Source organism: Aegilops tauschii, chromosome 1 (assembly GCF_002575655.3).
Source record: "Aegilops tauschii subsp. strangulata cultivar AL8/78 chromosome 1, Aet v6.0, whole genome shotgun sequence".
NCBI lineage: Eukaryota > Viridiplantae > Streptophyta > Magnoliopsida > Poales > Poaceae > Aegilops > Aegilops tauschii.
Genome location: NC_053035.3, coordinates 110,490,770 through 110,562,858, shown reverse-complemented (window position 1 = coordinate 110,562,858; position 72,089 = coordinate 110,490,770). Strand labels below are relative to the sequence as shown.

At 45.3% G+C, this 72,089-nt stretch overlaps 2 protein-coding genes and 1 long non-coding RNA gene across 3 annotated transcripts; all 3 read left to right on the top strand.

Annotated features, from left to right (window-relative positions):
• The first annotated feature begins 40,858 nt into the window (after positions 1–40,858).
• On the top strand, positions 40,859–42,929 carry LOC123494637 (uncharacterized). The gene is made up of 4 exons (XR_012203662.1): positions 40,859–40,973; positions 41,516–41,577; positions 41,766–41,840; positions 42,287–42,929. It is a non-coding gene; the product is annotated as an uncharacterized lncRNA (long non-coding RNA).
• Positions 42,930–45,698: 2,769 nt separating this feature from the next.
• On the top strand, positions 45,699–47,364 carry LOC109736682 (uncharacterized; the record flags this gene model as incomplete). The annotated part of the gene is given in 7 exon segments (XM_040399759.2): positions 45,699–45,844; positions 45,930–46,102; positions 46,261–46,285; positions 46,287–46,550; positions 46,724–46,887; positions 47,018–47,068; positions 47,071–47,364. Coding segments are annotated over 7 exon segments (924 nt in total), but the record flags the coding sequence as incomplete, so codon positions are not given.
• Positions 47,365–49,065: 1,701 nt separating this feature from the next.
• Positions 49,066–50,125, top strand: LOC141027763 (uncharacterized). The gene is made up of 2 exons (XM_073505139.1): positions 49,066–49,674; positions 49,847–50,125. The coding sequence occupies exons 1-2, from the start codon at positions 49,066–49,068 to the stop codon at positions 50,123–50,125; spliced, it is 888 nt and encodes a 295-aa protein (XP_073361240.1).
• The last annotated feature ends 21,964 nt before the right edge of the window (positions 50,126–72,089 follow it).

Sequence of the window (72,089 nt, the reverse complement as noted above, 5' to 3'; positions counted from 1 at the left end):
AGTCCCGGATGAGATCACGGACATGACAAGGAGTCTCGAAATGGTCAAGAGGTAAAGATTGATATATAGGACGATGGTATTCGGACACCGGAAGTGTTTCGGGGGGGGGGCGTACCGGGTACTTATCGGGTCACCGGAAGGGGTTCCGGACACCCCCGACAAAAGATATGAGCCTTATGGGCCAAGAGGGGAAACGCACCAGCCACAAGGGGCAAGTGCTCCCCCCATATGGGCCGGCCTAAGGAGGAGAAGGAAAGGGGAGAAGGGAAAGGTAAGTGTGGATTAGGATTCCCAGTTCCTTCCCTCTCCCCCCTCTTTCCTTCCCCCTCCGAAAAATATGGCAGGGGGCGCGCGGCTTGGGAGGGACTCTAAGTAGGATTCCTCCTACTTGGGCGCCTCCTATGGCTGCTCCTCCCTCCCTCCCGCCTATATATATGTGGGGGGCGCCCTAGCACACACCAGGTAATTTCCTAGCCGTGTGCGGCGCCCCCCCTCCACCGTTTACACCCCCAGTCATATTTTTGTAGTGCTTAGGCGAAGCCATGCGGAGATCACTACACCATCACTGTCACCACGCCGTCGTGCTGATGGAACTCATCTACTACCTCGACATCTTGCTGGATCAAGAAGGTGAGGAACGTCACCGAGATGAACGTGTGCAGAACGCGGAGGTGCCGTACGTTTGGTACTAGATCGGTTGGATCGCAAAGAAAGTTTGACTACATCAACCGCTTTGTGAAACGCTTCCGCTTACGGTCTACGAGGGTACGTAGGCACACTCTCCCCTCTCATTGCTATGCATCTCCTAGATATATCTTGCGTGTGCGTAGAATTTTTTTTGTTTTCCATGCAACGTTTCCCAACATCTGGTGCCTCTTCCGATGAACTGCATTAGAGGCGTTATGATCCAGGTTTAGGCGCCAATGTTCTGCCTTCAGACGCTCCGCCTCTGCATTGATTTGAGCTTTCAACATGGCTGTCCGGGTATTTTCAGCATTGATATCCTCCCGGGCCTTGGTCATCTGCTCCCAAAGCTTCACGATCTCTGCATTGTGTTCCGCCTGGTTTTCTGCAGTAACCTCAGTCGCCAGCAAGTTCGTTAGAGGGGTCATCAGCTCAGATAAGACTTGAGCCGGCGGCCTGATCTAGCCGGACGCAGCTGCGGCCGGAGCTGAAGGGTCAGTTGTCACCGTCGCTCCAACAGCCGAGGAGTTGAGAGCTGGCGTCGTCCCTGCCATGAAGATGGCGGCTCGGCACAGCGGCTCGTAGGGGTCCGGAATAATATTGCCATCGGCACAACCCCCAAGTCCGCCGTCATGAAGCTGGTAAATTGACTTTGTGTCTCCAGTTGAGGACTCATCATCCGAGTAGACGAGAGTCTCTCCTTCAGACGCGAAATTTTCCGCAAGTTCCACACCTTGCATGAAACCAACAAACACACGGTTGCAGCCAGCTTGAAACCCAACGGGTCGTGCGCGGTGAGCCGGCTCGACGAGGTCGGTGCAAAAGTCTGGCTCAAGCTCAGATCCGCCGATCTTGCCGATGAAGACGTGGATTTTGCCGAAGGTGACCTGGTACCCGTACTCGATTGAGTCGACCTCGGGGCCCCAACCGGCGTCATTGATGTAGAGCTTGCCGCGGCGACTCTTCGTCATCCTGCCAATGACGTATCCCTCGATCCCTGGGAAAGAGCCCTTCAAGAACTCGGAACCACCATGCGCTGGCCCCATGATGGGCGCCAAATGTCGGGGTTTTGTCACGGCAGATGTCCTAGTGTGAGAACTTAGTCGTGAGGCCATCGCAACCGGACGATTAGCTTGTCGGGGTTGTGATGTCTACTACACAACCTTCTTCTTGTAGATGTTGTTGGGCCTCCAAGTGCAGAGGTTTGTAGGACAGTAGCAAATTTCCCTCAAGTGGATGACCTAAGGTTTATCAATTCGTGGGAGGCATAGGATGAAGATGGTCTCTCTCAAACAACCCTGCAACCAAATAACAAAGAGTCTCTTGTGTCCCCAACACACCCAATACAATGGTAAATTGTATAGGTGCACTAGTTCGGCGAAGAGATGGTGATACAAGTGCAATCACTACAAAAAAAGACACATCCGTGAAATTTTGGGCCGAACGAAAAAAAAATCTGTCATACTTATGACACTTCTATGACGATAATTGTGACAAAACCCGGTATCATCATAGATGTGGTGGGCTCCTACTTCAATGACAAAAAATCATGACAGAAAATGGGCTTTTCGTCCTAGGCGGGCCGGAGACGCAGCTGCATGACATTCTTTGGGCCGTCCATGACGGAAAAAACCGTGGTAGAAGCGAGGGCTAGGAAAATATCGGGGTGTTCCTGGTTACGGTGGGTGGTCGGGGCCGAGCGATGCACGAAGGTTTGCGTGTTTCTCTCGTACACGCACGCGCATGGGTGCGAGGCGTTGGGCTCTAACTGAACCCAAGCGAGGCGTTGGGCTCTAACTGAACCCGAGCGATTGGACTGCAGGCTACGCGTTACTGAACCCGAGCGATCGATCGATGGCAGTTAACCGAACCCGATTGAGCGATTCCTTCGCTACTGCTACTAACTGAAGCCGATCGATGCTGCCTCTGGATGAACAGTGAGCGTTGCTGGGGGGGTTTGGATGAACAGTTCCTGGTGGGGGTGGATGAACAGGACCCCGTGGTGTTGCCTCTGGATTAACAGGACCCCGATCGATCGAGCCGGTTGGGGCTGGATGAACAGGACCCCGTGGAGGGCAGGATGAACAGGACCACCCCGTGGAGGACAGAATGAACAGTAGACGGTGGAGGGCTGGATGAACAGTAGCCCGTGGAGGGGTGGTTGAACAGGAGCCCGTGGAGAGGGCTGGTTGAACAGTAGCCGGTGGAGTAGCGTGTGGTGGAGGCTGGATGAACAGGAGCCCGTGGATGAACAGTCACAGGTGGAGGCTGGAGGAGGTCGACGGTGGATGAACAGTAGCCCGTGGAGGCTGGAGGGGGTCGACGGTGGAGATGAACAGTATCCCGTGGAGTCCCGTTTTGCGGTACGCCACACCCCTCCCGATGAATAGGACCCCCGTTTTGACCGTAGTGCTCCAACACAAGTCTGTTTCCTCTGTTTTGCGGTACGCCACACCCCTCCCGATCAACAGGACCCCCGTTTCGACCGTAGGAGGTCTGTTTCCTCCGTTTTGCGGTACGCTAGACCCCTCCCGATGAACAGGATCCCTTTTCGACCGTGGCCGGTCGAACACAAGGCCGTTTCCTCCGTTCTGCGGTACGCCAGGCCTCGTTTCCATTGGCTGTTCCGTCCAAGCCGGTTGGCTCCCACGCGTTCCGTTGCCTCCCGATGAACACGATGCATTCCGTTGCCTCCCCATGAACACGACGATGACGCTGTTGTTTTTTTTTGCGGGCGTTGACGACGCTGTTTCTCCGTTCCGACCCAGCCATGTACACGAGCCCTGGCCGTACGTATGCGCGAGTAGGCGTTCGAGACCCCGCCCGTATGTACGTACGTGGCCGTATTTTCTTTCTTGCACACTGGCCGCTGTACGTACGTGTACATGCTACATGCGCGCCTCTACTACGACACGTGTGCGCTCTACATCGACCAGTATGTACGTACACGTTCGCGACCAGAATGACAACGCTACGTACGCTTCGACCGGGTGGGTCCTGACTGTCAGGCACTTCCTTGCGTGCGAAGATGTAGCTGGTGGGTCCCAGCAATCAGGGGGCGAATCATTTTTTTCGTAATATGGACACACTTCCTTGCATGCGAAGATGTAGCTGGCGGGTCCCAGCAGTCAGGGGGCGAATCATTTTTTTGCCCGTAATATGGGCGCACTTCCTTGCGCGTGAAGATGTAGCTGGTGGGTCCCAGCAGTCAGGGGGAGAAAACATTATTTTTCAGGGTAAAAAGGATGCAGTTGCATGCATGCGTCCATGGGCGTGGTGCGTCCCCACTGTCAGCCTCTCACATACAGTCATCTTCCAATGACTCTCGGTTGTTGACCACGTTGACCACACCGTGCCGAGCGCACTAAGGCCGGTGGACGACGGCGAGGCCCCAGACTGGAACGACCCGGAGATGGGGAAGATGTTGCAGTGGAGTCGCAGATGGAGAGGAGCGGGAAACTTCGATGGTTCGGGTGCGCGGCAGCACTGCCGCGGTGCCGCCCACGGGAGACACGAGCAAGAACAGAGGTTGAAGAAGGAGCACGGCTGTTGGATTAACATCCAACGGTCCAGCTGCTAGAATCATTTGTTGATTAAGTTGACAAAGCCCTGCGTACACATCCGCTTAGTAGGCCCACAAGTCAGCCACCAAATCTGACGGGTCCCAGCTGTCAACGGGAGGAATATTTTTTTCGCATAACAAGGAGGCACTTCCTTCCGTGCGAAGATACAGCCAGTGGGTCCCAGCTGTCAGGGGGAGGAAACAGCTTAATAAGGAGGAACTTTCCTTGCGTGCGACCATGGACCTCGTGGGTCCCAGCCGTCAGGCTCTCCACGTACAGTCCTTTTCCGATGACTATCGTATGTTGACCACGCCGCGCCGAGCGCACCGAGGCGGTGGACGATGGCGAGGCCCCAGACTGGAATGACACGGAGATGGGGAAGACGCGGCAGTGGAGTCGCAGACGGAGAGGAGTGGGAAACTTGACTGGTTCGGGTGCGGGGTGGGCCTACACTCGGCAGAGAATAACAGGAGGTGCGGAGTGGAGGGATGGCCTGGCCGTCGGCGGGGTAGCGTTTCGCTGAGGAGCGCAAAACAACGCCGCTGGACGCCGGAGGCTGGAGCAGGCGGTCCCGGCAGCGCTGGGGGAAGAAGAAGAGAGATTGAAGAATGCCGGCCGTTGGATGTAAATCCAACACCTTCTTAGGCTTCGACCTACTGGCCCACATGTCAGCCAGTCCATTCGTTGTTTAGTCCATTTGGTGGGCTGGGTGAAACAATGATGTAGCATCTATGCAGCCCGTTTATATATATGATAGAATTTAAAGCCCATTTGCATTTTTCTCGAAATCCGCAGACTTGCTGGGCTGGGTGAAAATATCATGTTGGGCTAGACAGAGAAATGTTATAAAAACATAAACACATGATTGCACGTCTATTACTGCGTTGGTTAGTAAAATCTTTGCAAACTTATGTACGCAATCATTAGGAGTTAACTTGCCAAGTTATATATAAACAATTATTATTATTATTATTATTATTTTGTAAGAACTTTCAACTTATGAAATAAAATATCATTTTAATTTGATGAGTTAATAGTACGTGGGGTATTATTATTTTTTAGGCTAGACGTGAGACAGTTGAGTTGGTTCTAGGGAAAAGTACTGGGAGAAAACTCAGTTTACATCGAAAAAGAAAGTGGGAGAAAATTCAGATATAGGATTAATGAAAACGAAAAATAAAGGAAGTGGGAAGGTCTATAAAATGGTTGGACGAACGACAAGTTTAATGGAAACTTATGTTGTTTCTAATATATATATATATATATATATATATATATATATATATCTGTGTGTGTGTGTGTAATAAAATAAGATATAAATATAGGTTCAGTTTTGCATTCTTATAAAAAAATAGGTTCAGCTTTGCATTCTTATAGAAAAATAGAACTGAGTTGTGCGTCGTCTTGAAAAAACAAACATAACTTGGGCTGCTGATGTTATAGACAAGCTAGGTTGGGAGGCCCAGAGGCCGCTTGATACCTGCTGGATCCGAAAAATGTTGAAACATGTCATGGGCTGCCCATGTTAAGCAACAAAACCTAGGCCATGGACCTGGTGGGCCTGGGACTGTCAGCCTCTCGACGAACAGTTGTCCCCCAATTCCTCTTGTTTTGCTGACCATGTTGGGAACGACAGATGGCGGCACCGCGGCTAGAGCACCAAGGCGGAGGTCGACGATGATCCGCTGGTCCCCGTCAGGAGACGAATGGATGGGCACAAGGTCTAGTCCTGCAACCTTGTGCTTTCTTGTCCTGTAGGTACTGCTTGAACTCGGCGAGGTAGAGCTTCACCGAAGTCCGGATCGTTGGTGTACATCACATTCAACTTGGTGCAGCCATAGGACTGAATGGCGAACTCAAAGGGGAACTCCTTGATGAAGTCCATATCCAGCAGGCTCACCCCTCGGATCGCCATTGGAGTCTCTTCAAGTGAACGAGTGGGTAGGCGGCGGCATCAGTTCGTTTTTCAGCTCTTGGGGAACTGGATTCAACAGTAAACTGAGTGTGTACAGGCGACAATAGTTACTACCCCTCCCTCGTCCGCCGCACGCCCGGCAGAAGATGCACCGTCCGCGCATTCAAACGCCTCCATTAAGAAATCTACTCCGGCCACACGTCGGTTCACGAGCGGGTCTGTATTGGAACTGTAATAACAGGAGTTAGTGGTCACTTTACTTAAATTTAATTAGCTTTAATAGAAATTTATAATTAAAGCAAGCAATGCATTGGCTCGTTCTATCAGTGCCACAGGATCAACATGCACAATAATTAGAATTATTATTCTCAGGAAGCACATTTGTCGCACTTCCACACAGATAATACTACCAAGTTTGAACTGTTTGTTATGGTTGTTGTCCTTTGCATCATCATGCCGTGTTTCCCAGCTTGCAAGATTCAGAACCAACAAATAAGATCCAAATAATAAGTACAACAAAGATGCCTACACATCTCATTGATTCCCAGCTTGCAAGATTCAGAACCAACAAATAAGATCCAAATAATAAGTACAACAAAGATGCCTACACATCTCATTGATTCCCAGCTTGGAAGATTCAAAACCAACAAATAAGATTCAAATAATAAGTACAACAAAGATGCCTACACATCTCATTCCCAGCTTGCAAGATTCAGAACCAACCCATTACAGCCTTTTGATAAAGTGAATATCGGGATTAAATCCATCTTGGCTAGCCATGTCATACAATCGAAGAACTTGGCGAATGCTCTTGACAGTCACAACATCTGTAGTTGAGTATTCCTGTTTGCACAACACAAATAAGAAGAGCATGCTTACTATAATAATGGCATTCCTTGAACTCAACCTGCAGCTCCACTCGGATGAGGCCAGCCTGGAGTTCCATGATTCAATTCATGCGCCTTTTTCTGCAGTTCACCTGAAATGAAGCAAAGATTGCATCATTCAGCTAGCAAGAAGTACTTGCTCTCGTGAGCTGGCAGGTTCTTCTTTAGTAGTTGCACTAAAATTGAGGAACATTAAGGTTGGCTATCCGGCTCATGTAAGGTGCAACTATAATTTGCTTATCCTTTTGTGCAATTCCACTAAAATAAAGTGCCATTGTGGTGACAGTGATGACTCATCTTGCAAAGGCTGATAAAATGTTACACGAGATTACCAGCAGAATTTCACAGAGATTTTGGAAACTCCAATCACCATTTTGTGCAGTTCCACCAAAATTGAGAGATGTTGCCCAAGTGACATTTTAGTTGAACTGCACAAGACACTCGTTCCAAAAAAAAGTGTTTTGTGCAGTTCACCAAAAGGTCACAATAGCAACAAGGTGAAATGGATATCCCTATCTGCACAAAAATATAGAAAGTAAACAGTTGCTAGTCAATAAAAATATACGAAACATATACGAAATGAAAAGAAGCATCTTAATTATGTTCATGGAAATCACGCAAGGATAGTAGAAATTTTAAAACGTCAGCAATGCTTCATGTTACCAGAAGCATTACGATCAACAATGAGATTCCTCAAATATGGGATTACTTTAATGGTGGCATTGCTTGTTTACCAGATACAGTAAATCAACAGCAGCTAAAGAGTTGGTTTAAGGGCATGGGACCGTGGGGACACCAGGACACTCAGCAGCGTAAAGGAGCAACTTACTTGTCATACTGGGGAAAACAGCAGGAGTCCCATTTGTAACACAGTTTAATTGCATCTTATCACTGGAGGCATTAGATTAACAATAACACTGGTTAGATATGTTCCTAAGGTAACAGTGAGATCGCTTCATTTTACATGCGCCCTTACATTAACAACAACAAAAGGTTGGTATAAGGACATGCGACAGTGGACGCATCAGCACAATGTACCTACAAGGAGGCATAAAGTGGTGATGCCGAGTTTGTTCATGCTATGTGAGGGCAGCAAATCTAATCCTGGAGACCTTTTACTATGTGAGGGCAGCAAACCTAATCCTGGAGACCTTTTACTATGTGAGGGCAGCAAATCTAATCCTGGAGACCTTTTACTATGTGAGGGCAGCAAATCTAATCCTGGAGACCTTTTACTATGTGAGGGCAGCAAATCTAATCCTGAGACCTTTTACTATGTGAGGGCAGCAATTCTAATCCTGGAGACCTTTTACTATGTGAGGGCAACAAATCTAATCCTGGACATACTCTGTTGACTTGTCCACCAGCCGCCACTTTCTATCCTTTTTTCAACCAATAATAGATCTGTTTCTTATCCAATTTGTACTGCGTTTTCCCACTATTTCCCTTTTCAACCAAGAGACCGGTTGGGTATCCGGTCTCTACTACTTTCACCTTATTATTTCCTCTTTGAATCAATTCCTAGATTCATGCTACAACTTTCCCCCCTTTCTTCGTTGTTTGAACAAAGTCCTAGATTCGAATGCATGAAGTAGCTTTACCTCTAATAATACTAAAAATTTAGGTGGCTTTGGAAGAGCTGATGGGAGTAGAAAAAGATGCACATGCAGACACGTGGGGAGCTGGGGTAGTAGAGCAAGGCCGCTTTCGAAGAACTTATAACTGAGGGTCGTCGGGATGTCGGCGGCGGCAGGTCGGATCTGCGGACAATACGGCAGGGAGGAAGAAGGGTCGGAGGACCTCTCGAGCCGGCGCTGTGTCGGAGAGAACGACACGGGCAGAGGATTGGACCCCTCCGGCAGCTGTGGGTTTCCTCCCTCGCCGGCGATGACCGCGTGAACGATGCACCTAGTCCTCTACACACACCAGCCGAAGGGATCCGGCCGGATCTGTGACCAGCGGTGAGCAGAGAGAAAATGTCGCTACCGCTGTCTTGTTTATATCTGGAGAGGATGAGAGAATGAAGAGAGCAACCCTAGTAAAGCAAGCGCTCAGGCGCCTGCGTACATATATAGTGGAGTGATTATCTTTTTCTCTCCACAACAAGCGTTTCAATTTGTGTACGTGGCATTAAAGAAAAGAAACTCTCTATTTAAGGTGACTAACTGTACGACTCCTACTTACTACTACTAGTAGTAGTATTGTTCACTTGTGCTCCCCGGCCCTCCATTCATTGAACAACCCCACGGGTGAATAAACATACAGTACTAGTATTTATATAGAACGAACAAGCTCGAACTATTTTCGCGTAGTTAAAAGTTGAGGGCCGGGCTTTTCCTGGGCAGTACGCGCGGCAGTTTTCGCGTAGGCGGTTTGATAGAGAGGCGAGGAGGGTGAGGGAGTAGCGGATTCAACTTACTTACTACTGGAAAGGTCGGGCTGTGTGATTTGACGGCGCGTTACTGCTGGAAAGACTTGTGATATGACTACTCACTATAGTCATGAATTACTGGCGGTACGACCAGGGTGATGCCCCCCTTCCGTTCCGCACTCTAATCTGGTGCATGACATGTATTACGTTGACCCGGATGCTGCTGGCTATACCACATGTCGGTGAAGTAGTACGTAGTAGTAAGAAGGAGCAAAGAATCATGCGGTACAAGTCTTTCTAGAGATTCCAACAAGTGACTAGACTACACCGCGTGCAGTACTCCCTCCCTTCCGGTTTATAGGGCTCAAATCTCAAATCTCATCAACCAAGGCATTTTGTGATTGGAGGAATGTATCTCGTACTTTACAAAACTACCCTATTAAACTCATGCATTAATTACGTAGTTCTCTCGTTTTCCTCTCTGCCTTGGTCGCGGTGCACAATATTGAGCACTCCTATATGACTAGCCGCTCTATCTACATGAGGGACATCAAAGCATTAGGGCCCGCGTGCCATTCACCAAATCACAGCGAGGTGCTACAGTCGAAACTCACCGGTCACCCCGGTGTGGCCGTCATGACCCGTCATATCACAAAACCCACACCTTTACCAGCAGTGGTAAAGTGGCCTCGAAGTTGCACTGGACGAAGCAACCATCATTTCACTGGAACGCTCGTTGAAGCCCTTTCTCCCCTTTCTTGAAGAAAACCTCACTCCAGGCTACTCACTTCTTCCATTTTTCTTCTGTACCGACGAAGGAAAGGTGGGCGAATCAGTGATGTTGCTATATTTTCATTCCAAGAATCTTCTTTTTGCGAAGCACCGGCCGATTCTCACAGCCTATTCTTTTCCCGTTTTCATTGCGATTGTGGTTTCCTTTCGATTGCTTTTTGTTTGTCAGTTCATTGATGGATCCTGGAGCACTAGGCAAAGAGTTGCCGGCGGACAACCCACTGGAGACAGCAATCTCCAGGAAGCAAGCACCGACCAACGAGTTGACCATGTTGGCGGGCCAACCCATGGAGACGAAGAACTCCAAGAAACAAGCACTGTCCAAAGAGTTGACGACGTTGGCGGACGAACTCCTCAAAGAAAGTTGGAAGAACAGCAAGGGCCCCACCATGCCTACCCCAGAAACTCTGATGGCCACCTATGCGAGGTTCAAGGGCGAGTTTGAGGAGATAGTCGCCGTTGAGAAGCAGTATTCCCCTGGCAAGGTGATGGCCCCCATCGAGGACGAGGAGATGGCCCCCGGAGGGATGGGATCCCCCGGTGAGCTGCACAAGGTAAAAAATAATGGCTTATTACCATAGTTGTGGTTTTTGATTATTTGCAATGTGCTTGCTAATATGTTAGGGTTGTGCAGGTGCCGGTGGACGTCCTTGATGATTCCGATGTCGCGGCCCGTCCTGTGGACAATGCCCCAGAGATCGTTTTTGATGTCGCGGTCCGTCCTGTTGGCATCGCCCCGGAGATCGATTCCGATGCCGCTGTCCATCCTGTGGACATCGCCCCAGAGATCGATTCCAATGTCGCGGTCAGTCCTGTGGACATCGCCCCGGAGATCGATTCCCATGCCGTTGTCCGTGCTGTGGTCATTGCCCGAGAGATCGATGACAAGAAATAGTTAGTCGCGCTAATCCTTCAGGGTAGTTTGCATTTCCCTGTGTTTAATTACCAGAACGATGCGTGTTATCAAACCATCTTAGGGCTAGTGCACTGTCTTGTGTGGGCGGTACTTGCTACTTTTGTTTGATAGTGAATCATGCGAACCCTCTCTGAGTTATGGAAACAGATGTATCCTCACCAGCTTTTGATGTAATATATGGCATGCTTAGATGTAAGTTTGAACTGTTTCTCATATCAGCAGGGCTTATTTGATGATTATTGGTGTTAGTAGGCTAACTACTGTGCGAGCTATAGTACTTGCAAAACACTCACTGAAGAGAAATGTTGGGGCTGATGAGCTCGTGGTACGCTTATACTGATCCGTCGTCGATCGACCAATAGCCCAAGCTCCTAAAATTGTAGGCTTAGCGATCGATCAGACAATAGTCGACACGGATACATTCAGGCCTCATTTGATTCATAGGGTAGGAAAATCGTAGCAAAAGTACAGAGACGTACAACACAAAATCATAGCAGTACAGAGACGTCCCTCCATTCCAAAATAGATGAGTCAACTTTGTACCACTAACTTTGAAACGGAGGGAGTACAAATCCTAGGCGGGCTAGTTTGGCCTAGTGGGTTTTAGTGATATGACGTGGTACAGTGCCGTCCAGTCTTCGCGTGTGGTAGCAGTACTGCGGGTAGAGTAAGTTTTCTTGAAGAAGCGGAATTCAACGAAGTCATGATGGTTCCTTCGTCTGACTAACTTACAGTGGGAAAGGTTGAGCCTGCGCTATACGACCGAGGTGGACCAAGATAATTTTGTGCATGGCAGGTGGACCAGGATGGTCGACGTCCCACATGTCGGCGAATGAAAGCATTCTTTCTGATATAGTGGACGAGCAACGAGTATCCATTGTTTATTTTTGATGAAACCTATTGTCTCCACTGTTACGGCGGAGGGAGCGTGAAACACGGTAGCCCAGTGAACTTGGCATGTGCACCACTCCCTCCTTCCTCATGTAATACTACCATAGTGTTGACTATAAGGTTGGTTATAAGGTTACAACTTTTTCTCACTTTCTCTCTATCTATTTCCTCTCAAATGTTTTTTACCTTCCTTTTTTAGACACAATTGTTTTTTATGCCTCTTTTTTTAGAATTAGTTTTTTTTATACCTAGGAGCATGTGTAGAGACGGGCTCCTGCAGATCCCACTCCTTGACTTTGTCAATGCCTCTCTCTCCTCCACATAAGCGGGCTTAGGGCATGTACAATGGTTCTATTGTAGGGATGCCATATAGGATAAATGATGAGGTGGAGGAAAGAGAAATCATAAGAAAAGGCTTGTCTTCTCTTATTTAAGAGAAGACAAGAGATGATCTCTTAGCACAATATGTTTCACCATGTTTTTAGGAATAACTAGTTATTGAAGATAAGGCTAAGAGATGATCCATTGTACACATGTTTTTTTGTCATCTCTAAATTACATGCAAGACTTATGATAAGACTATCTTATCAACCATTGTACATGCCCTTTATAGCCCAGAATTTTACTGGTACTACTTGCTATGAATGCGGGCAGCTGGCGTCTGAGGGGGGAGCGCGCGCGGGGAGGTGGTGGGGTGGGGGAGGGGTTCTGGTGGGCCAGGGCGGTAAGAAGCAGGCTTGGAAGCGGTGCGGACTCCCGCATGGCCCACCTCACGTTATCACCACATATTTCTTGGAGTCCGTGCACGGCGGGCGGGCGATCTCTTCTCCCTCCCCCGTCTCTCTCCTCTCAGCCGACGCCCGCCGAGCGATTACATTTCGGCTATCGACGGTTTATTCAATTGTAGTCCCACATGTCAGTGAAAATGCAAGACAACGCGTGTCCCCTCTGGTGAGCGGCGTGCGAGTCGGACTGTCGGGGGTGCGACGTGAACGCGACACGTACGAGTTGTAAGTGTGCCGCCTTTTCCTTTTGAACTTGCAAAGCGTAACATTTTCGTGCGATTGATTGATAGAAATCTAGAACAAAATGACGAGGGCGGTGCTTTCCCGTGCGTTAGGCGGGCTAGTTTGAGTGATATGACGTGCTACAGTGCTGTCCACTTGCTCCATTTTTATGTAAGCAAGAGTCTACACTCTTACATGGGAGGAGTGCGAAACACGGCGAATCTGATTTTGATCGAGGGATAACTGTTCCCTGCGAAATAATGGAGCACTGTTAGCGATTATAGCATGATAGTTAGGGCATCTCCAGCGCTGGCCCTCAAATTTACACCGGCATCTGTTCGAGGACACTGATGGATGCCATCCAATGCTGCCCACATACCTTTCGACAACTATATGAACTAACCGGACGAAATTCGTGCAAACAAAGCAAATTTCAAATTGACCGGATGAAATTCATTACATTTTGAGAAATTTTCCTATAAACTGGACGAAATTCATTACATATTTCGCACAACCATACTAAAACCTACTGTAAACCTAATCTAAATGATCACCGGGCCCCGACCACCATGTCCGGCCATGAACCCGAGAAAGCCGGCCATTGCCTTTGCCTCCTCCTTATCCGCCTCGATAACCTCCTCCTCCGGAGCACAAGGTTATGAAGATTTCTGCCTCCACGTCGCCGTCAAGCGGCTAATCGGCCGCCGATTTTTATCCCACCAAGCTTGGCGTTGACTGAGTGGAGGAGCGGTGGCCTTCCTGGGACCAGAGCGGTGGCGACCTACCGTGTACCACTCTTCCTCGCTGCCGGCTGCGCCCGCGCACGCGCGCCAGCTTCGTGGTCGTGGCGGCGGAGGGCGGCCGGGGGGAGCCGGCGATCTCCTTCGTCTGCTCCTGCGACAGTACGTCCAAGAGAGCTTTGGAGCGCACCAGAGCGGAGCCACCGATGTCCTTCGTCTGCTCCTGCGACAGTACATCCAAGAGAGCTTTGGAGTGCCCGGAGGCCATGGTTGGAGTGGTGCCAACAGAAGGAAGGGACCGGAGGGAATGAGTGTGGGTCTTTGGCTATGGCTGGGAGCTGGGGCTCAAGTTAATATAGCGGGCGAATGGCAATGAGCCGCGGCAGACGGATGGACGGCTGGCACCAGAGTAGGTTCGTCGGCAGCCGCGTGTCATTAATTTGGCGGCGGACGGAAGGATGGCCGTGGTGTCATTAACGCGGAGCAGTCGCTTGCACCGGGATGCCGCGCTGGTGGCGCTCTCTCGGCCGTCGCGCTGCTGTAATGCCGACGCGAGTGAGAGGTCGCGTCGGGCGTGAATGCGGACGCTGCTTCAATGACTTAACCGCAGGTGCATTGTCTCACTGACATGTGGGCCCAACGGGCATCTGGCCCGCATGTCAGTGACACACCAACTAAACCTGCAGTTAAGGCCGGTGAATGCGGCATTGACGTTCTGGGGAGACGGTGATCATTTCAGGCGGGAAGCGCGCGCTAGCAATGGAAGGGGTTTCGGTAGGCCAGGGCGGTCAGACGCTGGCGTGGTGGTAAAATGTGAACTCATGGACGAGCCTTTGAAGCATATGCGGCACGTATTGACAACCAGACATCCATGCAACCGCTCTTGTCGCCAGCTAGCATTCGACGACCACCATTAGACACCACACAACCATGCATAACTTACGAATAATGGATGAATCGATCAGACACACACTCGTGTGCAGTGGCACTATGATCGGTTGCTCACGATAGTACATACTCCGCACCATAGTACCCTCTCTAGCTAGGCTGTTTTATAGATTGTTGTTGTGATGGATGATATACATGAGCAAGGCGCCGAGTAACGAGTATGACTGTTGGTGTTGAGCCAGGTGAATACATGCTCGGTGTTCGCGGAGGCCTCCAGCAAACATCTAAACAGTAATGTCACATACGCGTAATTTTGGTTTTTATTTCTTTCTCCACTGACAGGTAGGCCCGCATAGATAGATAGATAAAGAACACGAGCTAATGAGGCGCATGCGGACTGTTTGACTGGTCAACCAGACAAATACGGAGCTATACGCTGAGCCAGTGACCGTATAATCACCATATCTCGTATACAATGATCAAAGTGAGCTATCAAGACAAGTTCAATGACTGCCAATGCATTTTACTCGGTAATAAATGACCAGGATTGAAGGGGAATCCAAATTTCCTTCGTCTTCTGTCCTTGAGCTCTTGACAAACCAATGCACTTTACGGCTGTCCGGTCACTCCACCCCAGAGCTGTCACCAAGCGTCGTTCATGCCACCGCGCCGCACACTAACCGGTAAGGAAGCGATGGCATCCCGCTACGCCGAGTTCCTCGCCGCCCACGACCGCACACAGAATGGTAGGGAAGCGGTGGCATCCCACCGTGCCGAGTTCATCGCCGCTCGCGACCTCACACCTATGTGGGCTGAATTTGAAGCTGCCAAGGCCGAATGGGCGGTAGAGCAAGAGGCGGCCAAAGCCGCACAGAGGGAGCGGAAAAGTCAGAAAGCACTCAAGAAAAGAGAGGCCCGCCGCCGCAAGAAAGAAGAGGATGCACGCGCTGCTGCGGAGAGGTTGGCGGAGATCCAAGCACGGTGGGGTGTCGCCGACAAAGCCGGGAAGGAGAACGATGGTGTCTGGCCAGCATGTGAGAAGTAGTAGTACTAGTAGTTAGTGTGTGTGTGTCTTTGTCGCCCATACGTTTGTTTAATTAATTATGAGCATGTACCAGTACTACTAGTTACTACTGTAGTTTCTAGAGCAAATTACCAGTACATTAGCCTAGACTCAATGGAAAAATTCCTATCCTATGCATCAAATGGCATCTCTTTCTCTATAGGAATTGAGATGCATGTCATCTCACTTCCTATGATTTTCATATTCCTATAAAATTCCTATCCTATGAACCAAAGGAGGCCTCTGCTGGAGTAACTACTGTAGCTAGTAGTACTGCTGGTACAGTAGTTTTCTTCAAGAAGCGGAATTCAACAAAGTCATGATGGTTCCTTCGTCCGAGCAACTTCACAGTGGGTAAGGTTGGGCCTGTGATTTGACGGCTCATTAGTAAGTACTGCGGCGCGACGACCGGGGTGACTCTCCCTTGGAGTTCTGCGGGCATGGCAAGTGGACCAGGATGGTCGACGTCCCACATGTCGGCGAGCAGAAGTATTCTTTCCGATATCAAGGAGCAAGGAAACCGCGTGGTATAGTATCACTGGTGATTTATATTTATTTTTTATTTCTGATGAATGGTAGCGTTTCAACTCTTACGACGAAGGAGTGCCAAACACACGGCACGTGCTGGATGTCCCACACGTCAGGACATGAACAACGTGGTAGAGCGTCTCCACTTCTGGGTCGGAGACCACACGTAGTAGTACTACTGTACTAGTGGTATGAACGATACAAAGTGCGACCCGAAGAGAAAGACATGTCTAGTAGGAAGGTCTCGGGGCATACACGTAAACAAATATAAAACCTAATATGTGCCTCCAATTAATATAGTAGTAGTAGAGTACTTAGTCACGTACTCCATAACATCACCGGGCATTGCACGTACAACATTTAGTGGTAGTAAGAGACAAATGCCTATATGCCACGCATGTTCATACTATTTGTGCCTTTCTACTTCACTTACTGCGCTACATTACACAGGTTCGCACATCCACTACTGGGTACATGTCCGTCTCGTAGTTCCAGTCCCACGTGTTCTTCATATAGATGGAACGATCCTTGCATGACATGTGCACCGTGATGCTAGATGTCTCGCGTGTTGGCAAAAGGATGAACAAAGCTCACGTAAAAAAATAGAGTGGAAGAACATAGATTCCCGACGACCGAGAAGGAGCAAGGAAACTCGTGGTGGAGCGTCTGCACTCATAATATTTTATATTATTCAGCGATATAAAATCAACCAATCATCTCCACAGTGAACTGGAAGAGTACGAAACACGGCAGCCCAGTGTAGTTACATCATACTAGTACATGGCTAACCCACGCTATCACCATATTTCTTGGCTTTCGTGCGACACCTATCTCTAGTAATCCAGCAGCCCGTATCGCTTCTCCCTCCTCGTCTCTCCCGAAGTGCGGCGGGCTGGCGTTTTTGCCGTCTATTGAGGTCGGTTAACTCATCACATGTTAGCGACATGCCAAGAGCATTCTAAAAGAATTCCTTTCACGTTCCGTTTTCAAAAAGAAAAAAATCCTTTCACGTACGAATTTGACTGTATGCTTTGAGCAACTTGCATGTCCTATACTGCTCCTGTTTGGATACTCTAACTTAGCTAGAGGTTAGACTAACTCATGACTAACCCTGAACTAACTGTAGCCAAGGAGGTGTTTGGGTGACAGGGTTAGATTGACAATAAATGCACTTGATGGAGAGAGAAAAGTGATTTTTCAGTGGTCCCAATGAGAACTATCTCCAGTTAGCACCTCTTGGGTGGGATAGTTTTTTTGGTGGGTTCGGTGCAACTTGCTCCAATTTAAACCCTCATGCTTGGATACTTTAGTGCTATTTGAGCCCCAACTAGCTCAAACTAACTCTAACCCATGGATCCAAACAGGGCCTATGGCCAGCCTCGACGCGGAGCAGTCACGTGCACCGGGAAGCGGCGCTCTCTCGGCCATCGCGCCGCTTCAAAGCCGGCGCCAGTGAGAGGTCGCCGCCGCTCTGGCCGGGCATTAATGCGGCACTGACGCTCCAGGGCGACGCTGAGCGCTTCACGCGGGAAGCGCGCGCTGGCAAGGGAGTATAGGTTTTGAACCGTTGCAGGTGTAGTACTGGTAGTTTGCAAAACTACTCAATTATTGCACTCAGTTTCCTAAGAAATTGTGGTAAAAAACGTTACTCCACAGCCCGCTTCCCTTCTCCTTCCTCTTCCACCGCCCGCGCACGTCCGCGGGAAGCGACCGGTCAACCCTTATATAGGAGTGCTAGCACAAAAAGATGCATGCACGACCACTAAAATTTCCAGATTAAAGCGCCGCTCCGGCGGGAGTATGGCGTATGTTGTTACCTTCGGCCGGGCCATGGCTATCAGGCGACGATGACGAGAGAAGAGGCGGCGGGAGGGGAATGAATGCAGCTACTGTTTGGGTTCACCGTCCGGCTTAAATAAATTCGCAGCATCACGTGTACCCGCGGGTGCACAAATTGTAACATACGTGTCTACTTAAGTGGGCGTCACGTAATTGGTGTGTGTGTGTGTGAGAGAGATTCTGAGAGATAGAGTGCGTGTGTGTGACTCTACTCTTCGGACATGTACTCAACCTTTTGCATCGGGATATAAGTATAATGGTATTTACTTTAGCTAGTGATTTACGTGGCCATGTTAACGTGGTTGTGTAAAAAATGTCACTTCCTGCTCGTGATTTGCATTATATAATTACAAGCAAGATGCTCGTGCATTGGACGGAACATCAATATGCATTTTTTTACAAAACACCTGTTGTGATTTACCCATGTAGGAGTAATCCCATGTGTAAAAACTAATGATATTTCGAGGATTTTATCGGAAAACTGGTATCTCGAGAATGTCATCGAAAAAAATGAAAGATGAGAGATAAGGTGAGGAGGAGTGGAGCATGGTGGTGACTGGTGGTCGGAATGGGCGGAGGCATGGGTATGGACGGCGCCGGCAGGCGGCAGCGGCCACCATGCTAGATTGTTCCAGAGACTTTCTTTTTTAATTGCTCAGCAATGAGGTTGTGGGAGATAAGGATGTGGAGAGAGGTGCGGGTATCTTTTGTAAAATCATCATAGTTTGCTTTCTGTCCGTTAGATATAGAGCAGACGGTCTATATTACAAGATGGCAGGCACACCATCATCGCCAACTCGGTTTTTTATAAGGGTACAGATGATAAATTTGCTAACTACTAAAGTAAAGTGGAATTTGTCCATGTTATATAAGTAAATTAAGGTGATTGTTTATCATACGGGTAAGGGTGGATGAAGGGTGGTAGGAACAAATGCTCCGCCTAGAGCATGTGTGTGTGAGATGGAGTCTCAGTGTGTGTGTGTGTTTGTGTGTGTGTGTGTGGGTGTGTGAGAGAGAGAGATGGAGTCTTAGTGGGTGTGTGGGTGGGTGCGTGCATGTGTGCGTGTGTGTGTGTGTTTGTATGTGTGTGTGTGTGTTTGTGTGTGTGTGTGTGTGTCTCGGGGTCCTCGGTGGCGGATGTAATTTAAGTGTGCATGGCTTCATCATAGAGAGGTGATGTGTATGGCAGAGGCCACCAACGATGGGGTGCGAGAGAGAAAATGCCCGTAGAGAGGGAAGAGAAGGTGTGTGCGCGTGAGAGTAGTCGACATCGACAGAACGTGTTGTTCGAGAGACACCGAGGAAGACTACTATATATCGATGGTGCATGTAGGCGGGAATTAAACAAAGGGATGATCTTATTGGTTTCGGGGATATAGGGGGAGAGTAAGAGGGGGGTAGCTAGAAGGAGATTGTTAAGTGTGAGTGTGTGTTTTACCCATCCAGGCGGAAGTTATGTGCACACAAGAAGAGAACGATTCGATGTGGCGTTAGGGTTGAGGTTAATTAACTACGTATGGAGACATAGAGACCTTGAACATGCATGTGTGAGGGGTATACATGTATACGTGGGATGTGTGTGTGTGCGCGCGCGCATGATCGAGATAAAAGAAAGAAGACATAAGTCATAAGATCAACGACATAGGAGAGACGGATTGGTATGACAATATGCATGCATGTGAGAATGCATGGAAGAAGGCCCGACAATTGAGCATGTGTTTTTGTCTTTAAGAGAGAGTGGCGTGGGCTGGAGCATGCATCTATGGCGAGTAGAGGGAGTGAGGCACAATGATTGTGCAAAAGAAATCAACCTATAAATGAAAGAAGTTTGATGGAGAAACAGATAAATAGAAAGATAAAGATGCTAGCTAGTGTGCGTTAGAGATAGGAGTCGAGTGGATCAGAAGGCTGAGTTATGGGTGTGGGTGTGAGAGAGATGAAGAAAGGGTGCATGTGACTCACATACAAACAAATATCGGAGAGAAATGAGATCCCGAGAGACGGAGTTTTGTGTCTGCGAGAGAGAAAGATATTTCAAAATGAGAGTGATAGCTAGAGAGACATATGAGGGAACGCAAGATATCTCTAGGGAGAGAGAGTGTGTGTGAGCGACATACAAGAGAACAGTGGAGAAATATGAGACCCTGGGAGACAGAGTTTGTGTTTGTGTGTGAGAAAGAGATATTTAAGAGGAAGAGTCGTAGGTTCTCAAACCTAAGGAGCGAAAGACATCTCTGTATGAGGGGTGTGCAAGTGGCACACAGGGGAATAGTAGAGAGAAATGAGACCCCGGGAGACAAAGTTTTGTGTTTGTGTGAGAGAAAGAGATTCCACATGGAGAATCATAGTTAGAGACACATAGCAGGGAGCGAGATATACTTAGAGAGAGATAGAGTGATGAAGGTCGAGGGAGAGGGTACCGTCAGTGTGTTATGAAGATAAAAGATCATTGTCGACATACAGGTAGCACGAGAGATACCCGAGAGACGATGAACGCGTATAGGTCTAGAGAGATAGTCCTATATAAGCATGAGTGATAGTTATATGAGACGAATATCTGGATTAAATGGGATTCAAATATTTAATTTGGAGATCACGACATCGATAATATCATAACGCAAATTGGTGTATCAAACATGCATATTCATTTAAATTTGGGGACACGTGTAATGTTATATAGTTTATCAATATTAGTGATCCATAGATTCTTTAATTAGAAACAATGCATGGTTTATATGCAATTAATGTCTAAACGGGATTACACTATATGTTGCGTGTGTGAGACACATTATACATGTTTGAGAAGTAAAAAAAACCCGCATGAAACACACATTAATTGGAGACAGTTAGCAAGGAATGCATTCATTGGATTTCAACATAAAGTGGTTTCAAATATTTGAAAATCCAAATTGATGGATACAACCTTATGAATCTGAGATCATGCCATTTGTAAACCATATTTATGTATAAAGGGTGTTGTGCTTTTGAAAGTATATATAAAAAATGATGTATATAGAATTTTATTCCAATCGAAAATGGATCCCGCCCGAAAAAAATACTCCCTCCGTTCCTAAATATTTGTCTTTCAAGTGGTTTGAAATGGACTACCACATACGGATGTATATAGACATTTTTTACAGTGTAGATTCACTCATTTTCTCCGTATGTAGTCATTTGTTGAAATCTCTAGAAAGACAAATATTTAGGAACAGAGGGAGTAGAATACAAACGGGATTCGAATTGAGTTGGCACGGTAAACGTGCACTCTGCAAAATTTGAAGCGGGGAAAGTCGCAGTAACCGCCCGAAACCACAATCTGCGAGATGGAAATTACTACTGCCTATCCCTGCCACGCAAAGCCTATCTGCTCGATTTCTATAGGTTTCGATAGGGGTAGGTTTGTAATTTCACTCAAACGTGACATAACCGCCTCTCACACAGATTCATACACGGTGGGCGCCAAAACACAGTGTGTCCTCGGCCGAAATCGACTCCCTCTCCGATTCATACACAGTGGGCACCAAAAACAAACTCTCGTCGGCAAATATTCGGTGTATGCAAGATTACGGTCCTACCCCCAACTGGCTAATATTGCTGTGATGTAGGAAATTTGAAACGGGGGCTAAGTTTGTAAATTTCCTCGCATTTGAGACAAGCGCGCCCTGAAGACATGGTTCCCCCTTCCTATCCACCTCCATTTCCCCATTCGTACTCTGTGGGCGCCAAAACACCCTCTCCACCCCAGCCTCCTCCGTCCGCCACCGCATCCACCGCCGTCCTCCTCCACCATGCCGGAGGTGATACCCCGACGCCACCGTCCATTACAAGAGATCGACCTCTCTCATCCACGGCTTTGGACCGGGATCCTTGCATCCCGTCCTCTCGCTTCATCCCCGCCGTCGTCCACCTTGCCGGCGCCGCTCCTACGACCGTCTCGTTCACCACGCCCCGCCGCCACTGTCTACCCTCCTAGATCTGCTTCCACGCCGCCGACAGCCATCGCTACCGCAGCACCGTCAAACTCTCAGCAGATGCATACACGGCGCCGCACCAGAGGCGGTACTCTCTCGTATCTACTCAACTTATTTATCGCAACAAGAAAATAGATCGCCACTGCTTTACTCTGATTTCTTGTCCATCACTTACTTGCTAGTTGAAAGTAAACATTGGTTGCGAAGTTGCCTTTGTCCAGTTTGCACCTTCAGATCCGCCATGGCACGCTCAATACTATACTCCCAATGCTTATGGTTTTCCCCTTTTATATTCCACACTAGTTAAATCACAGTAGACTAAATTTCAAAATTGGGTCAGTTGATTTTTCAGAGCTCGCCAGAGTTCGCCGGTGCGAACGAAGGGGCTCGGGTGGGGACAGTGGTTGTGGGGGGGTGGGGGGGCCTCGCAGAACGAAGAAAACTCGACGCGGGTGGGGGCGGGGGTGGGGGTGGTGGGGCCTCGCAGAACAAAGAATACTCGATGCAGGTGGGGGCGGGGGTGGGGGTGGGGGTGGCGGAGGAACGCAGGCGGTGGGGGCCGGTGGTCCGGCCGGCGGCCCGTGCGATGTTCTGTATGGGAAGAATCAGAGACGAGGAAGAAGAAGGGTTAGGAGACGTAGGATCTTCATCCAACCGCCTGAAATGGTCGACTGGCCCAAATGACAAAAGTCACGCGACTTGCATGCATACATGCCTTTATATTAGTACCATCATCGTACCTGCTTAGCACTGCTCCTGAATCCATCAAGCTAAACAACATGCCACTCATAATTCCAAACTTGTTGCTCAAGTACGAATCTGATATGATGCTGATATTACTAAAACAGATAACATTTAATTGTTCAGCTAATGTTCCTACTTTACTTTCGAAAAGCACGTGCACCACATATAGAGAGACAGTGGGGAGTTGCTTTCTTAATGCGCTCTGGTTCATCATGTGTGGGCACTGCGCAACGAACATTTTATTATCCAAAATTTGCTTGCTATTCTTTAGCATGTTCCTCTTCCGTTCTTCTTTAATAAATACTCTCTCCGTTCCTAAATACAAGTCTTTGTATAGATTCCACCAGGGACTACATATGGAGCAAAATGAGTGAATCTACACTCTAAAATGTATCTGGATATATCTGTATGTGATCCATAGTGGAAATCTCTACCAAGACTTATATTTTGGAATGGAGGGAGTATGATAGTAGTACAGTATGTTCCTTGTAGTGAAGATGAGCAGGGACATTTGCAGTGTAGAGGTCTATACGGTCGGTTGTGATGGACACTTTGAACTCTTCGGGCCTCTTTGATTCGTAGGATTTTGTAAACATGGGAATATGATTTGTAGTGGCCTGCCCACTTGAATCCTATAAGAATAGCAAGGAAATGTGGGGAGTTGTGTCGCCTTTGAGAGTTACACTGATATTAACAGTACCGCACCTTCAGTTGAAGAGAGCTGGTATCCGAAGCCTTTCTAGCCGTACCGACAATACTAGCACATATATTCCAGCAAGTTCCCCTTTGCTAATTTTACTCTGATGCTTACGGTTTTCCCGTTATATCTACACTATGATCTGTGTAGCTGCTTTGTGTCGCACTAGCAGCAGTCCACTCTTGAAGCTAAACACTGCAATGACTTACAAAATTGGCACCAAGGCATTGAGTGCCATTCTGGATGCAATGAAACTCATACGCTCCCCACCTGTTGATTCTTGTTCAGAATATGATCCTAATGACTATTTCTAACCTCGAGGAGTCAAAGGCAGATGGCCTGTCCTGTTCACCCATCAAGGTGCCTGTTCTAATTTGGCAAGGTTTTATTGATCGCGCGTATCTTGCATATGTTGTCTTGCATTTCTTCTACTTTGTTGCACCGCCATCTGCTTAGTTTACTCATCATATATGTCGAGATGCCATGCCCATCCATTATCAATACATATTCCATCTGTCATCATACCATGTTTTTTCACTCAAATGTTGTTCTTGTGCATCAGACATCAAAAAGGAAGAGGGTGATTGCCAAACCTAAAGGAGCACCAACAAAGTCCTTGAAAAACGTGGTTGTGCCGGAGAAATCAGACAACACCCCACTTATATTGGCTGTACAACCAGTGACACAAAACGTAGGACCGACTCCAGCAGACTGTACCCATACTTCACTGGACACACCACTAGCCCCACCACACAGGACCTGCACTCCAGCAAAAGGTATGCCGATTTCAGTTGCCATAGCACCAGCCGTACCACAGAAAAATCCCACTCCGGCAAAAAGTACAGCAAGTCCACCGGCCGAAGACCTATCCCAACTGCAGAGACGGCCAATTCCTGTAGATTGGAACCCCATCCCAGTTATTCCCAGTTTAAAAGACAATGCTTTCAATGTTGTTAGGGACTATGTGCATATATTCCCATCATGGGAAGATTATAGTGAAGACAAACACCATTTTCACATCTTCCTGTCCCACTTATGTGTAAGTCCTATTATTCATGGTGATTATTTTCCTGTTTTCTGCTGATTGAACACATCAATGATTTACATTACATTGTTGTAAGTAGGCGAGGGTCAATCTGGATAGTCATGACGAGCAAAGCTTGCTTGCGCTTTTCAAGGAAGCATTGCAGCAGTATTGGTGTTACCTGAGGAAATCACACTTTGAAGTCTATAAACGAATTTCTGGTGAAGTCTCCTGTGCTTAATTTAGAAGACATTGAATGGAAAAACCTTGTTATGCACTGGTCTCGTTCCGAGGACGAGGTACTGTCTATGATATCGCATGACAATTTGAACTTCTACTTTTCCGCATGTGCCTTACGGATCTTTTTTGCAGGAAATCTGCTCGAAAAAGAATTCCAGTTTGAAAAGAACGATAGGGTATCACAAATATGCTGCCCGCTGCTTTGCTCTTGTTAGTACCTGTTGTCCTGTATCACTGTACTTGCATACATACCTGGTTCATTATGTGACAACAGTATGCATGATAGCTTGCTTATCAATTGTTCGCTCCAAATTATCTGATCTGTATGAATGGTTACATTAGTGTAGAATATATCCAATGCCAATGAATTTTTTTAGCTCTGCATTGTTCTTGTAAGTACCTGCTGTCCTTTATCAGTGTACTTATATTGACAGGTAGTTGTTCATGTACCATCACTCTGCAGCTTATTTTCTTTTGCCTCCATTGTCTACACATAAGATCTATATTTACTCTTACCATAAGGTTGGATAACACCGATGGTACTGAAGAAGTTTAGCTCTGCATTGCTCTTGGCTGTACCTTTTGCCTGTATCGCTGTACTTACATTTATAGCTACTTGGTTATGTAGCATCACTCTTCATCTTATCTTAAATATTCTCCATTTTTTCTTATATTTTCACATCTATATTTACTCTTAACAAAATGTAGAATAAAGGCAATGCTTATGAAGATTCTGTGGTAAACTTCTTGAATTGCCCCCCCCCATCAGCATGGACAAGGGCTTTATAGAGCCTGCCTTCACCAATAATGTAAGTTTGTCCTTCTCAAGCCTTCAAACTTTGTTGTGTATATTTGGTTAGGCATGACTACAACAGCTGTTTATTTTTGGTGTTTGCATCAAATTGCATGTTTAAAGTTTATTATGTACTCCCTCCGTCCCATAATATAAGAATGTTTTTGACATTAGTGTAGTGTAAAAAACGTTCTTATATTATGGGACGGAGGGAGTAGTTCATAAACAAAAGTTTGTCCTTCTCAATTTAAGTTTTCAGTTATACAACCAAGTTCCTTCTTCATACCATGTAAATTAAACTATACAGAGCAAGTGATCTTTTTTTGCCAATCTGAAATGGGATAAATTGACAACACACTAACGATTGATACTTATGAGTTCTTGATCTGTAATCCAGTGGTGTCGTGAAGCTGCCAACTCCTTCACAATGTCATTTCCTGCCATGTCTTGACCTAAACAATACCATATTGTGTTAATGCTATTTTAAACTGTGTCACTTTATTCATCAGTAAGAAATGTGATGAATTGTTAGCACTAATACTTATATGTGCAAAACCTGTCTTCTGTCTGCTTGTTTATCTTTCAGGGTGAGGAGGATATAAGTGTCAAACAAGTGCAGTCTCACCAGCTTGATCAGCTGCTTGCGCTGCAGCTCCCGAGCAGGGCTAACCTTTCTTGAACTCTATTGAAGTGCTGTCGGTTTTGTATATTATTTTGTCGGCGTGTTTAATTGCACTGGTGGCGATCTTTGATGCCCAGTGTATGTAATCTGCTGTCTGCTTGTGCTTTATTATCATAGTGGCGAACTTTGATGCCTAGTGGATGTAATATGCCATAATTTCTTTATTGTATAGTCTAGTTTTTTTTCTTATTCACGATGCTGCAGTTATTTTACTGTATATATATCCTGTCTTCGCAGTAAACCGGCCAAACCGTAAAATTACGGTACATAATCGGGCCGTCACGCAAATCACCATGTATGATCCGCATCATGGGCCCCGTCATCTTGGTCCGTTAACAGGCCTAAATGTAAACTGACCCACTAGTAGATTCGGGCCTTTAATAGGCCGAGTAAACCGCCGGCCCTATTTTCCAAAGAAAACTCAATGGGCTTTTAGGAGGCTGAAAAGTAGGTTGGCCTGAAATGTGTCGAACAGCTCACGGGCCGGCAGCAGGCCGAAATAGACCCCGGCCCATGATTGTGCCAATCAAGTCATGGGCTTATAACAGGCCAAAATTGTCTCGGTCCTTGTTTGGCCCAATCAGATTATCGTCTGTGAGCAGGCCGGGTGCAAACGGGGCCGTAGTTAGGCCCAACTATATGATGGGCTTTTAACAGGCCAAAATATATATAGGGCCAAAATGTTAAACGGGCCTTTAACAGGCCGAAACTAATATCAGGCCGAATTACTAAATGGGCCTTTATCAAGTGGGACCAAAAGCATAGCGTCCAGTTGACGGGCCGAATCTGACATGGGCCATAATTTAGCCCAAAGCCTCTCAAAGGGCTAGACCTAATCTTGGCCGTAATTTGGCCCACAACGTGGTAGGCTTTTAACGGGCTGGATCACATATGGGCCTTTATTAGGCCCGGGACGTGGCAGACTGTTAATGTACCGGATCAAATATGGGCCGGCATTTGGCCCAAAACATGGCAGCCTGTTAATGGGCTGGCGTACTAGTGTCATCAAAATCTTTTGGGCCTTCAGTTGGGCCGGCCCATTATGGTCGGCGAAATCTCATGGGCCTTTAGCTGGGCCGGCCCATTATGGTCCGCAAAATCTTGTGGGCCTTTAGCTGGGCCGGCCCATTATGGTCCGCAAAATCTCACGGGCCTTTAGCTGGGCCGGCCCATTATGGCCCGCAAAATCTCGTGGGCCTTTAGCTGGGTCGGCCCATTATGTTATGCAAAATCTCGTGGGCCTTTTGCTGGGCCGGCCCATTATGGACCGCAAAATCTTGTGGGCCTTTAGATGGGCCGGCCCATTTAAACTTTATGGGCCACTTTTGGGCCGGTCCACGTGTCAACATTTCATAAGCGCATCTCGCCCATTGGATGAGTGACACCTGTCCCAACGGTGAGCCGACACGTGTTTCCTCCAGCCAATGATGATTTTACACGTGGAAAATCCCTAATGGTCGGGGCTGTTAATGGGTTATCGGATCCAAAACCGGACCCGATAGCTTAACAGCGTTCCGTTACGGTGGATGCCACGTGTTGGTCACCCTTGACGAAAGCACTTATGTGACGTGCGATTTATCGTCATGGAAGTGGACACTTCCGTGATGATAAATTTGGTAATGTCATGGAACACTTCTACGACAGCACAGGTATGACTATCTTGATTCTGTCATAAAATCGTCATGGATGTACATGTATGACAGAAAACGTGACCTACTGTGACAAACACGTATCATCACGGAAGTGTATTTTTTTGTAGTGAATATGGATGGTAGATATAGGTTTTGGTAATCTGAAAATATAAAAACAACAAGGTAACTAATGATAAAGGTGAGCGTAAACGGTATTGCAATGCTAGGAAACAAGGCCTAGGGTTCATACTTTCACTAGTGCAAGTTCTCTCAACAATAATAACATAATTGGATCATATAACTATCCCTCAACATGCAACAAAGAGTCACTCCAAAGTCACTAATAGCGGAGAACAAACGAAGATATTATTGTAGGGTACGAAACCACCTCAAAGTTATCCTTTTTGATCGATCTATTCAAGAGTCGGTAGTAAAATAACACGAAGCTATTCTTTCCGTTCGATCTATCATAGAGTTTGTATTAGAATAACACCTTAAGACACAAATCAACCAAAACCCTAATGTCACATAGATACTCCAATGTCACCTCAAGTATCCGTGGGTATGATTATACGATATGCATCATCTCAGATTCATCTATTCAACCAACACAAAGTACTTCAAAGAGTGCCCCAAAGTTTCTACCAGAGAGTCAAGACGAAAACGTGTGACAACCCCTATGCATAGATTCCCAAGGTCACAGAACCCGCAAGTTGATCACCAAAATATACATCAAGTGAATCAATAGAATACCCCATTGTCACCACGGGCATCCCACGCAAGACATACATCAAGTGTTCTCAAATCCTTAAAGACTCAATCCGATAAGATAACTTCAAAGGGAATACTCAATCCATTACAAGAGAGTAGAGGGGGAGAAACATCATAAGATCCAACTATAATAGCAGAGCTCGCGATACATCAAGATTGTGCCAAATCAAGAACACGAGAGAGAGAGAGATCAAACACATAGCTACTAGTACATACCCTTAGCCCCGAGGGTGAACTACTCCCTCCTCGTCATGGAGAGCGCCGGGATGATGAAGATGGCCACCGGTGAGGAATCCCCCCTCCGGCAGGGTGCCGGAACAGGGTCCCGATTGGTTTTTGGTGGCTACAGAGGCTTGCGGCAGTGGAACTCCCGATCTAGGTTATGTTCTGGAAGTCTAGGTATATATAAGAGGTTTTGGCGTAGGGAACAAGTCAGGGGGGTCTCCGAGGCGGCCACAAGGTAGGGGGTAGGGCGTGCCACCCACCCTCGTGGGTGCCTCGGGACTCTTCTGGCCCATCTCCGATACTCCGTGGGCTTCTTCTGGTCCAAAAATAATCTCCGTGAAATTTCAGGTCAATTGGACTCCGTTTGGTTTTCCTTTTCTTCGATACTCAAAACAAGGAAAAAACAGAAACTGACACTGGGCTCTAGGTTAATAGGTTAGTCCCAAAATCATATAAAATAGCATATAAATGCATATAAAACATCCTAGATGGATAATATAATAGCATGGAACAATCAAAAATTATAGATACGTTGGAGACGTATCAAGCATCCCCAAGCTTAATTCCTGCTCATCCTCGAGTAGGTAAATGATAAAAACAGAATTTTTGATGTGGAATGCTACCTAACATATTTATCAATGTAATCTTCTTTATTGTGGCAAGAATATTCAGATCCATAAGATTCAAGACAAAAGTTTAATATTGACATAAAAAACAATACTTCAAGCATACTAACTAAGCAATTATGTCTTCTCAAAATAACATGGCCAAAGAAAGCTCATCCCTACAAAATCATATAGTTTGGCTATGATTCATTTTTGTCACACAAAATGCTCTCATCATGCACAACCCCGATGACAAGCCAAGCAATTGTTTCATACTTTAGTATTTTCAAACTTTTTCAACTTTCACGCAATACATGAGCGAGAGCCATGGACATAGCACTATGGGTGGAATAGAATATAATGATGGGGGTTGTGTGGAGAAGACAAAAAAAGGAGAAAGTCTCACATCGGCGCGGCTAATCAACGAGCTATGGAGATGCCCATCCATTGATGTCAATGCGAGGAGTAGGGATTGCCATGCAACGGATGCACTAGAGCTATAAATGTATGAAAGCTCAACAAAAGAAACTAAGTGGGTGTGCATCCAACTTACTTGATCACGAAGACCTAGGGCATTTGAGGAAGCCCATTGTTGGAATATACAAGCCAAGTTCTATAATGAAAAATTCCCACTAGTATATAGAAGTGACAATATAAGAGACTCTCTATCATGAAGATCATGGTGCTACTTTGAAGCACAAGTGTGGAAAAAGGATAGTAGCATTGTCCCTTTTATTTCTCTTTTTTATTTTTTATTTGGCCTTTCCTTTTTTATTGGCCTTTCTTTTTTATTTTATTTATTTGGCCTTTCTTTTCTTCGTGACAATGCTCTAATAATGATGATCATCACACTTCTATTTATTTACAACTCAAAGATTACAACTCGATACTAGAACAAAGTATGACTCTATATGAGTGCCTCCGGCGGTGTACCGGGATAGGCAATGAATCAAGAGTGACATGTATGAAAAATTATGCATGGTGGCCTTGCCACAAATACGATGTCAACTACATGATCATGCAAGACAATATGACAGTGATGAAGCGTGTCATAATAAACGGAACCGTGGAAAGTTGCATGGCAATATATCTCGGAATGGCTATGGAAATGCCATAATAGGTAGGTATGGTGGCTGTTTTGAGGAAGATATAAGGAGATTTATGTGTGATAGAGCATATCATATCACAGGGTTTGGATGCACCGGTGAAGTTTGCACCAACTCTTGAGGTGAGAAAGGGCAATGCACGGTGCCGAAGAGGCTAGCAATGATGGAAGGGTGAGAGTGCGTATAATCCATGGACTCAACATTAGTCATAAAGAACTCACATACTTATTGCAAAAATCTACAAGTCATCAAAACCAAGCACTACGCGCATGCTCCTAGGGGGATAGATTGGTAAGAAAAGACCATCGCTCGTCCCCGACCGCCACTCATAAGGAGGACAATCAAAGAAACACCTCATGCTTCAAATTTGTTACACAACGGTTACCATACGTGCATGCTACGGGACTTGCAAACTCCAACACAAGTATTTTTCAAATTCACAATTACTCAACTAGCATGACTCTAATATTACCATCTTCATATCTCAAAACAATCATCAAGTATCAAACTTCTCATAGTATTCAATGCACTCTATATGGAAGTTTTTATTATACCCATCTTGAATGCCCATCATATTAGGACTAATTTTATAACAAAAGCAAATTACCATGCTGTTCTAAAAGACTCTCAAAATAATATAAGTGAAGCATGAGAGATCAATAATTTCTATAAAATAAAACCACCACCGTGCTCTAAAAAGATATAACTGAAGCACTAGAGCAAACGACAAACTACTCCAAAAGATATAAGTGAAGATCAATGAGTAGTTGAATAATTATGTAACTATGTGAAGACTCTCTAACATTTAAGAATTTCAGATCTTGTTATTTTATTCAAACAGCAAGCAAAACAAAATAAAATAAAATGACGCTCCAAGCAAAACACATATCATGTGGTGAATAAAAATATAGCTCCAAGTAAAGTTACCGATGAACGAAGACGAAAGAGGGGATGCCATCCGGGGCATCCCCAAGCTTAGGCTCTTGCCACTCCTTATTCCACAGTCCATCGAATCTTTACCCAAAACTTGAAAACTTCACAACACAAAACTTAACAGAAAACTCGTAAGCTCCGTTAGTATAAGAAAATAAATCACCACTTAGGTAATGTTGTGAACTCATTCTAAATTCATATTGGTGTAATATCTACTGTATTCCAACTTCTCTATGGTTCATACCCTCCGATACTACTCATAGATTCATCAAAATAAGCAAACAACACATAGAAAACCGAATCTGTCAAAAACAGAACAGTCTGTAGTAATCTGTATCATTCGAATACGTCTGGAACTACAAAAATTCTGAAATAAATTGGTGGACCTGAGGAATTTGTCTATTAATCATCTGGAAAAAGAATCAACCTAAAATCACTCTGCAGTAAAAAAAATGGCAGCTAATCTCGTGAGTGCTAAAGTTTCTGTTTTTTACAGCAAGATCATAAAGACTTCACCCAAGTCTTCCCGAAGGTTCTACTTGGCACAAACACTAATTAAAACATAAAACCACATCTAAACAGAGGCTATATGAATGATTTATTACTAAATAGGAACAAAAAGCAAGGAACAAAAATAAAATTGGGTTGCCTCCCAACAAGTGCTAACGTTTAACGCCCCTAGATAGGCATGATGATTTTAATGATGCTCACATAAAAGATAAGAATTGAAACATAAAGAGAGCATCATGAAGAATATTACTAGCACATTTAAGTCTAACCCACTTCCTATGAATATGAATTTTGTGAGCAAACAACTTATGGGAACAATAATCAACTAGCGTAGGAAGGCAAAACAAGCATAACTTCAAATCTTTAAGCACATAGAGAGGAAACTTGATATTATTGCAATTCCTACAAGCATATGTTCCTCCCTCATAATAATTTTCAGTAGCATCATGAATGAATTCAACAATATAACCATCACATAAAGCATTCTTCTCATGATGCACAAGCATATAAATTTTACTACTCTCCACATAAGCAAATTTCTTCTCATGAATAGTAGTGGGAGCAAACTCAACAAAATAACTATCATGTGAGGCATAATCCAATTGAAAATTAAAATCATACTGACAAGTTTCATGGTAATCATTATTCTTTATAGCATACATGTCATCACAATAATCATCATAGATAGCAACTTTGTTCTCATAACCAATTGGAACCTCTTCCGAAATAGTGGATTCATCACTAAATAAAGTCATGACCTCTCCAAATCCCCTTTCATAATTATCACAATAATATTCAACATCCTCCAAAATAGTGGGATCATTACTTACTAAAGTTGACACTCTTCCAAACCCACTTTCATCAGTATAATTATCATAAATAGGAGGCATGCTATCATCATAATAAATTTTCTCATCAAAACTTGGGGGACTAAAAATATCATCTTCATCAAACATAGCATCCCCAAGCTTGTGGCTTCGCATATCATTAGCATCATGGATATTCATAGAATTCATACTAGCAACATTGCAATCATGCTCATCATTCAAATATTTAGTGCCAAACATTCTAATGCATCCTTCTTCTAGCACTTGAGCACAATTATCGGAATCCTTATTTTCACAAAAGACATTAAAAAGATGAAGCATATGAGGCACCCTCAATTCCATTTTTTTGTAGTTTTCTTTTATAAACTAAACTAGTGATAAAACAAGAAACTAAAAGATTCGATTGCAAGATCTAAAGATATACCTTCAAGCACTCACCTCCCCGGCAACGGCGCCAGAAACTGCTTGATGTCTAGTACACAACCTTCTTCTTATAGACGTTGTTGGGCCTCCAAGTGCAGAGGTTTGTAGGACAGTAGCAAATTTCCCTCAAGTGGATGACCTAAGGTTTATCAATCTGTGGGGGGTGTAGGATGAAGATGGTCTCTCTCAACCAACCCTGCAACCAAATAACAAAGAGTCTCTTCTATCCCCAACACACCCAATACAATGGTAAATTGTGTAGGTGCACTAGCTCGGAGAAGAGATGGTGATACAAGTGCAATATGGATGGTAGATATAGGTTTTTGTAATATGAAAATATAAAAATAGCAAGGTAACTAATGATAAAAGTGAGCGTAAACGGTATTGCAATGCTAGGAAACAAGGCCTAGGGTTCATACTGTAACTAGTGCAAGTTCTCTCAACAATAATAACATAATTGGATCATATAACTATCCCACAACATGCAACAAAGAGTCACTCCAAAGTCACTAATAGCGGAGAACAAACGAAGAGATTATTGTAGGGTACGAAACCACCTCAAAGTTATCCTTTCTGATCGATCTATTCAAGAGTCCGTAGTAAAATAACACGAAGCTATTCTTTCCGTTCGATCTATCATAGAGTTCGTACTAGAATAACACCTTAAGACACAAATCAACCAAAACCCTAATGTCACCTAGATACTCCAATGTCACCTCAAGTATCCGTGGGTATGATTATACAATATGCATCACACAATCTCAGATTCATCTATTCAACCAACACAAAGTACTTCAAAGAGTGCCCCAAAGTTTCTATCGGAGAGTCAAGACGAAAATGTGTGCCAACCCCTATGCATAGATTCCCAAGGTCACGGAACCCGCAAGTTGATCACCAAAACATACATCAAGTGAATCAATAGAATACCCCATTGTCACCACGGGTATCCCACACAAGACATACATCAAGTGTTCTCAAATCCTTAAAGACTCAATCCGATAAGATAACTTCAAAGGGAAAACTCAATCCATTACAAGAGAGTAGAGGGGGAGAAACAACATAAGATCCAACTATAATAGCAAAGCTCGCGATACATCAAAATCGTGCCGAATCAAGAACACAAGAGAGAGAGAGAGAGAGAGAGAGAGAGAGAGAGAGAGAGATCAAACACATAGCTACTGGTACATACCCTTAGCCTCGAGGGTGAACTACTCCCTCCTCGTCATGAGAGCGTCGGGATGATGAAGATGGCCAACGGTGAGGGATCCCCCCTCTGGCAGGGTGCCGGAATAGGGCCCCGATTGGTTTTTGGTGGCTACAGAGGCTTGCGGCGGCGGAACTCCCGATCTAGGTTATGTTCTGGAAGTTTGGGTATATATAAGAGGTTTTGGCGTAGGGAACAAGTCAGGGGGGTCTCCGAGGCGGCCACGAGGTAGGGGGAGCGCGCCCAGGGGGTAGGGCATGCCCCCCACCCTCATGGGTGCCTTGGGACTCTTCTGGCCAACGTATCTATAATTTTTGATTGTTCCATGCTATTATATTGTCCATCTTGGATGTTTTATATGCATTTATATGCTATTTTATATGATTTTTGGGACTAACCTATTAGCCTAGAGCCCAGTGCCAGTTTCTGTTTTTTTCCTTGTTTTTGAGTTTTACAGAAAAGGAATACCAAACGGAGTCCAATTGACGTGCCAATTTTTGATGATTTTTTATGGACCAAAAGAACCCCCCAGAGTAAAATAGTTGGGCCAGAAGAGTCCCGAGCCATCCACGAGGGTGGAGGGTGCGCCCTACCCCCCTGGGCGCGCCCCCTGCCTCATGGATGACTCGGAGACCCCCTGACGTGAGACCGACACCAAAAATTCCTACAAATACATAAAACCCCGAAAAGAAACCTAGATCGGGAGTTCCGCCGCCGCAAGCCTCTGTAGCCACCAAAAACCAATCGGGACCCTATTCCGGCACCCTGCCGGAGGGGGGAATCATCACCGGTGGCCATCTTCATCATCCCGGCGCTCTCGATGACGAGGAGGGAGTAGTTCACCCTCGGGGCTGAGGGTATGTACTAGTAGCTATGTGTTTGATCTCTCTCTCGTGTTCTTGATTTGGCACGATCTTGATGTACCGCGAGCTTTGCTATTATAGTTGGATCTTATGATGTTTCTCCCCCTCTATCTCTTGTAATGGATTGAGTTTTCCCTTTCAAGTTATCTTATTGGATTGAGTCTTTAAGGATTTGAGAACACTTGATGTATGTCTTGCGTGGGATACCCATGGTGACAATGGGGTATTCTATTGATTCACTTGATGTATGTTTTGGTTATCAACTTGCGGGTTCCATGACCTTGGGAATCTATGCATAGGGGTTGGCACACGTTTTCGTCTTGACTCTCCGGTAGAAACTTTGGGGCATTCTTTGAAGTTCTTTGTGTTGGTTGAATAGATGAATCTGAGATTGTGTGATGCATATCGTATAATCATACCCACAGATACTTGAGGTGAAATTGGAGTATCTAGGTGACATTAGGGTTTTGGTTGAGTTGTGTCTTAAGGTGTTATTTTACTACGAACTCTAGGGCTGTTTGTGACACTTATAGGAATAGCCCAATGGATTGATCGGAAAGAATAACTTTGAGGTGGTTTCGTACCCTACAATAATCTCTTCGTTAGTTCTCCGCTATTAGTGACTTTGGAGTGACTCTTTGTTGCATGTTGAGGGATTGTTATATGATCTAATTATGTTACCCTTGTTGAGAGAACTTGCACTAGTGAAAGTATGAACCCTAGGCCTTGTTTCGATGCATTGCAATACCGTTTGTGCTCACTTTTATCATTAGTTACGTTGCTGTTTTTATATTTTTAGATTACAAAAACCTATATCTACCATCCATATTGCACTTGTATCACCATCTCTTCACCGAACTAGTGCACCTATACAATTTACCATTGTATTGGGTGTGTTGGGGACACATGAGACTCTTTGTTATTTGGTTGCCGGGTTGTTTGAGAGAGACTATCTTCATCCTACGCCTCCCACAGATTGATAACCTTAGGTCATCCACTTGATGGAAATTTGCTACTGTCCTACAAACCTCTGCACTTGGAGGCCCATCAACGTCTACAAGAAGAAGGTTATGTAGTAGACATCAATCGGAATCGAGAGACACGAATTACCCAGGTTCGGCCCCTCACGATCGAGGTAATAGCATACATCTTGTTTATGATCTATTGCTGGATGTTCAATTACATGGGAGCGGATTCGCTTGACCTAGCTATTGATCGATTGTAACTTAATCTTTCTGCCTCAGGGACTCGCCTTTATATACAGGTCGAGGCCATGGGCTTACAAGAGTCCGGGTCGTACTATGGCCCGTGACTTAGTCTGTTTCTCACCTGCCTTGTTCTCTAAGCAAGGAAACTCCAGGGCGACTTGCCTTCCGAGCCATTAGCCGCCATCCTCGGACATCGCACGTTGAACCGGTCCACTCTGTGACCCACCCTGCTAATCTTGCTCCTGGACGCCATGGCCCGCCCTGGGTTATGCTCTCTAAGCCACCACCAGTATGACCTGGCCCAATATGGCGGGTTATATCGCGCGGTTATATCCCCAACAGAGGAGATAGAGGAAATCAGGAGAGGGCGCGCCAGCAAGTCCTGAGCAGAAGACGGCGTTCCATACGACCACAACCGCTCGTATGCCCCGAAAACTGAGGCTCCTCATCCACCTGAACAACTTTTATAAAGGGGTGGAGGCCAAAAGGTCAACCAAACGTCCGCGAGAAGAACCAGAACAGAGTCATCCTCATCCACCTTGACCAACCCTAGCCGCCTCCATTTCCATCTTCATAGCCACCATCTCCACCCTAGTTCTTCCACCTCCTGATCATACTTGTAATCGTGTATCACAAACGACATCCACTGTAAGACATATTCTCAGTCAATCTACATTCACGATGTGTTCTTCGTGTGATATCATCTCCATGTGTGAGTAGGCTAGTAAGGCATGGGTTGAGGCAATATCCTTGCAACCCGTTGTATCTGTTGAAGGGATCAATGGAAGTGGTTGAATTAACGTCCCGTATGTGTGAAATAAAATTGTTCTGTAGATGTCTCTTCTCTCTTTCGTGTTCATCATCCCTGTAGGTACCCAGGATCATGAAGGACGAGTCACGAGGAGGCTAAGGACAGAGAGACCGTGAAGTGTTATTCTAAACACCAGTGACAGAAAGATTTAGTACGGAAACACGGATCCTATCTTCGGGGATTTGAGAGGTGTAATAATTAAATGCCCAATGCTCTTGTCTGATTATTGCAATCTTATTATCGAGGTAACCCTGTAAGACGGGTAGGGCCTTCGGTTGGACAGCTGACTCTTGATGCAAGACGCGTGCCAGTCAAGACATAATTTGGACACATCCTCACTTCGGTTCGTAACAAGCACGTCTCGATGGGCAACTTCCAGTGCACAAATAAAGATCATATTTGGTCCTATCACAAATACATAATTATAAGCATTAAGACCTCATACCCGTACCTATTTTTATTATAAGTGTTCTCCTACAGTTTGTTTGATTTTGATCTGGCCAAAAGCCGAAATTGCTTTTCTTTAACAAAAGCTTTCTTAACACCCTAGCTTCAAGGGACCATCCTCCCGTGGGTTCGATAACCTAGGGTCAGCTCTGGGGAAAAGGGCGAGGATCATTGCTGCTCCATTTCTGAATCATCCAAGGAAGTAATCAGTAGGCTGCACAAGCTCCACAAATTACACAATATATAACAATTGAAATATATTGCTCGTCTCTCTCCATCAGTTCGGACTTTTGGATGAGTGAGCTGAAGCATGAATTCAATATGGTATCAGAGCTAAGAGGTCTTAAGTACAAGACACTGCCAACACATTATTAAAAACGATTATGCGGCCTACATCGATCCGACGTCGAAGGACTAAAATAACTTAGATGTGAGGGGCAGTGTTTTAAATATATTGCCCGTCTCTCTCCATCAGTTCACACTTTTGGATGAGTTCGCTAAAGTATGAAATCAATAATAACTGGGAAAGGGAATCTCGAAACATCTGGAGCAGGTCGCCTAGTTCATCCACCATGACCATCAAATATCCAACTATTTGTCAGATTCTCACCTTGTATCCACCATTGTGCTCTGTCTCGAGATATAGCCGTGTCTATTACTCAACCTGAGGGGTTGAAGCTTGAATAATATTGTCTAGTAATACTTGGTTACCTGAGGTTTTTTTTAGAAAAGGAGGAGGACCCCCGGCCTCTGCATCTGGACGATGCATGCAACCACTTTATAATTATTCACACAAGACCTTACAAATTCATACAACAGTAAGACTAAAGCCACCGTCTAGGAAACATCTGTCGCTACTCCTATCCAGTTGATGAAGGGATGCTGATAGTCTGGGCCTAATACCAAACAGACCTCGCAGCCAAAACTAACATCTAAGACCTGAGGTCCCAACCAGGACGCCTGCCGGGTATGGGGCACCCACCAGTCTGGCGCACTCCTCAACCAGGACGCCTACCGGGTATGAGGCCGCCGCAGCCACCTGCCACCAATCCATCTTCAGAGATGTACTGCTGCATCTATCTTGCCCGGTCTAGCTGCCGTCGACGCCAGACAGCGTCACCCTCCTGCCCAAGTCCATCATCGCACATGAGACGCCTAATCTCCAGAGTGCCATGCCATCGAGATATGTCACCATCAAAGTGCATGATGAAGCACCGCTCTATCAAAGACGTCGTCCAGTGGTCCCTCAAGCCTGCGTACACCTCCAAGAAAGACGCCCCAAGGGGGAAACGACAACTTGGTTACCTGAGGTGACGTCCTATCAGTAAAATAAATCATATGCTGCAATATACTATGGCAAGGTACTGACAAAATTGTCCTTGTCAACAGAAAGTATTAATTTGAACAATCATTTCTTAGATTATTAGCAATTCAAGTACATATACGGGACATTCAGAGTTAGTCAGCACTCCAGATCCACTTGCTAGCTATAAAGGAATTTACCTTATTATAGTAGATTATGATTTATTATGATTGCAACCACTATTCATTTTTATTTTTCTTGCACAAAGCGGATGGCAACCAAGATGTGGAGTGTTAGGCATATTTTACATGTCAGTCGATACAATAATCCAGAGCAAGAGATGATTGAGAGGGATTTCATTAGTTATTTTGAATAAGGGAAAACTTTGTTTTTGCCACTCTAGCTTTTGCCCACTTTGCTTATGCCACTGTAGAATCGACATTTCACTTTTGCCACTCTTAGCTTTTGACAATATATCACTTTTGCCATTCCGTGGCAAAAGCAAAATTTTCAGAGTGGTAATTATGATACATTGCAAAAGCTAAGAGTGGCAAAAGCGAAATGAAAAATTATCGTTTCTGCCATGGAATGGCATTTGTGATGTTTTGTCAAAAGCTAAGAGTGGCAAAAGTGAGATGTCAAATTCTAGAGTGGTATAAGCAAAGTGGGCAAAAACTAGAGTGGCAAAAACGAAGTTTTCCCTTTGAATAAAGGAAAAGATCAAGGAATTGGATTCCAACCCTGGGGACAACTTTTATTATGAGAAGAAGGTGCCCAACGAGAAGTCCATGGTTGAGTTAACAGATGATGCAGGCATCATGAACATGCTAGAGGAATTTGATGCTTACCGAAATTGTTTGCATGTTTGATTAGGGGGCGAGCAACGCAAACGAGAAGCCACAGGAGGCGAGCGTGGCGCGTGTCCAACTTGTGCGTTGTGCGTTGGACATGACGCGAGCGACCTCCATCAGGCTGAGCCGGTCGGGAGAAGCTGCACGGCCCGGTTCAGCAGTGAGAAAAATAGCTAGGAAATACCACTAACGTGGCAATGCCAGTTGGAGAGAAAAGACTCGTTGCTGGAACTGAGAGCACTGGCGATTGCTTTCTTTCTGACCTTCAGCCGAGACAACTTTAGCTAGGAGCCTCTTTTCCTTCTGCCCAGCTCCCCGAAAACAACGAATCTTACCCCCTACGAGTCCGGTCTCCGGGGATAGGAAGAACTTTTAAAGTTCTCGTTAGTCCTTTCATTGAAGCTAGTGACATCATCTGACTCTATCAATTCATTTCTATCTTCTTTTTCTTTCATTTATCTCTTTCCTATCCTAGGTGTGTGTAGGGGGTGTGTTTGTTCGCGAGAATGAATTCCTCGTCAAGTCCGGGGGGGTGTGGTCCTGGAGGGTTGACGGGGAGAACCGCAAGTTTTACTAATAATTGTGACCGACCGGTCAGAATGCTTATAAAATTTTAAACAGGGTAAACTCTGGCAACATTTTTATTAAATAGGGTAAAACGGATGAAATCTGGCTAAATGGGGTAATTAGTGTAAAAAATGTCAAAATAGGGGGTAAAAACCGGTATTCACTCTAAATTCTTTGTATGTCTAGCATTATTGTAGCTTTCTTCTCTTGTATATTCTCTGTAAGCGTAGCATTATTGAACTGCCCGATGGGCTCCGCCCAATCGAACCCAGTGAGCGCTCGAGCCCCATCCACCTCCATAAAACCCTCCTTGTGCTGCTCAGGCCGACGAAGGCACCGCCTCTGCGAGGTAATAAGCTTCGCCCCCGATCCCGACCCCCACCTCTTTAGTCTCTTCGATTCTGGTGCGACACTGGTGCGATTGTGCGACACTGGTGCGATTTTGCGACACTGGTGAGCTGGGGAGACGAAAAGGAAAGGGGGGACTCTGTTTTTTTGGGGTTTTCCAACGCAAGCTCCTGTGTTTCTTCACCGGGTTTTTCTACAGATCATGATTGAGCCGCTCCTTTTCTTTTCAGCCCGCCTCGTTGGTGGAGCTCTTGATCTTGCATTTCTTGTTCACCAACAATTATTTTAGTCGATACCTTCACTGCCTTCGAAGATTATCATGTTCTTTTGTCTCTAATGTGCACAGATCTAATTTTATACTGTGAGGTTTGGAGAAGAAAAGTAAAGGGATGAACTTGCCATCTTTTTTTGGAAGGCTTTCTTGCTAATGGGTGGTGATTTTCTGAAGCAAGTTCTTGGCTACGTGCTATTTTCTTCCCTACAATTTTCTACGTTTCGTGGAGCTCTTGATCTTCATTTCCTGTTTTCGGTAGATATTTGGTTGAGATCTGCACTGCCTTTGGAGATTATCATGTTCATATGTTTCTAATGTACTCAACTCCATATGTTCTTAATGGAGAGTATATATTGTTGATTTATGGTTGCAGAGGATTCCTGGAGAGACGAATTGCAAGAGCTATGGGCAACTCCTGTGTGACTGGCTCCAGCAGTAAGGATTTCTTTCGAGCTAGCTTCATTTTGCTTCTTTATTTGCTGAGCAACCTGTGATAATAATTCATGAATTATTTTACTGAAAAACAAACCGAAATGTATTACTGATGCTCTGATGCTATTGTGATCCTCTGATGCTATTTGAGCCTGCACTAATCTATTGTGATCCTCTGATGCTATTTTCAGGCAGCTCAAACCACGGGCAGAATCTGAAAACCAACGAGGCAAGAGCTAGTGACAACTCGTGTGTTACTGGTTCATGTAAGGGTTTATTTTGTGCTTCTTACTCAGCCACTCGTGTGATAATGATTTGAGCTGCTATATATTGTGATCAATTGATGCCGTCATACTGATGCAAGCATTGTTGTTTCTGGTGGCTGTAAGGATTTCCTTTTTCGCTTCTTACTTGAATTTGAATTAGTCTAGATGGTTCATCCTATAAACAAGGTTCGGAAAAGGGCAGCCCGGTGCACATAGCTCCCGCTCCCTCATGTTCATCTAATAAACAAAATTCAGATTGTTTACAAAAATCAGATAAGAGTTGAATTATTTTACTCAAAGGCGAACCAAATGCATTATTCATCCTTTTCTTGCACCACCTGTTTGGCTAAAGTAACCATCATAAGGATGCTAAGAAATTCCCAGTAACAGGAGTAGTATTTTTTTTCTTGATCCTATTACTAATGCAAGGATTGTTGTCGTTTCAGGCAGTTCAAACCATGGGCAGAGTCTGAAATCCAACGGGACAAGAGCTACTGACAATTCGTGTGTTATTGGTTCATTTTTTTTCTTTTTCGAAAAGGGGGATCTCCCCGGCCTCTGCATCAGAATGATGCATACGGCCATCTTATTAACGAAATAAAAGGTTCCAACAAGGTTCCAAAGTCTCCGACTGAAAAGAAATAAAAAGACAGCTCACACAGAGCTAAAGAGGCTGGGCACAGAGACTAGCCAAGATAAGACGCCACAACCGGCTGGCTAAAGATAGATAGGTAAACTAATTGCCTATCCTATTAGATGACCGCCATCCAAACCGGTTGAAGATATCCCGAGCTACCATCTCCCAGCGGATAGATCCAGTAACCAAATGCTCCCTGGCCTCCATCGGAGTGAGTAGCGACCATGAACGGATCACGGCCGTGGCTCGGAAAATAACCTGCAAAAAGTGAATACGTGATATTCTGTTAAAGACCAAATCATTTCTGCAAGTCCAGATAGTCCACAACAAAGCGCAAACTCCAACACGAATATGTCTCGCTAATTCAGGCTCAATCCCGGTGAGCCATGTCCCAAATAAAGTAGTGACAGAATTCGGTGGAGTAATATTAAAAGCAATGTGGACCGTCCGCCAAAGTACTCTGGCAAACGGGCAATCAAAAAAGAGATGTTTGATCGTCTCATCCCGATCACAGAAGCTACACCTCGTAGGTCCTGTCCAATTACGCTTAATCAAGTTATCTTTGGTTAAAATAACCTGTTTATGGACAAACCACATAAACACTTTTATTTTCAAAGGAATTTTGACAGCCCAAACATGCTTGGAGGTAGGAATGGAGCTCGAATTAATTACATCAATATACATTGATTTCACCGTGAATACTCCAGACCTAGTCAGTTTCCAGCGTAATTCATCGGGTTGTCGAGAAAGATGGACATCCATTAGTCTCCGAACTAGACGGAGCCAATCTTCCCAACGATTGCCCACTAACGACCGTCTGAATTGAATATTAAGGGGGATGGATTGAAACACCGTAGCAACGAATACCTCACGTCGTTGAACAATGCGATATAAAGACGGATATTGAATGGCCAAGGGTGTCTCGCCAAGCCAAGTATCCTCCCAGAATCGTGTACTAGCGCCGTTGCCAATAACAACCTTTGTCCTATTAAACATAGATTGTTTGACTTTCATCAGGCCTCTCCAGAAAGGCGAGTCAGTTGGCCTTACTGTGACCTGGGACAAGGATTTTGTCTGTAGGTACTTGCTGCGAAGGATTTGGGCCCACATAGCATCAGTCTCAAAAGAAAGCTTCCACAGCCACTTGCTAAGAAGGCATCTGTTCTTAACTTCAAGATTCTCAATACCAAGACCCCCTTGATCTTTCGGTCTACAGATGATATCCCATTTTGCAAGTCTGTACGTTCTTTTTAGCTCATCACCCTGCCAAAAGAAACGCGATCGATAAAAGTCCAGTCTTTTCCTAACACCAACTGGGACTTGAAAGAACGATAAGAGAAACATAGGCATACTCGTGAGCACCGAATTAATCAGAATTAATCGGCCTCCATATGACATGAGCTTGCCCTTCCAGCAACTCAGTTTCTTCTCAAACCGGTCTTCGATGCACTTCCATTCTCTATTGGTCAGCTTTCGATGGTGGATTGGAATACCTAGGTAAGAGAAAGGTAAATCCCCCAAGTCGCACCCAAACAATTGCCTATAAGCCTCCTGTTCGTCTTTGGCTCTACCAAAGCAGAACAGCTCGCTCTTATGAAAGTTAATCTTTAACCCGGTCAATTGTTCGAAAAGGCATAACACCAGCTTCATATTTCTCGCCTTGGCCAGGTCATGCTCCATAAAGATGATTGTATCATCAGCGTACTGAAGGATGGATACACCTCCATCAATCAGATGAGGTACCAAGCCACCCACTTGACCATTCTCCTTAGCCCTTCCTATCAAGATGGCTAACATATCAACCACAATGTTAAACAGGATAGGGGACATCGGATCTCCTTGTCTTAAGCCTTTATGTGTCTGGAAGTAATGACCAATATCGTCATTCACTTTAATTCCCACACTCCCTTTTTGCGTAAATGATTCGACCTGGCGTCGCCAGGCTTCATCAAAACCTTTCATACGCAATGCCTGTTGGAGAAATGGCCATTTGACCTTATCGTACGCTTTCTCGAAATCCACCTTAAAAATGACACCATCTAACTTCTTGGAATGGATTTCATGGAGCGTTTCATGAAGGACGACCACCCCTTCAAGGATGTTTCTGTCCGGCATGAAAGCAGTTTGGGAGTGCTGCACCACAGAATGCGCAATCTGTGTGAGCCTATTAGTCCCGACCTTGGTGAATATTTTAAAACTAACATTGAGAAGGCAGATTGGCCTGAACTGCTCAATTCTCACAGCATCCGTCTTCTTAGGAAGCAGTGTGATAGTTCCAAAATTCAAGTGAAATAATTGAAGCTGTCCAGAGAACAGATCATGAAACATAGGTAGCAAATCCCCCTTAATAATATGCCAGCACTTCTTGTAGAACTCCACCGGAAATCCATCCGGTCCGGGAGCCTTATTATTTTTCAACTGTGTTATTGGTTCATGTAAGGGTTTATTTTGTGCTTCTTACTTGGCCACTCGTGTGATAATAATTTGAGCTGCTATACATTGCAATCATTGATGCCATCATACTGATGCAAGCATTGTTGTTTCTCATGGCTGTAAGGATATCTTTTTTTTTTTTTTGCTTCTTGCTTGAAGTAGAACTAGTCTAGACTGTTCAGCTTATAAACAAGGTTCAGACTGTTGACAAAAATCAGATAAGAGTTGAATTATTATTTTACTGAAAGACAAACGGAATGTATTTTGCCGTGATAAAAACCAGATGTTCATCTTTTTCTTGCACCTCCTGTTTGGCTAATGTAACCATCATACAGATGTTAAGAAATTCCCGGTAACATATACAGTAGTACATTTTTCTTCAATACTTAGAGTCAAATGTGATATGGGGTGGGGGTACAACTAGTTCCTATTTTTTCTTGAATCGGTTCGCGTAAGTCCAAGTTCTATGTTTGCCTCTGTCCGAAGTCCCTGGGAACAAAGAAGCTAGCATAACGCTCGCCCCCTAGCAGCAAAACAAAAAAAGTTCGCCCCTTTTGCTGAGTAATTCTGGCACAGTGAGTTTTATCATTCTACAAATCAATATATAGTTCACAAGAACACTAAATTCTTGTGTAGAGAGCGAGAATAGCAAACAGTACTTCACACTAATTGACAAGACTGCACTAATTTAACGGATCAATCATGAGTCTTCTCTGTCGCATGGTCTGCTGTTGTAATTTGAGCTGCTATATATTGTGATCTTTTCATGCTGTTACTGATGCACGAATTGTTGCTTTGCAGGCCTGTCAAACCAGGGACAGAGCCAGGAACTCAACAGGTTCTTCACATGGAGGATCGATAGTTTCTCCTCACTTCTTGATAAGGGTGAAGGATGGACCAACTCCAGTGTGTTTCAGATCAGGGGGCTTAACTGGTACAGTTGCTTGATGCATCCAATCATGAACAAAATGCATTCTCACTTTTTGCTATCCCTTCCTTTCTCTTGACTTGATTTGCAGGTACCTGATGCTGAACCCAAGGGACAGAAAGAGTGGCGACAAAAATGAATATGTTTCTCTTAAGCTTGTGCTGGCTCAAACAGTATCTGAGAGATCCCATTTGATCGCGGAGGCAACTTTCAAGTTCCTGATATATGACCAGTCATATGGAAAGCACCATGAAGAGCATCAAGGTACGTTAGCTCCATGGAGTAGTTCTTTAAGGTTCACAACTAGTCGGCTGATACTTATTTCACAAGAGGAATACAACAGTTATGAAACAGAGAGAGATATAGAGAGAGAAGCATCATTTCTTTGTTTATTGCCTTACATCTGAATATTATGTTTGCAGTGAGCCACAATTTTCAGGCTGCAAGCAGACTCTGGGATCTCATGCATGATCCCCCTCGCGACGCTTAAGGAGCAGTCCTCTGGATTCCTTGTCAAAGACAGCTGTGTTTTCGGTATCGAGTTCATCAAAGTTGTCGCTGTTGAAAGTAACGGCATGTCAGAGACGCTGTTTGTTCAGAAGACTAGCAACATCTGCAGTGACCCGCAAGTCTACACCTGGAACATTGGTGATTTCTTTGTGTTGAAGAACCCGAGCACCTCCCCAGAGTTTGAGCTCTGTGGACACAAATGGTAACTTGACCAATAATATTAATTCTTAATTATTGGGTTTATACAGAATTGTCTGAATTTCATTTGAACAGAGAGGCTACCATACTTCTTTTTAAAATAAAATAAAAAATAAAGACGCTGGAGTTCGACTTATCAGTGATGAATTACACCGTGTGGTGTTCTCCAATTTTCAGGTCCATCGCTCTCTATCCATCTGGTTCCGATAAGAATGGGAACTACCTCTCCCTGTACCTGAGCACGAAGGTGCCGGATACATTCCATAAGGACTCGGCGATCCTGGCAGACGTTAGCATAAGCATCAAAGACCAGGAAACTGGCAAGCACATGAAATTATCAGGTTTGCCCTTTAGCAGAAATTTCACGCAATAGACCAGATTTGAGATACTAAAACAATTTTTTATCATCATATTTCCTGATTAACATTTTTGGGGGGGGGGGGGGGGGGGGGGGGGGTTGGGGGGTTTTAGGCAGGTTGCAGTTCAACAATCGCGCCTCGACATGGGGATGGGAGAAGTTCATATGCTGGAAGACTTCAAGGACTCCTCAAAAGGTTATCTCGTGAAGACAAAGTGCTGCATTGAAGCTCAGATTGCAGTCATTGGTTCCTCCAAGACGGAGTAGCTAGATTATTCGGCCTCCATGATAATGTCATGTCTCGTGCGTGTGTTCTATACTTGCTTGAACTGTGTTTCTGCATCCCTACAAGAAATCTAAAACTAATGGCATCGACATGTATGACGATGTGTCTTAATGTGGGAGAAGCTTTATCTAGATAGAAATCAACGCGTAGTGGGAGAGACTACTTACATAAAAATTACAAGACACCCTGTGCTTTGTTGTGGAGATCTTCTACTTTTACATGTTTTAGAGGCGTAATCGCGTAATGACTTGAGAAAGAAAGAAAAACCTTTACCGCCCGGCAAACTTTGTTGTGGACGTACTCGAGAAAGACCGGAGCCCGGAAAACCAACTCAAGATTATTCGTTTTCCATGATGCTAGATCAAGACAATAAGACAATCACTTCCTTCAAGTTTCTGTCTATGACGATTAAATCTCGAATTTCATTAGAACATTGGCCTTGTTCAGTTGACATGGCTTCAAACATGAAGCGTCACCACCCTCTAAACTTCACCCCTGCGAGGACTAAAAATCCTAGCCTAAACTACTAGACGGAGTCGAGGGGACGAGGTCTTCCGCCCGACCGCCGCTATCACGATCACCCCCTTGACGATCTTCTGGGGAACTTTAGAAGTGCCGTGGCATTTGGCAGGTCAAATCCCTCGGCTCGTCCAAGTTCCGAGCCACGATTCGAGTGTTCTTCAACGACCAGGGCTTCGACCTCCGGATCTCCCCCGAGCCTCCCAACCACATCGGTCGCCCCCGCATCCCCAACGACAGCTTCTTGGGGGTGGCCCCGATGGTGGGGGCATGGGGGCCATCGCAGTGACCGAGACCCCCGCCACAACCACAACTCCGACTCGGGGGAGGGCGATGATGACTCCGAGGACAGCCCCCCTCACGACCAGCCTGCCGCCGCGGCCGCCAGGGGTGGTTCCGGGGCCGGCCGCTCACACTACTCGGCCCCCCGCCTCCCGCTGACGGCAGCGACGCCTCCGGCGTGAGCCTCTAGGTCATCCCAGCTTCGTATCCCCGCTCCCCCCGACACCTCCGGCTTCCTCGCCTCTCTCTGCCGCCGCTGACTCGACTCCGGCCGCCCCGCTCCCGCCCACGGCGGATACTCAGGCCGAGGAGGTGGGGAGGGTCCTGGACCTGCTCTTCTCGACTCCTCTCGACAAGCCAGCCGCGCCAGTCGTGGCGGACCTGGGGCTGACCACCCGCCCCCGGGTGCCACCATGACCCTGGCTCCGCTGGCCCCCGTCATCGTCCGGACTCCATCTCCACCGGCCCTGCCCCTGGCCTCCTCGTGCACCGCCCCGATGGATCCTCGGCGGTGGTCACCACTCCTGTGGCCGCACCCCTGCCTCCACCTTGGACTGCGGCCTACTCCAGGCGGGGCAGATCGACCTTGACCCTGGTAACGTCCTCTCGTCGCAGTGCTCGGATCGAGGCAGCCAGGCCGGAGGGCAGCCCAGCTCTGCCTATCCCCGAGCGGGCAGAGCTCCGGGCCGCTGCCCGGAACCATGAGCCAGGTACTCCGTCCATCCCAGCTACCCCTGCTACCTGTTTGTTCTCTGCTCTTGAGTTGGCCCCGCTTGGCCACCTTGCAAAGGTGGCCGCTAACTCGGCCGTCGTGTTCAGGGGAGAGATTGCGCCCCTATTAGCTCAGATAGAGGCAATTCGCGCGCGGCAAATCCTTGATGGGCGCCTAGCCGAGGCCCGCGCGCGCCTTCAGAACGCCTCGGGTCCCTCTACTGAGGCCACCCCGCAAGCTCAGCCGCTTGCGGTGGCCGATCCTGCTGAGATCCGTGGCCGCACCCGCTCCCGCACCGCAGCCCTCCGCGCCCAGAGCGCATCTCGAGTCTTGGGGTCAAGCAACCCCTCGATGGTCTCGTGATGCGAACCCTATTCTGGAACATCCGCGGCTTCGGCCAAGATGGCCGCCGCCGCCAACTAATTGAGTACATGCGTAACAAACGAATCGACATTGTGACCATCCAAGAAACGATGCGCACTGAATTCTCCATCTCGAAGCTCGAACATTTGAGCTCCGACCTATTTGCCTGGCACTGGCTCCCTTCTAGTGGGAGCACGGGTCACTCGGGTGGCATCCTTCTAGGTGTTAAGGATGCCACCTTTGAGGTAGGAAGCATGGACCGGGGTGGGTTCTTCGTTAGCATGGAGATATTCGAGCGGGCTCTGAACTTCAAGTGGGAAGTCATAGCGGTTTTCGGCCGGGCGGACCACCGCCGCTCTGAGGCCTTCCTCGCTGAGCTCCGTAGGAAAGTCGCGGCTGCCCAGCTACAGGTGGTGGTTGGCGGCGACTTTAACCTCATCCGTTCGGAGGAAGATAAGAATAATAATTTGGTCAACTTCCCCCGGATGCAGATGTTCAATGACTGCATCGCGGATATGGGGCTTCGCGAACTAGATAGAGTTGGTGCCAAGTTTACTTGGACCAACCGTCAAGCGGATCCAACCCGCTCGGTCCTCGACCGGGTCTTGGTATCCCCTGAGTGGGACATCCGTTGCCCCCTAGCTTCGCTTCAAGCGATTACTCAGATTGGATCTGATCATGTCCCTCTCCTCCTCTCTCCTGAGAACTATCGTCCCCCCCAGCCGCCCCGCTTTCGCTTCGAAACCTTCTGGCTAAACCAGCCTGGGTTTGCCGCTGCAGTGGTTGCGCGGTGGTGTGAGGCATGCGATGCCCCCCATCGATCCCTCTCGGCCGTCGACTCCTGGCAATTTTTGTGCTAAGCGGTCGCGACAATTTATGAAAGGATGGGGCGCCAACGTGGGTCGCGACATCCGGGAGCGGAAGAAAGCTCTCTTAGAAGCCATCCAATCCTTGGACCTCTGCACTGATGCCATGGGTCTCTCGGCCGACGAATGGATGCTTAGGTACGATCTGGAGGACCAGCTCACGGTCATCTACACGGACGAGGAGGCATATTGACGCCTGAGGGGTAGGCAGAATTGGGTCCTCAAGGGGGATGCCAGTACCGCTTACTTCCAGGCCATCGCTAACGGCCGACGCCGCCGCAACTCCATCCCGCTTCTTTGGGACGGAGAGGCCCTCCTGCAGCAACCTGAGGCCATCAGGGCCCATGTCGATGGCTTTTTCAGAGACTTGTTCTCTGCCCCCCCGGGAAGGGCTTACACTCGCGCAAGACATCTGGCCGGCCCACTGCTGTGTCTCGGCAGCAGACAATGCGGCACTGACTGCCCCTTTCTCCGAGGCCAAGGTGTGGGCGGACATTAAGGGCATGAACCCGTCCTCGGCACCTGGCCCGGATGGCTTCCCGGTGAAGTTCTTCCAGAGCTTCTGGGAGGTCATCAAGCCAGAAGTGATGGCCCTGTTTGAGGAGTTCTATGTAGGTTCCATCGACCTCACTAGGCTTAACTTTGGGATAATCACCCTCATCCCCAAAGTTGCGGGCGCTTCGGATATCCGCCAATTCCGCCCAATCACGGTGATTAATGTCATCTTCCGCATCCTCGCGAAGGGGTACACCAATAGGGTGGCCCCAATAGCGGATCGGATCACTCACCCGGATCAGTCAGCATTTATCCAGGGCCGCTATATCCTTGACGGAGTCCTAGTTTTTCACGAAGCTCTCCATGAGGTGCACTCCAAACACCTTAAGGCAGTCTTCCTGAAAATAGACTTTCACAAGGCATATGACACAGTCAGCTGGCCCTTCCTTCGGGAATGCCTGCTCCGGAAGGGCTTCGACGACCGATGGGTGACCCGCGTGATGCAAACTAAATCTCTCTACCAGGCTATCGCCCCCTCTCCGGGGTCTGAGGCTCTTTCCACCATCTGGGGGATCCAGCTACCCTTGAAAATTAGGATTTTCTTGTGGCAATGGATCCGCGGCCGCCTTCCGTCCGGCGTGGAGGTCCTGAAACGCAACGGCCCTAGCGATGGGTGTTTTCCGCTTTGCGGGCCTGAGGAGGATTCAAACCATATCTTCTTCACCTGCGTGTCCGCGCAGTTCCTCTGGAGCTGTTTCCGCGAAATAGTGGGTGGAAGTTGGGACCACAACAACTTCCCCGCTCTCTTCGCCGAACTCCAGGCACTTCCACCCTCATATCGCCACATTAGGCTGCTGACCATCGGTGTGCTAGCTTGGACGCTGTGGACTGTTAGGAATAAGCTTGTGATTCAGCGTATCCCTCTTCGTCGCGCTACTAACACTCTGTTCAAATGGTTTGGTTACTTGCAGTTTTGGCGGCCGCTTAGCCGCCCCAGGGAGAGAGACGCCATCACCTCCATCATCACCCAGCTTCGCGCGATGGCTTACCAGATGGCTCCACCGCTTCCCCCACCACCACCAGAGCCGGATTAGTTCTCTCGTCATCATCACCAGCGCCGTGTTTGTTTGTGCGTCCCTTATGTCTGTTTTGGGCTTGTTGTGATGTGCCCACAGCTGAACCCGTGGAGTGTTTTGTGCATGCGTGTTGGACCTTACCTACAGTGGCATTGGATGTGTGTGTTGTTCTGGTGTGACCTTGTTGACTTTGTTCTCGGTGGTTGCTTTATTTATAAAGCGGGGCGAAAGCCTTTTTCGGTAAGTGCAAGATGGCAGACTGCTAGTACAAGCATCCCCAACCAAGCAGCCAAGCAAAGCATATAGTACGTACCATTCCACCCAACAAGTCAAGCAAAGCATACCAAATTCTCTAGAGCTGTGCAGGACTCTTGTTTTTCTGGTTTTTTTAGTGTTTTTTGGGATTAAATGAATTAGGGAAATCTGGACTCGCGTCCGTTAGCTACCAGCCAGGTTCAAGAGAACTGCCCGCCCGCCGTTGGATCCAAATCCCGAATCTTAAAGTAGCCCCAATGGCCACGTTAGAAAAACAAGAGCGTTCACTGGGACCATGGCGGCGGCGGCGTGCGTGTCCACTCGATGCATCAGATCAACAGTGGCGCGCCCCTCTCCCTATCCCCATTTCCCCCTCGTCGCCCGCAGATAGTGAGAGGGAGCAAAGCAAGAGCGTGTTCCGGCGAACCCAGGGCGGCAACCTCGCTTGGCGATGGTGGCGCGCATCCTCGCGTGACATGGAAGGCGGCGGTGATGGTGCGGGCTGGCGGTGAGCACGCAGGTGGAGGCCCTAGCCCTACAATGCCATGGGAACCGTGTGGTGTCCTCTGCTGCAGGCGCCTCTGGACGTTTGCCGCTGCGGCCTGACACTACAGCCGACAGCCCGATGATGAACGTGCCTTCGTGGCTGTCGCCGCCATCATCGCGGCCCCAGCCCAAGCCCTCGCAACTGTGCCAACCAGGCTCCACGGACCACGACGTGCATTTTTTCTCCACCTCTAGCTTCATTCAGTCGCCGCATCGATGGATGGCGGTAGGGTGGTCGGGTACTGCCGACGGCCAACCTAGGAGGAGTGCCGGGCTTCATCCGGATAGTCTTTTGTCTTATAGCACATTATTGCACAATTATAGAAAACATGCTAATATTTCGGTCTTGCATATAGGTCCTGGTGTCAAAGGTTTAGACCCGTTGTTCAACTCAGTTTGCATATGAAGAAGATACCAGATGTCCATGAATATTAATCAAGTTAAGAAACTAAGAAATATTGTTAGAATAAAGAAACTAGCGAGGAAAAATAACAAACTCTTTGTCTGCGCAATCAAGAAGACATCAGTCAACTATATGATGGTACTATCTGTTTTGCCTTGTTTTTCCTATGCACGCCATTTCAATATCAAGAAATTATATTTATGCATATCTTTGCTTCAATCCTTTTCAAAGAAATTTGTCGATGATTATATCTTAAAGTACCTATATGCTCAAGAGGCAAGGCACGTATTCATAAACACCCACAATATAACATTTGACGTCTTCCTCAAGAGGGCGAAGGATGGGTGTGCGGTCATCCACAGGTGATGGCCTAAAGTTGGAAGGACCTTCAATAACGTTGAAGGCTCAATATTCGCCTCCCGCTTCAGTAGTTTTTCAGATGATTTATCTGCCTATTTACTATCTATTATGCTAATTTCTAGAGATTTTAGAGGTTACATGTGAAACTTGTCACTTGTGTACCATGGTGTGGTGGACTAGCTATATGGTGTATTGTGATGTCAATTATGAAATCCTAGTGGTCATTCGATGGATATGAAATGTATTGTGTGTTTGATATGAAATCGTGGTGAGCATTTGTTCAATATGAAATGTGAATTTTCTTATTGGCATAAATGCACATGTTGTAGATCAATGGTTTCCTACAGTACATTTATTTTTCTTACTTTGCAAGGATTTAGCTACCTTATGTAATTTGACCACTTATAATTTATGTTTCACCAACTTTATTTTGAATTTGGCGATTCTAGGCGTCGAGCGGCCTGGCGGGAGCCCACATCAGTGGCCTCTCGCAATTTTGATTGTCATCCCACCCCGGCCGATGTCTGTCTCTGATAACCCACAAGTATAGGGGATCGCAACAGTTTTCGAGGGTAGAGTATTCAACCCAAATTTATAGATTCGACACAAGGGGAGCCAAACAATATTTGAAGGTATTAGCAGCTGAGTTGTCAATTCAACCACACCTGGAGATTAATTATCTGCAGCAACACGATCAGTAGCAAAGTAATATGATAGTTTTGATAGTAGTAACAGTAGAAACAGTAACGGTAACAGTGATAACAGTAATTTTGTATCAAGAACAATATAAGGTAAATTCGTAGGCATTGGATCAGTGACTTGTTGGATGATATTCATCATGAGATAGCTATAACCTAGGGCGATACGGCACTAGCTCCAGTTCGTCAATATAATGTAGGCATGTATTCCGTAAATAGTCATCGTGCTTTATTAAAAGAACGTGCATGACATCTTTTGTCCTACCCTCCCGTGGCAGCGGGGTCCATATTGGAAACTAAGGGATATTAAGGCCTCCTTTTAATAGAGAACCGGAACAAAGCATTAACACATAGTGAATACATGAACTCCTCAAACTACGGTAATCACCGGAAGAAGTCTCGGTTATTGTCACTCCGGGGTTACCGGATCATAACACGTAGTAGGTGACTATAACTTGCAAGATCGGATCTAGAACATGGATATAATGGTGATGACATAAACGGTTCAGATATGAGTTCATGGCACCCGGGCCCAAAGTGACAAGCATTAAGAATGGCAAAATCATAGAAACATCAATCTTAGAACATAGTGGATACTAGGGATCAAGCCCTAACAAAACTAACTCGATTACATGATGAATCTCATCTAACTCCTCACTGACCAGCGAGCCTACAAAGGAATTACTTACTCCCGGTGGGGAGCATCATGGAATTGGCGATGGAGAAGGGTTGGTGATGACGAAGAACGAAGATCCCCCTCTCCGGAGCCCCAAACGGACTCCAGATCTACCCTCCCGAGGAAGAACAGGGCTTGGCATCGGCTTCGTCTCGTGGATCGCGATAATTCTTTCTCCCTGATTTTTTTGGAAAAATAGGATTATTTAGCATTGGTTTCAGGGTCTGCGGGGCCACCAGGTGGGGACAACCCACCTGGGCACGCCAGGAGAGGGGGGCGCGCCCTGGTGGGTTGTGCCCACCCAGGGGCCCCTCTCCGGTAGGTCTTGACTCCAGAAATTCTTATATATTATATAAAAATTCCTTGCAAAGTTTCGTTTCATTCTGAGAACTTTTATTTCTACACAAAAACAACACCATGGTAGTTCTGCTGAAAACAGCGTCAGTCCGGGGTTAGTTTCATTCAAATCATTTAATTAGAGTCCAAAACAAGAGGAAAAGCGTTAGGAAAAGTAGATACGTTGGAGACGTATCAACTCCCCCAAGCTTAAACCTTTGCTTGTCCTCAAGCAATTCAGTTGATGAATTGAAAGTGAAAAAGAAAAACTTTTACGAACTCTTTTGCTCTTGTTTGCATAAATAAGATTGAAAAGCACCCAGGTTTTCAGCCAACATTATAACTAACCGTGCCGACAATAACTCTTAAAGATTATAATGATTCATATCAATGACATAATCAGCTAGCGAGCAATAATAAGACATCTCAAACGGCAACACGTTGTCAAAACAACCATGATATAATATGACAATAGTGGTATCTCGCTAGCCCCTTCTGAGACCGCAAAACATAAATGCAGAGCACCTCCATAGTTCAAGCAGCGCCTAAACATTGTAATTCATGGTAGAAAAGATCCAGTCATGATGCACCCAACATAGGTACACACAATGCATAAGTCATGACAGCTGTGCTCTCAGGTTCTAGCGCTTGTTTTAGAAGGTGATGACACAACATAACAGTAAATAGATAGTCTCTTCGCAGAGGGAAGCAGTGATTTGCAGAGGTGCCAGAGCTCAATTTTTAAAACAGAGGTAAATGATATTTTGAGACATGCACCCTTCTCATTTACTTCACGACCATCAGTTATCAATATCTTCCATGCTAAGCACGCTAGTGGTGGTTCCCAAGCGATAAAAGTAAAGGTTTTGACTCCATTGCGAGTTTTTGTTTGATTATTTAAGAGATTAACTCTTTTTCAGCTTGCAGTTTGGGACTGGGCATCCCTATTACCGCCCTTTTCTCGTGCGATGGCGAGTGAATAAACACTCGACCTGAGAATGACCCGCTTAGCATGGAAGATACCGACCACCTCCTGTCGTTCCATGAATGATCCAGGCACACAAAGAGGATATTTATTTAGAAGTTTTTAGAGGTGGCACATGCAAATTTACTTAGGACGGCAGGGTAATACCGCATATAGGTAGGTATGGTAGACTCATCTGGAATAACTTTTGAGTTCAAGGTTTTTGATGTAGAAGCAGAATTCCCACTTAGCATAGGCGAAAGCTAGCGATTAGATTCAGAAGCGGCCAGCTAGAGAGTAACAACGATCATAACCATGCATTATGCATAAGTAACATTGGACACTAGCATGAGTAGGATATGAACACCATGAACATAAATATCATAAAGTCTATGTTGGTTTTGATTCAACTACATGCATGAACATGTGCCAAGTCAAGCCACTCGAACATTCAGAGGAGGATACCATATCATCATACTACATCACAATCATTTTAATGCAATGTTGATATCCAAGGTAAATCATTATCCACTCCCAGCTACTTATGCATGGCATGAGAAACTATAATCTCTAATTGTCATTGCAAACATGTTTAATCATAATGGAATGAATCATGGATACTAGGTTAAACATATTTACACAAACAGAACAAGTCGAGTTCATACCCGTTTCTCTCTGCCACGGCCAGTTCATCGAACATCGTCATTATTGCCTTTCACTTGCACGACCAAACGATGCGAAAATAATAATAGTGCAAGAGTGTCGTGGACTAAGCTGGAATCTGCAATATTCAACAGGAGAAGACAAGGTAAAATGTGCTCTTTATTAGTTTGACAATTATTCATATGAGAGCCACTCAACATTTTCATCGTGGTCTTCTCCTTGGTACAACTCTAATAAAAAGAAAAGAAGTTCAGAGAAACACACTGAAATATTTTTGGAGTTTTTGGTTTTCTTGAACAAGCAAATAAAAGGGAAAAGCAAAAACGAGAAAAACTATTTACACGGGAAATCTCCCAACAAGCAAAAGAAGAACAATGAAATCTTTTTGGGTTTTCTTTTAATATTACTACTAAGCATACATAGAAAGTAAACTAGCTATAACTAATTTTTGGGTTTTTCTAAAGTTTTTCAAACACACAAGAAGAAAGCAAGAAAAATAAATATAAGCATGGATAATACAATGATAAAGTGTGAACACCGACTAATGAAATATGTGGACATGAATGTAACGTCGGTGAGAACACGTACTCCCCCAAGCTTAGGCTTTTGGCCTAACTTGGTAGTCGATCAGCAGCCTGGATAGTAGTCGACATGGTAACTCACGAAGGCTCTTGGTGCGGACACCTCGGCCTGCCGTGCTCCCTCCACTACTGCGTTGTGGGCTCAGGCCTCGCTCTCAAGAACAAAATATTTTCCCTTGCTGTGATAGTCAAAAAGAGCAGGCGGATGCAAATATGTGTGCACAACAGATGTTTGGTTAAACAATAGATTGTAAGTCAAGTTATCAATCTTTCCCTTAAGGATCTTATGGTCTTTTAAGGTATTAAAATCTAAATGCTGCGTGGGTAGTATAGGGTCAAAGGGCAAAGGTGAAACATCCAGCCCTCGTGCTAAACGCGTGGCATAAATTCCACCATAGAACCAACCACTGTTAGCGTTATGCTGAAGTCTGCGTGCAACAATTGCTCCAAGGTTATAATTCCTTTCACCGGTGAGTGCGGTGTGTATGAGGCTCAAGTCTGGAGCACAATGTACTACAGTTTTGCTTGCCTACTATGCATTTCCCATTAAATAATGCAAATTACTGAATTGCGGGAAAATGAATGCTCTTTATTCTACCTTGTGTCACTCCCCTCGTCTCACCGCAGCAAAGACTAGTCAAGAATGTTTGGTATTCAGCCCTTTCAGTTCGTCAAGCGAACCCCAGAATGGGAGTTTGCAGTGGTAAGCAAAATTCTCTAGTGGGATGGTAAATGGATTATCATAAAGCATAAACGACACCCTGGACTCATGAGGAAGGAATTTAAATCCTTTGACAAATGATTCAGTGAGAAGATGGCGTTGTCCGCACTTATCTGAAAGGTAGGGGCCGAGACCGGCGTTGTGAACATATTGCTAAAATTCCTCTGTAATACCCACACGCATCATATACTCATCGCAAGGCCATAAAAATGTTTTGGTGGCGGCATCTCGAGTAGAACTTTCACTTGGTTCAACATATGACCGGCGAGTGGGGCTGTCACTAGAAGATGCCCCCGAGGATCTCCTGCTCGAAGAACTCCTTCCAAACAAGTTCATCATGTTCGCGTACAATTTTCTGAAAAATTTTGGGAGACAAAAATTTGTCAACAAAACTTATTAAATTGATAGCAACTACTCATAGGGCATAGAGGCCATAGCAAGCATTCAAACTACTTACAACTCTAAGAATTCAACATGCAAGATTATTTACAGCAGCACCAAGAGTAGCTATTTATTCAAAATATAAACCACTAAAACAAAAACTAATTGCACAAACGGTGGAGTCACATACCAAGCAACAATCCCCCGAAACAGTTTCGGAAACGGAGCTTCGAGCAAAGAGATCGAAATCCGCTGGTTTGAGAGCAAGAACACGGGAGTGAGAGCTATGGAGATTTTTTTTGGAGGTAAGTGATGAAGTGGGCTAAAGGGATAAGTGAGGGGGGCCACGTGGGGACCACAACACATCAGGGCGCGCCTGGGGGTCCTGGCGCGCCCAGGTGGGTTGTGCCCACCTGGTGCACCTCCCTCTGATATTATTTGCACCAGAAATTCAGAAATATTCAGAAAAAAATCGTATTAAATTTTTAGAGCATTCTGAGAACTTTTATTTTTGGGTCATTTTTTATTGCACCGGAAATTCAGAAAATAGACAAAACATGGCATTTCATTTTATTGATCTAATAAAAACAGAGAACAAAAAGTAAGGACATAAGTTAGTGCTTACTAAATTCATCAACTTCATACCGCTCAAAAATGATCCATTAATAAGGTTGATCAAGTCTTATTAACAACCACTTTTGATTAGGATGAAACCGAAGAACTTACGTAAATCACTAAGTTACCTCAATGGGGATATGCATTTCCCCAACAATAAACATTTCATATTTCTTTTTGACAGTAGGTAGAGGTATTTGAAAATTTCCAATAGTGATTGTTGGAGATTTTTCAATAACATTAATACCATTCACTTGGAATTGTTTCTTCGGAAACTGCACCGTATGCTCATTACCATTGATATGAAAAGTGACCTTGCTAAAACACTAATCTGCTTAAGAGAGAGAGGTTTCCGTCCGCTCGTGACGGTTGGGGCCGCTTCTGGCATCTTCTTGGCGTTTCCACACAACGCTCTCTTCGACAACACTTGCCGCTGAATCTGGACCTCAATCCCAGAAATTCTCTCACCTCTACGCCTGAATCCACGCTCAATCCCAGAAATTCTTTCACCTTAGTGCCTGAATTCACACTCAATCAAAGCCTTGCGAGATTCTAGCCAGTATCCCCACCTCGAGAGCCCTGGTTCTAAGATCTCCGGGTGGGTTTTCTGGCTGTGACTCTACTCTGAAGTCGGAGGCCGGCCGGTGGCGCGGTGGTTCTTGGAGGCATTAGGGGCGGCGGGATCCAGGAGCTTATGCGGGAGATTGCTGCAATGGGTGGTGAGATGACACCAGGTCTAGAAGGGGTGGAGGGTAGGCTGAAGAATCTGAAGCTCTCGGAGGCAGAGAAGAGGGGCATCAAAATCAGCAAGAAGCAGGCCTGCTCCTCGAAGGTGAGCATGTTTCAAGCAGTGGGTAAGCTCCTCTCAGATAGGCCTGCAAAAGCAGAGTACGTGGGAAGAACATTAGGAGGAGTTTGGAGTCCCTTTTCTGGTGTGGATTGTAAAGCCCTTGGCAGAAATCGTTTCCTTTTCACATTCCATGATGGAGCTAGTAAAGATAGGGCTCTGAATGATAGACCATGGAGGTTCAATAAGGATCTATTGGTGATGGAAGACTTTGTGCCAAGTAAAACCATCGATGAGTATCATTTCAAAATGATACCAATCTGGGTGAGAGTCCATGGCATTCCCATGGGGGTGATGAGTAGAGAAACAGGGGAGTTGGTAGGAAATAAGTTAGGGACCTTTTTGGATGTTGACCTAGATGATAATGGGTATGCTATTGGGCAGTTTATGAGGATAAAGGTGAGAATGGACATAACAGTACCAATCATGAGGTTCAGCACCTTAGAAATGGAAGATAATAAAGATCCGACACATGAGGAAGCAATGAGAGGAGAAGAAAAGGGAAAGGAAGAAGAGGAAGAGAAGCAAAAGCTCATCTCATTTGAATATGAACATCTTCCAGATTTCTGTTATAAGTGTGGCATTATTGGCCATACAGAAAAGATATGCCCAACAAGAAAAGGGGGACAAGATGAAAGGCAATTTGGTCCATGGCTCCGAGCAATGAGTTATAAAAATTACTCAAGTGATGGGAAGAGCGGAAGCTCAAGTGACCGTGGAGGTTTTTGGACAAACAACACAGGAAGTAGGGGTAATAAGCAAGGGAGTGATGGACCGTCTTGGAGAAAGAGCTTGCCAAGCCAAAGGGATGTAGGTATGCCATCAAATGGGGAGGAAAAAGAAGTCATGAGTCCTATGAAAGTAAATACAGAGGACCAACTAGGGTTGATGAGAGATACTCCAGTCAACTTACTGGATGACAAAGACATTTTACATCAAAGAGAGAAGGTGCAGATTAGGGAAGAGAGTAATTCCCAAAGGTCAGGGAAAAGTGTAAAACAGGGCACTTTCAAGAGAATAGCAAGAGCAAAGTACAAACAACAACAGCAAGCACAACCATCCAAGAATGAACAGAAGAAGAGGAACACTGACCTCATGGAAGTGGACCTGGAGACAGGCCTAGTGAAAAAAGCCAAGATGGAAGTTGACGAGGAAGGAAACGGAAAAGGCATAAAGGAAGAAAGCAAGAAATCTGAAATTGGGAACGCCGGGCTGCAGGAACAGCCTGGCGAGACAAAATGAAGATAACAGCTTGGAACTGCCGGGGATTGGGGAATGGCCCGGCAGTTCAGGGACTTCTGGACCTCCAGAAGCAGGTGGACCCTGATGTACTATTTATATCTGAGACAAAAATGAGTGAAAACAGGATGACTTGGTTCAAGAGTGTGATGGGGATGTCAAGCATGATTGTGAGGGATTGTGAAGGGAAAAGTGGTGGCCTGGTCCTATTGTGGAAAAGACATGTCAAAGTGGAACTCCACAATTATTCCAAATATTATGTGGATGTGCAGATCGTCGAGAAAGACGGCTTCAAGTGGAGATTCACCGGAATTTATGGAGAACCGGCAGCAGACAAAAAAGAGAGGACATGGTGACTGATGAGAATCCTCAACCAACAAATGAAGCTCCCATGGCTATGTGCGGGGGACTTCAATGAAGTGTTATATGGGCATGAAAAAAAGGGAGGACCGCCACACAGCCAAAAACATATGGAGAAGTTTAGGATGGCGTTATTTGAATGTGGCCTACGTGATCTAGGTTTTACCGGAGACAAATTCACATGGCGCAACAATAGTCATCAAGCTGACCACTATATAAAAGAGAGACTAGACCGAGCAGTGGGGTCCAGGAGTTGGTGTGCTCGCTTTCCTGCCCATAGAGTGATTAACGGAGACCCGAGACACTCAGATCATACACCAGTCACCATTTTGATTGAGGAGTCACATAAAATGCCTAGAAGTATTAATAGCAGAAATGTTTTTAGGTTTGAAGCTAAGTGGCTGGATGAGGAAGACTGTGAAGTCATTGTTAAAAATGCCTGGAATGCTTCGAACATGCAAAATGCGGGTAAGGCCAGTGTATCGCAAGGGCTCCAATATGTGGCCAGGGAGCTTAAGAATGGGATGAAAATTCGCTTGGGGACCTGCATAAGAGAATTAAATTAGTGAAGCAGGAGCTAGAGGAAGTAAGAAGGGGCGAAATAAATCAGGAAAGAGTAAACCAAGAACATTTCTTTAAAGAAAATCTGAATCGGTTGGAACAACAACAAGACACAACCTGGAAGCAATGAGCGCACGTCAAGTGGCTTCACTCGGGAGATAAAAGTACATCATTTTTCCATGCATTTGCTTCAGAGAGGAAAAGGAGAAACACCATCAAAAGGCTGAAGCGAGATAATGGATCATGGATTGATAATGCTGAGCAGTTGAAGGAACACATCACTAACTATTTTTTAGCATCTTTTCCTCGACAACGGGGCAAAATAATGAGGAGGTGCTTCATGTGATCCAGCCTAGAGTGACGAGCCAAATGAATGAAATTCTCTGCTCAGAGTACAGTGAGGAAGAAGTAAAGAATGCTCTTGACAGCATAGGGGATTTGAAGGCCCCAGGGCCTGATGGAATGCCGGTGGTGTTCTTCAAAAAGTTCTGGAGCATAGTGGGTGATCAGGTAACAAAAGAGGTGCTCCTCGTGCTAAGGGGGCGACATTCCAGAAAGCTGGAACAATACGATAATTGTACTTATCCCAAAATCTGCAACTCCGGAGAGTTTGAAGGATCCGTGGCCCATAAGCCTTTCCAATGTGGTTTACAAGCTGATAGCAAAGGTACTCATCAATAGGCTAAAACTAATCCTCCCGGATATAATTTATGCAAATCAGAGCGCCTTCGTCCCAGGACGATTGATCTCTGATAATATTATCTTAGCATACGAATTGACACACTTCTTGCAGAAGAAAAGAAATGGAGCCAAAGGATATGCAGCTATCAAACTTGACATGAGTAAGGCGTACGATCAGGTGGAGTGGAAATTTCTTCGTGACATGATGCTGAAAATGGGCTTTAATAGAAGATGGACGGAGCTAGTGATGAAATGTGTCACCACAGTTAAATACCAAGTTAAGGTGAACGGGGATACAACAAATACTATCATTCCAGAGCGAGGGCTTCGCCAAGGTGACCCCCTCTCTCCCTATCTCTTTCTATTATGTGCCGAGGGCTTCTCTACTATGCTCCATGATGCTGAAATAAATGGTAGACTTAAAGGTATTAAAATATGTAATACTGCCCCAAGTATAAGCCACTTACTATTTGTAGATGACTCTCTACTCCTCATTGAAGCAAACACCAATAGTGTAGATGAAGTGAACAGGATCCTCAGTACGTATGAAGCTTGCTCAGGTCAAGCCATAAATAAAGAGAAATCTGCAATCCTTTTCAGCAAGAACACGAAGCTGGAAGACAAAAGCGAGGCGATGAACAAATTGTGTATCACTAAAGAGGGCTCTTCAGGTAAATACTTGGGACTACCGGTATACATTGTCAAATCCAAGACCAAGGCTTTCCACTACCTGAAAGAAAAGAGGCATGCTAGAACGGGAGTACTACTCATGTTCCTACTACTCCTACTACTAGTAGTAGTACAACTGTGGTACACTTGATGGTCAAAATACTATTATTCATCCGGTCCTCACGGTGAAGTGACAAGACCTTGCGCCCAAGGTGACACCAGTCCAGGCAGCGTGTCCGGGTTACCAAAGTCAGCCTCACCTTGTGCACTGTGCAGTCACTGTCACCACTGCTATATAGCATGCCTTGCCTCATCTCCCTCTCCCCTAGCACCACTCCATCTTCATCTCTGTCTCGCCTGAGATCCTGAGGTCACTCTTCATCATCTCACTGTGCCCCCGCGTACTGCTACCTCTTGAGCACTGCGTTGGTTTCCCTTGAAGAGGAAAGGGTGATGCAGAAAAGTAGCGTAAGTATTTCCCTCAGTTTTTGAGAACCAAGGTATCAATCCAGTAGGAGGCTACGCGCGAGTCCCTCGCACCTACACAAAACAAATAAATCCTCACAACCAACGCGATAAGGGGTTGTGATCCCTTCACGGTCACTTACGAGAGTGAGATCTGATAGATATGATAGGATAATATTTTTTGGTATTTTTGTGATAAAGATGCAAAGTAAAAAGCAAAGGAAATAACTAAGTGTTGGAAGATTAATATGATGAAGATAGACCCGGGGGCCATAGGTTTCACTAGTGGCTTCTCTCAAGAGCATAAGTATTTTACGGTGGGTGAACAAATTACTGTTGAGCAATTGACAGAATTGAGCATAGTTATGAGAATATCTAGGTATGATCAGTATATAGGCATCACGTCCAAGACAAGTAGACCGACTCCTGCCTGCATCTACTACTATTACTCCACTCATCGACCGCTATCCAGCATGCATCTAGAGTATTAAGTTCATGAAAACAGAGTAACGCCTTAAGCAAGATGACATGATGTAGAGGGATAAATTCATGCAATATGATAAAAAAAACCATCCTGTTATCCTCGATGGCAACAATAGAATACGTGCCTTGCTGCCCCTACTGTCACTGGGAAAGGACACCGCAAGATTGAACCCAAAGCTAAGCACTTCTCCCATTGCAAGAAAGATCAATCTAGTAGGCCAAACCAAAGTGACAATTCGAAGAGACTTGCAAAGATAACCAATCATACATAAAAGCATTCAGAGAAGATTCAAATATTGTTCATAGATAATCTTGATCATAAACCCACAATTCATCGGTCTCAACAAACACACCGCAAAAAGAAGATTACACCGAATAGATCTCCACGAGAGAGGGGGAGAACATTGTATTGAGATCCAAAAAGAGAGAGGAAGCCATCTAGCTAATAACTATGGACCCGAAGGTCTGAGGTAAACTACTCACACTTCATCGGAGGGGCTATGGTGTTGATGTAGAAGCCCTCCGTGATGGATGCCCCCTCCGGCGGAGCTCTGGAACAGGCCCCAAGATGGGATCTCGTGGGTACAGAAGGTTGCGGCGGTCGAATTAGGTTTTTGGCTCCGTATCTGATCGTTTGGGGGTACGCATGTATATATAGGAGGAAGAAGTACGTCGGTGGAGCAACGTGGGGCCCACGAGGGTGGAGGGCGCGCCTGGGGGGGGGGGGGGTAGGCGCGCCCCCTACCTCGTGGCCTCCTGGAAGCTTCTCTTACGTAGGGTCCAAGTCTCCTGGATCATCTTCGTTCCAAAAATCACGCTCCCGAAGGTTTCATTCCGTTTGGACTCCGTTTGATATTCTTTTTCTGCGAAACTCTGAAATAGGCAAAAAAACAACAATTCTGGGTTGGGCCTCCGGTTAATAGGTTAGTCCCAAAAATAATATAAAAGTGAATAATAAAGCCCAATAATGTCCAAAACAGTACATAATATAGCATGGAGCAATCAAAAATTATAGATACGTTGGAGACGTATCAAGCATCCCCAAGCTTAATTCCTGCTCGTCCTCGAGTAGGTAAATGATAAAAACAGAAATTTTGATGCGGAGTGCTACTAGGCATAATTTCAATGTAATTCTTCTTAATTGTGCTATGAATATTTAGATCCGAAAGATTCAAGATAAAAGTTCATATTGACATAAAAATAATAATACTTCAAGCATACTAACTAAGCAATTATGTCCTCTCAAAATAACATGGCCAAAGAAAGTTCATCCCTACAAAATCATATAGTTTAGTCATGCTCCATTTTCGTCACACAAGAATGCTCTCATCATGCACAACCCCGATGACAAGCCAAGCAATTGTTTCATACTTTAGTAATCTCAAACTTATAAACCTTCACGCAATACATGAGCGCGAGCCATGGACATAGCACTATGAGTGGAATAGAGTATAATGATGGGGGTTATGTGGAGAAGACAAAAAAGGAGAATGTCTCACATCAACGAAGCTAATCGATGAGCTATGGAGATGCCCATCGATTGATGTTAATGCAAGGAGTAGGGATTGCCATGCAACGGATGCACTAGAGCTATAAATATATGAAAGCTGAACAAAAGAAACTAAGTGGGTGTGCATCCAACTTGCTTGCTCACGAAGACCTAGGGCACTTGAGGAGGTCCATTGTTGGAATATACAAGCCAAGTTCAATAATGAAAAATTCCCACTAGTATATGAAAGTGACAAAACAAGAGACTCTCTATCATGAAGATTATGGTGCTACTTTGAAGCACAAGTGTGGTAAGAGGATAGTAACATTGTCCCTTCTCTCTTTTTATCTCATTTTTTGGGCCTTCTCTTTTTTATGGCCTTTCTCTCCCTTTTTTTTATTCCTCACTTGGGACAATGCTCTAGAAAATGATGATCATCACACTTCTATTTATTTACAACTCAATGATTACAACTCGATACTGGAACAAAGTATGACTCTATATGAATGCCTCCGGCGGTGTACCGGGATATGCAATGAACCAAGAGTGACATGTATGAAAGAATTATGAACGGTGGCTTTGCCACAAATACTATGTCAACTACATGATCATGCTAAGCAATATGACAATGATGAACGTGTCATGATAAACGGAATGGTGGAAAGTTGCATGGCAATATATCTCGGAATGGCTATGGAAATGCCATAATAGGTAGGTATGGTGGCTGTTTTGAGGAAGATATAAGGAGGTTTATGTGTGAAAGAGTGTATCATATCACGGGGTTTGGATGCACCGGCGAGGTTTGCACCAACTCTCAATGTGAGAAAGGGCAATGCACGGTACCGAAGAGGCTAGCAATGATGGAAGGGTGAGAGTGCGTATAATCCATGGACTCAACATTAGTCATAAAGAACTCACATACTTATTGCAAAAATCTACAAGTCATCAAAAACTAAGCACTACGCGCATGCACCTAGGGGGATAGATTGGTAGGAAAAGACCATCGCTCGTCCCTGACCGCCACTCATAAGGAGGAAAATCAAATAACACCTCATGTTTCAAATTTGTTACATAACGTTTACCATACGTGCATGCTACAGGACTTGCAAACTTCAACACAAGCATTTCTCAAATTCACAACTACTCAACTAGCACGACTTTGATATTATTACCTCCATATCTCAAAACAATCATCAAGCATCAAACTTCTCTTAGTATTCAACACACTCATAAGAAAGTTTTTACTATTCTTGAATACCTAGCATATTAGGATTATTTAAGCAAATTACCATGCTATTTAAGACTCTCAAAATATTCTAAGTGAAGCATGAGAGATCAATAGTTTCTATAAAACAAATCCACCATCATGCTCTAAAAGATATAAGTGAAGTACTAGAGCAAAACTATATAACTCAAAAGATATAAGTGAAGCACATAGAGTATTCTAATAATTTCCGAATCATGTGTGTCTCTCTCAAAAGGTGTGTACAGCAAGGATGATTGTGGTAAACTAAAAAGCAAAGACTCAAATCATACAAGACGCTCCAAGCAAAACACATATCATGTGGTGAATAAAAATATAGCTCCAAGTAAAGTTACCGATGGAAGTAGACGAAAGAGGGGATGCCTTCCGGGGCATCCCCAAGCTTTGGCTTTATGGTGTCCTTAGATTATCTTGGGGATGCCATGGGCATCCCCAAGCTTAGGCTCTTGCCATTCCTTGTTCCATAATCCATCAAATCTTTCATCCCAAAACTTGAAAACTTCACAACACAAAACTCAACAGAAAATCTCGTGAGCTCCGTTAGCGAAAGAAAACAAAATACCACTTCAAGGTACTGTAATGAACTCATTATTTATTTATATTGGTGTTAAACCTACTGTATTCCAACTTCTCTATGGTTTATAAACTATTTTACTAGCCATAGATTCATCAAAATAAGCAAACAACACACGAAAAACAGAATCTGTCAAAAACAGAACAATCTGTAGTAATCTGTAACTAACGCAAACTTCTGGAACTCCAAAAAATCAGCCAAAATAGGACGACCTAGACAATTTGTTTATTGATCAGCAGCAATTGGAATCAATATTTTATCACGTTCTGGTGATTTTAACAATTATTTTCGTGAACAGAAAGTTTCTGGAAATTTCTGCAAGATCAAATAACTATCATCCAAGAAGATCCTATAGGTTTAACTTGGCACAAACACTAATTAAAAAATAAGAACACATCTAACCAGATGCTAGAACAAATATTTATTCCTAAACAGAAGCAAAAAGCAAAAAACTAAAAATAAAATTGGGTTGCCTCCCAACAAGCGCTATCGTTTAACGCCCCTAGCTAGGCATAAAAGCAAGGATAGATCTAGGTATTGCCATCTTTGGTAGGCAATTCTTCAATGAGACATCTATCATCTTTAGGAATTTCTTTCTTTTTAGTAATTATCAAACTTTTAGGCACAAGATCGAAAAATTCATTTGTAGCAAATGGTTCCTTAATGATAGCAAAAAGATTGGGATGAATACTTATAGATTTGAGATCCGCAGTTTCCTTACTAGAGGATTCACCCTTATTTTTAGGAACATACATAAGCTTGGCAATTTTAGTAGGAGGACTTGGAGTATTCTTTACGGAAGAAAAGGCGGATCCCAAGTTGGTAATGATATCCCCAAGTTTCTCGATTCTAGTGGAATCCTGATTTATTTTCTCATTAACTATGGGTTCCTTCTCTTTAATATTTTTCAAAGTGACTCCTACCTTAGACCCATATTGAGTGATTCGGTTGTGGATCTTTTTATCCAAATTTTCAATTAACTCTACGGTAGCAACCTTATTTTCAATAATTTCAAGTCTTTGCATTACATGCTCCAAAGTTAACATAGTTCCATTAACCAAAAGAGGTGGTGAGCCAAATAAATCTATCATAGCATTATAAGAGTCAAAAGTATGGCTACCCAAGAAATTCCCTCCGGTAATGGTATCAAGAATATATCTATACCAAGGATTAGCGCCTACATAAAAATTGCGGAGAAGAACGGAAGTAGATTGCTTCCTGGCAAATCTATTTTGAGCATTGCAAATTCTATACCAAGCGTCTTTTACATTTTCTCCCTCCCTTTGGTTTAAAATTTAGAACTTCATTCTCGGGAGACAATGGAGAAGATAGAGGACTAGCCATAACGACAAGCAAACGAAAAAGAGGCGAACGAAAAAGAGAGGGTGAATAAAACGGCAAGGGTGAAGTGGGGGAGAGGAAAACGAGAGGCAAATGGCAAATGATGTAATGCGGGAGATAATGGTTTGTGATGGGTACTTGGTATGTTGAATTTTGCGTAGACCTCCCCGGCAACGGCGCCAGAAATCCTTCTTGCTACCTCTTGAGCATTGCGTTGGTTTTCCCTCAAAGAGAAAAGGGTGATGCAGCAAAGTAGCGTAAGTATTTCCCTCGGTTTTTGAGAACCAAGGTATCAATCCAGTAGGAGGCTACGCGCGAGTCCCTCGCACCTACACAAAACAAATAAATCCTCGCAACCAACGCGATAAGGGGTTGTCAATCCCTTCACGGTCACTTACGAGAGTGAGATCTGATAGATATGATAGGATAATGTTTTTGGTATTTTTGTGATAAAGATGCAAAGTAAAATAAAAGCAAAGTAAAAAAGCAAAGGAAATAACTAAGTGTTGGAAGATTAATATGATGAAGATAGACCCGGGGGCCATAGGTTTCACTAGTGGCTTCTCTCAAGAGCATAAGTATTTTACGGTGGGTGAACAAATTACTGTTGAGCAATTGACAGAATTGAGCATAGTTATGAGAATATCTAGGTATGATCATGTATATAGGCATCACGTCCAAGACAAGTAGACCGACTCCTGCCTGCATCTACTACTACTACTCCACTCATCGACCGCTATCTAGCATGCATCTAGAGTATTAAGTTCATGAAAACAGAGTAACACCTTAAGCAAGATGACATGATGTAGAGGGATAAATTCATGCAATATGATAAAAAACCCATCTTGTTATCCTCGATGGCAACAATACAATACGTGCCTTGTTGCCCCTACTGTCACAGGGAAAGGACACCGCAAGATTGAACCCAAAGCTAAGCACTTCTCCCATTGCAAGCAAGATCAATCTAGTAGGCCAAACCAAACTGATAATTCGAAGAGACTTGCAAAGATAACCAATCATACATAAAAGCATTCAGAGAAGATTCAAATATTGTTCATAGATAATCTTGATCATAAACCCACAATTCATCGGTCTCAACAAACACACCGCAAAAAGAAGATTACATCGAATAGATCTCCACGAGAGAGGCGGAGAACATTGTATTGAGATCCAAAAAGAGAGAGGAAGCCATCTAGCTAATAACTATGGACCCGAAGGTCTGAGGTAAACTACTCACACTTCATCGGAGGGGCTATGGTGTTGATGTAGAAGCCCTCCGTGATGGATGCCCCCTTCGGCAGAGCTCCGGAACAGGCCCCAAGATGGGATCTCGTGGGTACAGAAGGTTGCGGCGGTGGAATTAGGTTTTTGGCTCCGTATCTGATCGTTCGGGGGTACGTAGGTATATATAGGAGGAAGAAGTACGTCGGTGGAGCAACGTGGGGCCCACGAGGGTGGAGGGCGCGCCTGGGGGGGGGGGGGGGGTAGGCGCGCCCCCTACCTCGTGGCCTCCTGGAAGCTTCTCTTACGTCGGGTCCAAGTCTCCTGGATCATTTTCGTTCCAAAAATCACGCTCCCGAAGGTTTCATTCCGTTTGGACTCCCTTTGATATTCTTTTTTTGCGAAACTCTGAAATAGGCAAAAAAACAGCAATTCTGGGCTGGGCCTCCGGTTAATAGGTTAGTCCCAAAAATAATATAAAAGTGAATAATAAAGCCCAATAATGTCCAAAACAGTAGATAATATAGCATGGAGCAATCAAAAATTATAGATACGTTGGAGACGTATCACGTACCCTCGCCTCGCTCGCCTCCCCTAGTACCACTATTCCCTCGCTAGCCGCTCCAGCACTGACAGCCTTCTCCCCCGTAAATCAAGGCCCCCCAAACCCCACCTTCCAAACTCCACCATGGCCGAACACTAACCGCGCATCATCCATATGAGCCGTGATTGGAGCAATCTCCCCAGTGACGTCCTCGACCTCTGTTGTTCGTGTATGGATATGTTGAGCGCCCTGCAGCTGGCTGCATGCTCGAGGGGCATGCACACGGCCATCATCGAAGCGAGGCCTAAGCTTTTCAAGACACCCTTCTTGCTGCTATCTGGTCTTGCGAGATTGGCTCACCATGATACGGAGGCGTACATGATGCCCCTCGACTTCAATCCGATCTCCATTAGCCAAAACTTCTTTGCAGGTATGTAGTGGGTCGCCGTACATCATTTCCCTCAACTTCGATCCGATCACCATCGCCCGAAACTTCTTGGCAGGTATGTACTGGGTTGGCATGAACTCCCACTGGATGGCTGCCTTCAGAGAAGACGGTAAAAAGTTGGTGCTCGTGAACTTCCAGACCTCCCATGAGATTATCCTTCCTCCGTTGGATTATATAGAGTTTTACCATCGCGGTCCAAGTCATCTAGATTACCACGTCAGTTGGAAGGACCTTGTTTTGCAGAAGATTGTAATCTGCCAAGTGCCCACACGAGATGCGAATTACACAGACTTCAAGATAATTGCCTTGTTCGACCGCGGACTCGCCTATGTTTACGCCGGTGCCTTCTTTAGCTGGAGACTACTCAGCTCGCAGTGGATCATCGTCAAAGCTGATACACACTTCTGTGTTGCTATTGACCACAATGGCATCATCTACGCGATCGACAAAGCATATGGCACCACGTATTGCTGGGACGGCGCGTCTAAGTTGTTTCTGTCTCATGTTAATGATGATGCCATGACACTGTTTGAACTTTTTGTGATGATTGGCATATCCTTGTTTGAGCAGAATTTGAGTAGAACTATGGCAATGTATTAGAGATGCCGTAAATCGGCTATATTTGGAATGAGTATAATCATGTGATTGTGACCATGTCATTACAGCCAATTGGTACCCCTGAATAAGCAAATGGTTAGGAATATATGGATATGAAGGAAATATGCCCTAGAGGCAATAATAAAGTTATTATTTATTTCCTTATATCATGATAAATGTTTATTATTCATGCTAGAATTGTATTAACCGGAAACATAATACATGTGTGAATACATAGACAAACAAAGTGTCACTAGTATGCCTCTACTTGACTAGCTCGTTAATTAAAGATGGTTATGTTTCCTAACCATATACATGAATTGTCATTTGATTAATGGGATCACATCATTAGGAGAATGATGTGATTGACTTGACCCATTCCGTTAGCTTAGCACTCGATCGCTTAGTATGTTGCTATTGCTTTCTTCATGACTTATACATGTTCCTATGACTATGAGATTATGCAACTCCCGTTTACCGGAGGAACACTTTGTGTGCTACCAAACATCACAACGTAACTGGGTGATTATAAAGGTGCTCTACAGGTGTCTCCGAAGCTACCTGTTGGGTTGGCGTATTTCGAGATTAGGATTTGTCACTCCGA

Coding starts and splice junctions, on each gene's coding strand:
- LOC141027763 (XM_073505139.1), top strand. CDS start 49,066: ATGCGAACCCTATTCTGGAACATCCGCGGCTTCGGCCAAGATGGCCGC. Junction 49,675..49,846: donor CGGTCCTCGACCGGGTCTTG/GTATCCCCTGAG, acceptor TTGCCGCTGCAG/TGGTTGCGCGGTGGTGTGAG.